General features: G+C 39.8%; 1 protein-coding gene and 1 long non-coding RNA gene across 2 annotated transcripts; one reads left to right on the top strand and one right to left on the bottom strand.

The window, feature by feature from the left end:
• Positions 1–31,391: 31,391 nt before the first annotated feature.
• Positions 31,392–63,571, bottom strand: BCHE (butyrylcholinesterase). The gene is made up of 4 exons (XM_005236146.3): positions 63,374–63,571; positions 58,680–60,201; positions 38,291–38,457; positions 31,392–31,705 (listed from the first exon to the last, which is right to left on the bottom strand). The coding sequence occupies exons 2-4, from the start codon at positions 60,194–60,196 to the stop codon at positions 31,578–31,580; spliced, it is 1,812 nt and encodes a 603-aa protein (XP_005236203.1). The 5' UTR covers positions 60,197–60,201; positions 63,374–63,571; the 3' UTR covers positions 31,392–31,577.
• On the top strand, positions 39,128–43,949 carry LOC114011788 (uncharacterized). The gene is made up of 3 exons (XR_008749419.1): positions 39,128–39,642; positions 40,175–40,248; positions 42,328–43,949. It is a non-coding gene; the product is annotated as an uncharacterized LOC114011788 (long non-coding RNA).
• Positions 63,572–72,089: the final 8,518 nt, after the last annotated feature.

Raw genomic sequence — 72,089 nt, 5'->3', positions numbered from 1 at the left:
TCAGGAATATGATATTTATAGAGATACATTTCATGTATTAAAATTCTCAAAAGGAGGAATAAACATTTCATTATCTCTCTTAAAAAAACCCAAACCCTGAAAACGCCACCACTCCCCACCAAAAAAAAAAATAAAAAAATGCTGGATCCATAGAGATACCTGAGATACCTGAAGGAAGGGACCAGTAATAAAAAAATGAAGATGTCCAGTGTGATAAGATTCTGTATCATCCATGTTGTTCTCCATGCACACATCACTTAGAGTGCATTTTGACTTTGATGTTTTATTACAGATGTTTGTTTGTTATTATTGCCAGTTTCTCGGTAAATTCAGCTGTCTGTACAGTTGGTCTTTATGTGATATTGCTGGCTTAGGTCATTTACTGCCCTCAATTCAGAAACCAGTCACACACAGTGCTGAAGGGAAGTATATAGCCCCGAGTCAGAAGTCTGGCAGAACTAAAAGATAGCTTGTTAGGGTTTTTTCCAAAATAGACGTGCTTGACCTATTGCGGATTACAAAGGGAGCCTTAATGGAAAATGGTGGCTGTGTTTACTGGAGGAATGCATTTGATAATGTTGTGATTATACAAATAAGTACTTTAGTTTAGTTGACCTGTCCTAATTTAATTATTTTACTTTCCAAAGCCTTTGCTATGCAGCCAGACGTCCTTAGCTATCGATGTCAAGGCAGGCAGCTATCACTCTCCTGATGGCCTCTCCTGGCATTAAATGTGCCTCCATCCACACCTGCTGCCAAGGATGCAGGCAGGAGGGGAGAGGCTGACGTGCTCTGTCTGCGCTCCCCATAGCCATCCCCAGGACATGGGATGTGCTGGGGCTTCCCCTGCCCCATGTACTGCTGAAAATTGCCGGGAAGCTTGTATAAATGGCAGGATGAACTAAAACGTCATGCTTTTGTGCAAGTTTGGGGCATGCTTGCGCTGATGCTTGTTTACAGGAGAGCTGGAAATGACGGGAGGGATGGGCAGGGCCATCTGGGCTGGGTGCTGCCCTTCTCAGAGCCCAGCATCAGCCTGGCTGCACGAGCAAGAGCCAGAACCAGCAGGTCCTTCACGAGTACTGATGCCCAAACCCACCCAGAACTGGGGCAAATCAGCTGCCGGGTCCCCTCCTGCCCCAGGACTCAAACTCAGCTTCAAAAGGTCAACTCAGCTGCTCTTTTACCATCTTCAAGTGCCTGTTAAATAGGGATGATTGTTATTGGAGGTAAAATTTATTGGCACGGTATTTCTATTTGTAAGGTAGAGGTGGCTTTTAAGGGCATGAGACCCCAGGAAATCTGGAGATTATTCCACCCCCACCCCCTGCTTGTTTTGAAGCTTATGTTATTTCTCATGAGGTCTCAGTGGCATCCCAACATTCTTAATCTACTGACTGCAGCTCCTTTAAAACTGAGGAGCTTAAATCTGGTAATTTAATTTAGTCCAAATTTGAAAGTTTTTGTATGATCTCCTTTTAATTCATTTTTAATTCCTTTATACATTTTTAATTACGTTATTAGAGTGCTTGTGTTGAAATTCACCTAGAGTGCTGCATAGAGATAATTAGTTAATGTATAACAAGAAAGCCTATTGTATTTGGTACAGTTGAGGATTACTGGAATTCAAAATATTCTGGCTTTTTAACTTTAAGATTGTACACTAATGCGGTCCAAATAAAAATTTGCATACACAATATTAACCTGGCAGACGTGAATGGGAAAGAACAAAAAGGCAAGCAAACACCCACTTTCCCTGGTAGTCATACAATGCTCATTGTTAGACCTGAACCAGTAATGACACTGTATCTGAATCTTGATTAAAAAATTAATTGCTGGCTAACTACAAAAAAAAAAGGAAAAAAAGAAAAGAATAAAGCAAACAAGAAAAGGGGCTTTTACAGAGATGGAATTAATTGTAACACAATGAATTCACAAATCCAGGAGTGGAGTACATATTCTAACAGCCTTAACAAGCTATCATTTCCCACTCCAGCTCCGGAGTACAGGAAAATAAACTCTGCTAATGGCAACAATACCAGGCACATTCCTATTTCAAACAGTAAGTGCTACTTTGTTCTTTATTTACATATGCAATTGAAAACAATAATGTCACATTTATTCTGAGGAACTGTAAATGTTAACTTTACTGGTTTGTCTCTCTGAGTTTTAGGGCATCTCTTATGGAACAATGTAAGACTACTTGGTTTTTTCTGCTTCACCCAAGAAAAACTTTATTGCTTGGCAAAGCTCAATTCATTTTTGATTCTTTGCTATCCTGATGGCCATGCCTCGTAACTGCATTTGAGATCATGGTCCTGTTATGCTGGGAATTGTGCAGGTACACTGAAGAGCTGGCAGTCAAACCAGGCAAAGCAGAGGGAATAGATGGGGAAGTGGGCAAAGGTGTGGTGTAACATGCTCAGTGGCAGAGCTGGAAAATAAGGCAGAGCTAATTAGTATTAGCTCAGAGCACTGTTTACGAGAGAGGAGTAAAGTACAAATCATATTATAGAATGGACTTCAGAGAAAGGCTGGAGATTATCTTTCTGAAAGGTGATATTGTGCCCAGTTAGAAACTTTCATACCAGTTTGCTTCCCTGGGAAAACAATTGATTTCACTGTGGTCTGGAGCACGTGTTGCTCCAGATCTGGGAGGATGAAACTGCTCAATTCATGGTTAGTTGCATATATGATAAATTGAAGCAGGTGCATATAAGAAACTCCACTGACATCCTGATCTCTTAAAAAAAAAAAAGGGGGAAAAAAAAAGAGATTTGTATTTGTCTGTGCTCTGTACAAAAGTTCTAAAATGCAAATGCTGCAAGAAGGATAGTATTTTCCTTTGGGAGCAAAACAACAATACTTGCAATTGAGGATATGAAAATTTTAAAATGCCATGTAGCTTGTTATTTATTTATATTGAAAGATACCTTCACAAAATTAAAAGTAGGTGAAATCCAAACAACAGCAGAAAACATTTTTGGAAAAGGGGATCTGGAAATTTGGACTTTTCACAAAAACAGAGACCTGAACTTTTGTAATCAGGATCTAAACCCTGTGTTTTAAGGATGCAGAGATACGGCTTCAGAGTTACATTTCAAGCATACGTTGTCCCTCCATCTTCAGTGCAGACCTCATTTTTGGTACAATGTTAGCAATGAGGTGTGTATGAGGCAGCTCAGCAATAGTGTCTCAGAACTGAAAGTCCTAATTTTCCACTGGAAAAGAGATTTTGCTCATAAATTTGAGACTGTCCATTCCCTTCCTGTATGTATTTCCATTGAACCTGGGTTTCTTGCCTACTGGTTTTATTATCTAGCCAGGTAAAATGGCTCTGGTGGAGAAGTTAAGGGAGAGATATCGGTCCTCTCTGGTACCATGCCCTTCCAAGGGTAAAGATCAAATCTGGCAGAGAAGGAAATTCCCTCCTCCTCAGTGGATGTGGCTAGCTGTGTGCCACACAAGGATCTCAAACCTGAATCCTCCTTTAGGCAGTACATTATCGAGGTACCCTCAGAGAATGCCTTTATTCAAGATTCAGTGTTTGGTTTATCTAACAGTCAAAAAAAGGCCAAAGGTCCACCTTGATACCAGCAGTACTCCAAGCCACTATGATTAAACCCCATCGGTATCAAAAGCATAGTAGGAAATTATGTGGGCAGCATCAAATCACCTTTTCTTTTGATCACAAAGCCCATGGGACCCTTAATCCCATATATTTTTAGAACAAGTGCAAGTTCTGTTCAGCCTATGGCTGCAATGTGACAGTCGCAGAAACCAAAAAGATACCTTCACGGTTCCTCCGGTGTGGGGAGCCTGCCTGGTCTTCATTTCCCAGGCTCTTCGCTGGACCACCCAGCTGTGACTCCAACTACCATGATGGACTTGCACAAGGCAAAGAAAATTAAGCCATTTTTTCTTTCTTAATTTTTCCTGGAGGTAGCTTGCTTGAGCTGTACAGTAAAATGTCTTTTACAAGGACATTACATATTTGCAGAAGAGAAAAATACTCCTTTGGGGGAATGAAGGAATGCGTCTGAGATGGGGGGGAAACCTCCAATTCCTGAAGGAGCCTATTAGTTTCTAATAGCCTGATCTTCCCAAAGGGAAGGAATAGACAGTGCTTCTTCTGTGGCAGCTGAGAAATTTTAGGGGCCTCTTTTACTCTGTGCATGGCAAATGCTAAAAGATAGTAAAACCAAGCAGTATTTGTTGTTGATGCAATAATAACTACTAGTAAATCTGAATTGCTGGCTTGGGCCTGATGTAGAACCTTCTAATGCCTTTACAAGGTTTGCTTTTACGGATAGCTGGATGTCCTGGTTTCAGCTAGGATAGAGTTAATTTTCTTCTTGCTGGCTCATATAGTACTGTGTTTTGGATTTTGTGTGAGGATAATGATAACACACCAATGGTTTTAGTTGTTGCTAAGTAATATTTATACTAAGTCAAGGACTTTTCAGTTTCTCATGCCCTGCCAGCGAGAGGGCTGGAAGGCACGAGGAGCTGGGAGGGGACACAGCCGGGACAGCTGACCCCAGCTAGCCCAGGGGCTGTTCCATACCATAGGGCGTCACGCTCGGTATATAAACGGGGGGAGGTGGCCGGGAGGGGCCGATGGCTGCTGGGGGCTGGCTGGGCATCGCTCAGCGGGGGGAGCAATGATATTGTGCAGTGCTTGGGTTTGGTTGATTTTTTTTCCTTTTGGGTTTTATTCCTCCCCCCCCCTTATTACAATTGTTATATTAGGTATTATTACCATAATTATTTTATTTTAATTATTAGATTGTTCTTATCTCAACCCATGAGTTTTATTTTTCCCAAATCTCCTGGTAGGGGAGAGGGGCAGTGAGAGTGTGATACTTAGTTGCTGGCTGTGGTTAAACCACAACACTGGAAAAGGGGATTGCTTTTCTTTTTTGCATATGTTCTTTTTGAACATACTGGTTTTATTTTTTATATTTATGTAAACTGAAATTTCAGGAAGTCTCCACCTGACACATTATCGATAAGTTCTGACGATCGAACATGCTCATGGGTATGCTTGTAAAAACTTCTAAGCCAAACAACTCATGCACATTGCGTGCTTGAAATATTTTCATCCTTTGGTAGTAAGTGGAAATAATTTCTGTAAAATTGTGGTTATAGCTGAAGTCTCTAACCAGTCTTTCCTCAGAAGACCTGTGGGAATGAAGCTTCTCTAGGCATTTCTACATGATCGGTCCGCTCCTTTTATTTTGCATACTGGTATTTCATTTAAAATATCATACCCATCTTAGCTAAATACATCTTTCTTAAATCATCCTTCCCCTTATTTTGATGCTGACCTGCTTGGAGCACTGCTTTAACCTCACGTCAGATGGCTTTGCCGCATACGTGTGGATCAGCTACAGAACATTGCAGCTTCCCAAGCCTCAGCTCCCAACTTCAAACAACAGCAGCTTAAACTTCCAACTCAGAAGTTTGTAGCTTTGGGTGCTTGCCAAAAATGATGCTGTCAAGCTGATATAAACCATCTGCTATTGTATTTACCATTTTTTGGCTCTATATAACTCTCTGGTTTGGAGGCAAGTCCTTCAGAATAGTCCTTGACTACCACGTCTTTGATGGAAGGGACAATATGGTCATAAGCCATCAATTTAACTGGGCTCAGAAAAAGCACCATTAAAATAACAAAATGCCTTCAGTGCCACCTGTGAGATCGTGGGCCTGTTACAGACAGAGAAGGTGGCTGCACAATCTTGGCTACTGGGGACTTGGAAGGGAAATTGTTTTTGTGATGACAACAAAGGCACAAGCACAGATTTAGAGCTTTATCTTTTTCGTATTGAAATTTATGTCAAAGCTTCCTTAAACAGATAAAAATGTTTCAAATGTTTATCCTTTTGGTTCAAAGCTATTTCCTCAGCTGGAGGATTTAATCAGAATGCTAACATTTCTACCAAAGAGAAGATAGGAAAAAAGTTTTATCATAGTATTTTGGCATGCTTGTTTCTCTTCTCAGGTGGAATCAGAATGGAAAAACACAAGTGAAAGTCAGTAATGATGCTACTTGCAACCCCAGCTTTCTCAAAGGGGGTCTGTCTTTGCCTACATCTGCAGTTTTTCAAAAAATGTCTGTGGATAAATGGATTATCATATCTGACCTGCCTCTAAAAGGGCAAATAATGTTAGTTTGTAGCAACTAATTATGTTGTTTATATCCAGGATGACTTGATAAAGAGTAGGAGTCAAACCATGTTGCAATTTCGTACAGTTCATGATAATGCAGAGAGAAATAATCTCTCTGTTGTGTTGCTGTGCAGTGGTTGCGGAGCAGAGTCAATGGCCCAAAAGCACGACCTAAACACCTCTGGTTTTCATAAGCATGAAGATGGAGTGAAATGGTAGCCTGGGAAGTGAAAAACTTATTTTATTCAGACAAGTCACCTGGCTATCAGTTTTTGCCAGAGCTGACAGAAGGGAAAGGACAGCAGACACAAGATGATGATTCTGGAAAATCCAAATAATAATAAAAATCCACTAGAAGTAATAGTGGTTTAAGTAATCTACTTCACCAGACTTTAGAGCATGCCACTCTATAATCTCCACGAAAATAAAACATCAGTATTTATCTGTCAACACTGCTTAATATATAGTCAGCAAAATCAGAAATAGGCCTACATAAAGTCTGGCAAAAGCACAGGGACTGCTTTCCATCCGGCACTTTTTAAAATGTCACTGAATGACATATTATTGTATTTTGCAGCAGAAACCACAGATGTCCAAGTACTGAGATTTAAACAGGCATATTTATGGGGTATTCCTGATCTTGCCCATCAGCTAATGATTCTATCTATCTATCTATACATATATTTTTAGAAGCGTGTTACAAAACTCTGGAGAATTATTGATGAGTTTGTCATGGTGTTTTTATCCATGGCCTCTACTATGTTTTAAGGAATCTTTTGGCTAAACAAAATTTCTGGCCTGTAATAGAAGCGATGAAAGAGAATACAGGGTCTTGAACTTCCAATCCTTTCCATGTCATGAGATTATGTATGAAGCACAGAAATTATTTCAAAACCAAACATTGTCTCTGTGTGTAATAGATGCAAAGCCAGAGCCCTTTGGCATCTTTAGCACTCAGCAGCATAGCGGCCAGAGACTGCAAATCCTTCCACAAAATTCTGACAAACCTGATTACTAAAAAATTGTCAAATCTTTCCACGTCACGTGCAACCCAGCAATCAAATATAAGCCTACAGCAATTTATCTGATAAACCTCAACCTTATTACCAAAGGATAAACGGCTAAAATAAAAGCCACCCATTTTTTTTCTTCATTATTGCTCTGAGTTTTTTAGAATATGCAGTTTATCTATATTTACCTGAAAAGAAGTCATAAGCGTGACTGGGGAGAAAAAGGGAAAGGAGCAATTTTAAATGTGATGTTTAAAGAAATTGCTCAGCAAGCAAAACCCAATCTCTTAGAACTGGCTAAGTATAAATTTTGGTGTCTCTGCCATTTCCACCTTAGGTCACCTCCTTCTATCTTTTCATCCCCATCTGTCCCTCTTCTTGAATCTGTGGATTTGATCAAGGAACCATGCTTAATCTAAAGCTTAGACATCATTTAGTATCGTTAAATCACACGTGTGATAATGATGAGTCAGGGCAGTACCATGGAAGGAAGACCCTTGAAAACCATGTCAAATGACTGGCAAATGTTGTGCTAACTGTTGTATTGGAACGAGCTTCCTTTGGCACTGCTCGTGCCCCAGCACTCATTTTTTAGGACTGGGGCTATTGGTGTTTGAGTAACGCTTTACCAAGACAAATGTCCATGGAAACAATTTTGAAATTATCGGTGTTCAGGAAACCTGTTTGTAGATAAAAAGAGTGATTGTGCAGGGACTAGAAGTGTGTGTATGCTCAGGCTAAGCAGGGGGAAGTATATGGCTGCTAGAAAAAGGCAGAGATAAGGGTAAACAAACTCAGATAGTAATTTTATTTGTGATCTTCCTTATAAACTGTCCTTTTTAAAGTTTTTAAAGTTATGAGAAATATTGCACTGTTGTAAAGACACGTGATACAGTTACACTATTTCTTTTTCCTAATCATCCATTAATACTTCTACCAAGACTGAATCTTCCTCTGTTCCTTGTACACAGAGCCCCTGTCTTGTTGCTTGAAAGAAAAGACAGTGCTGAAAATCCCATCTCAGGAAAACATCTTCCATTCTCTAATCATGTTAGTTTTATCCCCAGTGTGCTGGGTGCATGAATTGCTAAATCATAATAATTGCTTACACAAGGCACAATATATTCACCACATTGCATTCAATAGATCAGTGTTACAGTGATTGTTTTATTAACATTAACAGCATATTATTAATGTACAATATCAGCAGCTTCTTTATGCTAATAATGATTAATTGTACTTTTATTTTTGAAAACAGCCTTTCTCCAGTGATCCATTAGAATGACATTTGGTGCTAGCATATCTTCTGCAAAGCTTACAAATAATTTGGTATAACAGATAAGTATATGACAAAGTCAATCAGTCTTGTTAATCTCTAAAGCAGATTTCATAACACCATTCTTTTATATAAGTCAATTATTATACCTTTTTTTTTGCTGTTTTTCACTGAACAGTCTCTCCTATGTCACTATTTAAAATCTGAGCATGCTAAATCAGGATGTCTCCTAGGTCTACCTCATTAACTCCACTGGAGTTGCACCAGGTTTTATTTAATTCAAACACTTCTGAAGTTCTGTGACTTCATTTTGTTTAAAGGGAAGAGTGTGTGGAAATTTGTTCAAAAAATAATATATGTAATATGGAAATATTTTTAATAGAAATATAATACTGAGTACATAAACTACCAGGTTTCAACCCTAGAAGAAAACCAGACACCAGAAATTAGTTTGGATTCTGTGAGATAAGCAGAGAGAGTCGAAATAAGAATTCTAAATGTTCGTCATAGAATTCAACCATGAAAAGGTGGGGAAAGGTTCATAAAACCTGCTCCTATTCTCAGAAGAACACTCCCATATTAATTTTATTTCTAAAATAGGTCACTCTTTGTTATTAAATAACTATTGCTCGCTTGATTTCTTTTTTTAGAGGAAAACTACAAGGCTGACATGAAACTTGGGAGGTATTTTTGACTGGAATGTACTTTTAAATGAGACCTACTTCTACTCCTCCTAGTTCTTTTCTACATCTTCTTGTTGAAATTTCAAATTCAGGATGAGATTGTGGCCTAATTTATTACTTCTTGCTCTGGGTTAGTTACAGAGCCTTTTTTCCCCCACTCTTTTTCACTCATCACTTTTTCAAAAGGAGGTGGGATGAAAGAGATATATTTATGGCAGTCCTTTGTGATTTATTTTATATTTTTTAAAATGTGTTGCATACTGGACTGGATCCATGGCCACACACCTACAGACAAATTCAGGAACAGGAAAAGTCAAATAATGTTGGCAAGTGGACGACAACTAGGTTTTATAACATCTCAAGGGCAGGGGCTATTTTTTGCCTAGCATAGTCACAAGTGATACAATAAAGATGCAAGAAATGTTCAAAACACTGAGTGGAATGCAATGAGACCTAAAAAACTCACTGAGTTTATACATGAAAACATCAAAAGAGACTCAGATGGACATTATCCAGCTCATGGAAACAGCAGTCAGTTCCTCTCTGAGGGACCTGCATGAGATACCCAACCCATCAGTCCGTATGCAGACCCCACGCTGCAACGACCCCAGCAACTGCAGGCACTGTGACCCACCAGCACTGTCTCTTCGCCCTGTTCCCCACCACCTGTGCCCCCACAGAAGAAGGTGTGTCTGCTCCATCATGGGTGCTGGGAGACAGGCAGCCTCTCATTATGTTTCCTGATGAGGAGGGAATTTATTACCATGGGCAGCTTGTCCCTCTTCTGCTTGCCACAGCACAAGAGCATCCTCTGTAAAGGTGGCAACCATGGTAACTGTAGCTGTATAGTTATATAGCTCACATTTCTGACAAATTGGTGGCAAAGTGCTTCCAATATCTCTTTCAAAAGTAGCAATTATGGTATCTCCTGCATTTTATCTTGCAATAAAATACCTGATTTTAGAAGTTTTTAGGAAATATCAATACACAGTAGTTGCCGCTTGGTATTTGTTGGCCTCATAAACCCTGTTATTATTCATTTTGTTTTGCGTAACTGCACGTCAATTAATTTTTCTGTTAAATGAACTTACCTATGCAGGAACACACAATCCCCAACTGAGTAATACTTGTTCACTTCCCCTTCTCATTTTTTTTCCCCAAATGAGCTGCAGGCGTTTTAGATACCCACTATAACTATAAATCTCCAAAGCTGTCTAGGAGAGGTGGTCTATAAATATGAGGATGCAATCTAAAATTTCTCCTAAATTCACAGGGACTGACCCATGAAGATGAATTCTTGCAAACCACTCATGTTTGAAAGAGGAGCTCGGCTATATTGCCTTTAATGTACTGGATTTAATCCTCCAGGGTTTGTATTACTTCCTAGTGTTGTCAGGTCAACTTTAGAAATAGGTGACAGATGAAGATATAAACAAGGACCTATTTTCATAGACCTCTAACAGCTAGAGGTGATCCCAGAGTATACATATGGTAGCTCTTCTGTGCTTGGTATAACCTATACCTGGACCAAAGTATTTATTGTATGCAGTATCTTAGGAAGTGTATGGCTCTTGAGATAACTGAACTGGTGTTACTGCCAGAATAAGTTATGTTAGAGCTAAATAATGTTACAACCAAAAGAAGATCGTTGTAGTACAAGAAGCGGTGGGAAAAGGTTTAAAAGGAACTTTTCTTTCCTAAAGGCTCTGTGTTTCTTCATCTTCCATCCTTACAATCTAAAGATGTTATCTCTATTACCTCAACAATCTTTTTTTTTTAAGATTTTACAGGTTATTTCTGTGTGCATGTATATTTTGGTGGCTTTTTCCTCTTTGCTCTCTTTTATGTGTGTGTGAAAAATGAATAAAAGCTAGGTGATAAAATGAAAGATATTTCATTAATAAAAGCTTTTCAGGTCTTTATTTTATTAACCACTAGCACCACTAGTCAGAGCAAAAAAAAATAATCCTTCACAGTCAGAATTCCCAAGTGGATTCCCTTAGCAAAAAAAAAAGGTAAAGACCAGCTGCATTAAAAAAAATATGGAAAGCTCCAATCTACTGCCTTCATTGCCTCAGTATTATGTTACTTACATTTATCCGATGAAAAAAATGCTTGCTGTAAATGTAAAATAACATGATCTGAACTGAAAGTACTGGTAGCCTGGCAGACAATCAAACCATTTACAACAAATAGATTGCAATTATTGCCAATATACCGTTTTCCCATCGTATTTGGTAACTTTGTTACTAACCATGCACTAAAGAACTGTATACAAATGCTTAATTTAGGAACTTTTGATTTGTCATGAATACTTTACAGTCATCAAATTAATTGCTGAATATTAAAAACTTGCTGTTTCATCTAAGTATGAAAAAGAATGACATATTTTATAATGACAATTCTATAATGATGTTGTTCTTCCTATGTTCCTCTTTTTGGAATCTAAAAGCCAATCTCACACTAAGAAATATTTGTTTAATTTTTCTACTCTACATTTTTTGGATGAACTTTTGTTATCATCTTTTACATCTACAAAATATTTGGCACTAACCTACAAGGGAGTTCTTTAAGGGTGTAGGGGAAAATCCTAAAAATACTCATTAAGTATCCTTAAAAGAAAGATAGAAGTCTAAGTTTTGATGGTTCCATGAGTCAAGGCACGTTTCATATGAGATGGTTAAAGTGGCAGGGTGACATCATGTTTATAGTAAATCAAATAGAGAATGAATGAACGTGGTATTTTGGGGATAATGTTTCTGCAGAAAATGAGCCCTAAGTTGGCTGGGACTTGGACTTGGACTTCAAGTGGTGTTCCATCCTACGGCAGAGGATTTGATTTCAGATTGACTGGGAGTGTTATGATGATGGTTCTTATTGTGGTGGTTGGTAATTTCTATTTCTGGTCCAGGCTAGAAGTCTGAAGTGAAGAACCATGGGAAAGATATCATGAGGAAAATATTTTGGTGCTCCAAAAGTGAAGACTGTATTGAGGCTCAAAAGGATGAAGAGAAGTGTATGTACCAGAATTGATAAATTAATCTAAATCATCCAAACATCCCTGTTTTATAAACAATAATGAAATTATGGTAAGGAATTAAAACCAGTACTGTTTCATTTCTCTTGCTAGTTAATCGTTCTTACTAGAGGACATTAAACACCTCTGATGATGTTCTCTGACCCTTTGTACCAAACACAAAGCAAAAAAAAGCTGTTGCAATGTGGTGCTTCAATAGAGTTACTGAAGTTTAACACCTACATTTTTACACATCTCATTTCTTCAAAAACAGGAGTTGATTTTCCACTGAGATAATTTTCTAGGTCTCAGTGGAGACACTCCTTATCCATATAGCTGTGAAAAAGGAAGGTCCATAATATTTGCAATAAACTTTCTTTCTTGCCTGAAGATAAAGCAACCAGAATTACATTTGCAGCAGGAATAACCATGGCCTCTATCCTATTGATTTTCTATGCTATTGCAGATCTGGAATATTGTCTGCTCCTGCCCAGCTGGAGGTGTTCTATGAATTTCTGAGATTTAAATATTTATTGTTCTTTCAGTAATTTCTCAAAGTTTCTCTGAGTTTTTCAACTTCCCTAATCCTTAGGCGATATATACCTATGGGAAGTAAAATTTTAAAGCTGCCAAAAGCCAAAGGTTTTTTAGAGAGGGCATCATGTATTGATTATTGCTCAATCTCAGCGGACTAAGACATTGTTATTGTCAGCATTTTTATTGCTGACATTGCATTTTCTTTACACCGCCCCCTCCCCCTTAATAGATACAAGTGATATATTTCAGACTGAGCTGTTCCATCAGCTAGAAGGTACCGAGAGCTTTTCATAAGAACCATATCTAGCTGTAAGAGACAGAAAAATTTACTTGCTGTGTTTCTGTTTCTATCACACATTGTCAGTCTACAAGAAAAAAAAAAAGAGAAATGCTGTTTCTGTTTGTTTTGACAAGAAAAGAGAATAATCTTGTTCTTTTTTTGATCTAGCTATCCCTTTGCAGACTATGGATATCTTATATATAATGTAAAAATGTTATAGAACTTGAAATGTGTGAAGTGCAGACAGACACAAATCTATTGGGATGCAGAGGAACAGGAATTCGTCAAGGGAATTGGGTCCAGAACACACACAGATAATTTGTGAACAGCAAAGGTTCTGCCCATCTGGAAAATTTTATGAAAAGTTCAATTTGATGTATTGTCTGAGAGGCAAAGCCCTCCTTGCTTCTGTTATCCTCTCTCTGCAGCTTGGTAAATATTTACCCTCTTACAACAACCTTGCACATAGCACAAAGTCAAAAAGAGAGGCTCTGGCTCCCGGTCCCAAACTGTGTATGGTCCTGCTGGAGCCGACAGCAGTGATGCAGGGCTGGTGATAACCGCAGAGCACAGAACAAATAACTAAATTAAAGATTCTGAGAACAATCTACCTTTTCTGCACATAGCGATGCATCTTTGTGGCTAGCAAAATTTTATTTTGGTATTTGTCTTTGAGAAACAGCTTTTTATCTCTCCTGCTCTAGCTTATTCAAAGAAGAAAATCATATCAAGAGATTTTCTCCTTTTCTCATGTCATAATTTAACATACTCCCTGACATTAAGCAGACCTTTTTTTTCAGATACCGGTAGCACATTTCTGTTCCCAAACAGACCCAGATAACCAAGGCCACTGCCGGCAAGAGGCTTATCTGTGGTGTTCCTATCAGAAAATGTGCAGTGGAACACAGGCCAAGTAAGATGGGGCTCAAGCAAGAGAAAGGGAAAATTAACTGAAAAGACCAACTTATGTCATCTCAAATAACAAACTTGTTCAACTTGCGGTTCTGGCCGGTTTTAATTTTCAGGAGGCTTGGGGCTGGCCTGAACCTGCTGTGTTCAAGCTGTGCGAACAGTACTCCTCCCTGCAGGCACCTCAAATCATAATTTTGTTTCTTCTGCTGCTCTCTTCTGGGTCAGACCAAAGCAGGGGTAGTGTCAGTGGGGACAGCGTGACAGCTCAAACAGGAACCTCAGGATCCCCAGATTTCCTCTTGCATTTTGAGACGTGCCATTCCTGTGTCTCAGTGTCCCTTGGAAAATGTGCTGGGATGGAGGGAGGGCCCCAAGGAGTCCCCAGGGGAGATGGAGCCAAGCAGGAACACTGCAGCTGCTTTCCACCAGCACGTGGAGGGAACAGAAACCGCTCCAGAAATGAGGTGTGGGGATAACTGATCTCCACTTGAAAGGACTTTAAGAAAACACACAGCTGCTCGGGTTACGGGGATCATCAGTGGATGACGGAGGGGAGAGCTGCCCTCAGCTACATGCCTGCACAAAGCAAGTGCTCTGGAAAACATGATGGGTTCTTACCCAGGTGCACATGTTATCAACACTGGTCTTTTCTCAGAAAATGTTTCTTCTTCTTTTCTTTGGTGTTTCCTATTGCTTAAGCAAGAGGAAGCATGGAATGAGTCAGAGCTGTACAATCTCCAAGGATGCTTCTGCCTGTTACGAGCCCATGTGCTCACCTTCACTTGCTCTGGAGAGCAGCTTTCAAATGGGCTCTTGCCAGGCCCTAACATTGTCATCGTGCTCATACTTTCAAACCATGCAGATTTTGTAGCAAACTTCTAAGCACAATCTAAAGTCTTTCATAAATTCTACATGCCCAGAAAGCATTCACAGAGTAAATAATACAGATCACATTGTAAGTGTCCTAGCTAAACTCCTCCTAACGTATAGCACAGGTCAGCACAACAATTCTACAGTGAATTTAATTAGTAGCGTTCTCCTTTCTTCGTTTGTTACACACAAATATTTCTTTGTACAAATAACTATTTTCTTTTTTGTCTTTGCTGGTGTTATTCCCAGTGGCTATCTTTTTAGTGACATTTTGCCATTTCTTGCAAGTTTCTTTGTACTGTAATTATGCCAGTCTACTTTCCAAATACACTTTTTTTGGTACTGAAATACAAAGGTTGGGATTACATGAAGAAAGGTAGAATAATTTTCACAGAATTATTTCAGTTACTTCAGAGACTGCACATAATGTTTTTACAACTTTCCATAGATTTTCCTTTTCCCTATATTTGCACATAGTTGCTAGTCACTCGGACAATAAGACATCATGGCTATTACAGCATAGGAAAAGAAACTGCTGTATCTGTTATGAGCACATAGTGCAGGCTACGTAGATATTTTACATGAGACAAGTGGTTATTGTCAAAGAGACTGGTAATATCTTGCTTGAACATTTTCAAGCTGGCTCTAGGACTGTGTATGTAATGCTAGCAGTGATGGAGTAGGTACAATATTTCTATAGTAGTATAGTTCCCTGCAGACGTCACTAGGTTTTATCAGGCTCAGAGGGAATGTCTGTCTGTTTATTGCACTGGTGAAGTTCTCCTGCTTTGAAGAGCTCAGACCAGATTAGGCTTTTAAAAAGCGCTGACTCTTTAATTTTATATTTTAAAGCTTTTTGACTAGGAGTGGGTCTGATTTTTTTTGCAAATTTTTTATCAGAAACAAACACACAAGCAAAATATTTTCCCGAGATTGCTCTACAGTCCATAACCTTGTATAATTTCAGGTTTGAAATGTGTAAACAACATGAGCAGGCAACACAACAATTGCCATATAAGATGAAATTCCAAGAACCAAGTTTCTAAAAGTCTGAGCAGACTTTGGGACTGGGTGGTAACAGTTAAGGATATAAATGCCAGTGCTCTTAAGATAAACAACAGATATCCACCAAGGCTGGCTGCATTGAGGCACTGGATAGATATTCAGAGATACCTATTTTAAAATATTTGTTCATCAGTATGGGAGGCCAGTTTTCCCGCATTAGCTTGGAAATCTCCCTCCAGCAAGGTTATAGAGTGGCATTATAATTTCATAATAAGATGTAGTGAGGCATAGGATGAGCACAGTCTTCCCGATGATATGTATAAGACTATTCTGAACTGAAGGCACAAGGAGGTGCCTCACATTAAATGATGGGAGATTACACAGCCCAGTTAAAATATTGACTCAGAACTTTATGCAGCAAAGTGCTTCAGCTTAAGTCCATCCTTTTTCAGCAAAGCACTTATTTTTGTGGGTAGCTTCAAGCACCAGCACAAGTCAGTGGATTTTAATAGGTCTTTGCTGCATAGATGCAGCTTGTTGAAACTAAACCCAGAAAAACAGTTTAGCAAGGGCCATCCAGCTTTCCTGGCAGAGTCCAGGAGACATTAGCTCTTACATTAGCTCCCCTCTCTTGAGACCTTGAAGCAGAGATGAGATTTTGCTCCCTGCCAGCGCAGCACCTTTGCCTTTCTCCAAACCCTCAGCTCACTCGCTGGCCAAGGGGCAGGTCTGTCACTGCGCCAGGCTGGGGAGGAGATGCCTTTACCAGAGCAGCTTTGCTCTGGTGTGTGACCCAGGGCAATGGCATTCCTGCTATTCCCTTCCGTTTCCCGCTTGCATCTACCCCAGCATAACTCCTCTCGTCACTCCTCAGAGCATGGCTTGCAGTCATCAGATATCTGACTCCATTTCCTTCCAGGCACCTGCTTTCTTGAAAACTGTCAAGGGCAGCAAACACTTCCATAGGATTAGAAGGATAACAAGCTAAACCCTTACCCTGCCAGGTCTGCAAGGCTGGTAATGGAGGAACTAGGGGCACTTAAAGTCCCCAAGTTCTGTGCCACGTATAACTCAGGATTGCAGTAATCCTGTTGATGGCAATTTACTTAAACACACACAAGGATAAAAAAGCAGAAAGAAATCCAAGTCTACTGTTACACAACTATGATTTAGCATCTTACTGTTCATCACAGTGTCAAAGCCATGGCAAAGCGGGGACCTCCGCAGGATCACCAGCTAACACGCTGGGCTTTGCAGTGTCACCGTCACTACTCGTGAGGTGAGAAGAAGCACAGAGAAGCGCGGGTACCATCCCAGGGTGAGGTGTGCTACCATGCCACCGCCCCTAAGGCCCTACAGGAGCAAGTAGAAGCCACCGAGATGTCTCTGGTTTACAAGGCATTTGCACATCACTTAATCATGTCTTATAGTATATTATTAGTATTTCCCTAAAGGAGGGGGAGTCAACCTTTCTAATTATGAGAAGCTGCTAGAAAATAAATGAAACCAATAAATAATGAAAGACAGATCTCAAAACCATTGAGTCCAGATTATCTATCGCAGAGGTGAACTGGAGGCGGCTAATGGCAAAAGACTTTGGTCTCTAACTTCTCAACTGAAATACTATGGCTGAGTTGGTGGCTGCATTATAACACTATTTACAGACACTGTGTGAAATCACAGGCGTAATAAATCCAGAGAAAGTGCTAGTGAAATTGAGAGGGAAATTCGCACTTCATTGAATTCAGTGTCAACTTCCATTAAATTCAAAGGAACATGAGAGTCTTCACGGGGTTACTGAGCATCTGTAAACATTCCCAAGTATGCCCCAAGTTACAGGTTTATTTTTCAGTTCAGAGAAATTGGTCAGACAAAGTTACGTTTATTTCTTATTATAGAAATAGGAGAGCAAAGAAGAATGAGACAAGAGGCTTGATAAGGCAGCAAGGACATTTAAAAAATTGATCAAAAGCTGATGATATTTGGGGTGCTACACAGTCTGGGAACGCCATAGCATATGAGGAACCTAATCTAATATGACTTATGCCTTTTTTTTTATGGTTCTTGACACCACATAATCAGTTTACTGTGGCTTCAAAGACGATCCACATCCTCATATTTCAGCTCTGATATGATTCGTGTTTAGGCACTGAACTAATGGACATCTTTCACAGAATCACAGAATGGTTGAAGCTAGAAGGAACTTCTGGGGATCACCTGGTCCAACCCCGGCTAAAGCAGGGTCACCTACAGCCAGTTCCTGAGGACTCTGTCCAGGCAGCTTTTGAGTAAGTCCAAGAACAGAGATTCCACAACCTCCCTGGGCAACTAGTTCTGGTGCTCGGTCATCCTCACAGAAAGGAAGTTTCCTGATGTTCCTGTGTTTCAGTTTTTACCCATTGCCTCTTGTCCTGTCCCATGGCACCACTGGAAAGAGCCTGGCTCTGTCCTCTTTGCTCCCTCCCTTCAGGTATTTATATACATTAATAAGACCCCAAGACTGAGCAGCCCTGGCTCTGTTTGGCGAATCCTGCTTATCTGTCTTCATCAAAAAGCAAACTATCAGTGCACCGCAAGGCATGGGCAGCGGAGTCGCTGGATTTTATAATAATGAGTAAGAGGGTTGAAATAAGAAAAAAAACCCACTGTGATGAGGTTAAAGACCTCTTGTTCAAGTAATGCTTCTTGCTTACAAAGCACAGGAAGAAAAAAAGGAAGGATATCTAAACATTGCAGCCATAAAGAACTCATTATGTGTGCTACAAAAGTGAATTTGGCATCTCATTCTCTTCTAAATCGTCCTGTGATGAAGGTCATAGTCAACAAAGCATTGCAGTTCCTGGGCATGGGTGACGTGCTGTTACCCATACATTCATCTTAGTTATAAATATACACTTAATTATTTTGGAGTTGGTGTGTCTCTGTGTGTGTGTGTCAAAGCATAACCTGTACATTGACTTTTGCTGAAAGAGTTATTGACTTCTGTTGAAAGAGTAGGGGCTGGCTCAGCTGCTAAAATAGGGTTCACTTTAAAGCCTACCAACTTCAATTGAAAGGTTTTCGTTGACTTCAGTCACATTTAGATGAGGGTTCTAGTGCAAAAATATTGAACCTATTGCAGCAAAAAGTAGAGAATGAAATCAAAGGATGACTGAAAATAAAATCATAAAGTTTTCTTGAAATCTTGTTTTTTAATTGCTTCTCAGTGCTAAAAAGGCAAACAAAAGAGCTGAGGTAAGCTCTAGGAGCCTGAAGCTTAAATAGTTATAAACAACTTGGAGTGGTAGAAAAGACAGAATGATATTTTTAAGAAATGAACTGCAGCTGAATTCTGTGTATGGGAACACCCTGGCTGGCAACTATTATGGAAAATTACCTTGTCTTTTTGTTTGTTTGTTTGTTTTTTTTATTTATGATAAAGCAAAACAATACAGAGGAATCCTTCAGATTTCTTAAAGTTCCAGAACACCAAATAACAGTTGTTTTGGTTTAAACTCAGTTGGCAACTCAGCCCCTCACTCAGTGCCCCCCAGTGGGATGGGGGAGAGAATTGGAAAAGTAACAGTGAGAAATATTGTGGGTTGAGATAAAGACAGTTTAATAGGTAAACCAAAAGCTGTGTGCGCCACCAAAGCATCCAAGGAATTCATTCACCATCCCCATGGGCAGGCAGGTCTTTACGTACAGCCCCAGCAGAGCCGGGCTCTGCGTGTAACGGGCGCTGGGAAGGCAAAGGCCATCGCTCCCAGCGTCCCCCCTTCCTCCTTCTCCCCCAGCTGTACGTGCTGAGCGTGACGCCATAGGGTCTGGGGTACCCTGGGGTCAGGGGGGTCAGCTGTCCCGGCCGGGTCCCCCCGGCTCCCGGGTCCCCCCAGCTCCCGGTGCCCCCCAGCCCGCTCGCCGTGGGGTGGGGTGAGGAGCAGCAGAGCCCTGGGCTCTGTGTGAGCGCTGCTCAGCAGGGACTGAGCATCCCGGGGTTATCGACGCTGTGCCCGCCACAAACCCCAGACACGGCCAGTGCCGGCCGCCGTGAAGAAAATTAACTGTACCCCAGCCCAAAGCAGTGCAACAGCCCAGACAACTCAGAGAGGAAAAGCAAGAAATCGAAAGGAAAGGGGGGAAAATACATGAGTAAATGAAAGCTACCTGATGCAATTTGCTAGAGGCAGAGAAAGGAAAACAGAGAGATTACTTAGTTATTAGTGAGAAAGGTTAATTAATGTCAAAGGAAATTTACCTAACTGTTTTGGTTATGTGAATTTGGATTAAAACTGGATCACAGTCAGGTGAACTCTCAATTCTGCTGTAGAAAAAAATGTATGTCTTCACATTATGTAACTTGCTGGATTTTAATAATCTAAATATTGACTGGGATAAGCATTACACAAACAGACACACACAAAAGAGAGGTTATTTGACTAGAGGAAATGGTACTTCTCTCTGAAGACTTTCTTGATTAATGAGTTTCTTCTTTTATTATTGTACATCTCAGGTTAGTCACAAATCCAGGGCTGAACTTCATAATCTGGTTGTTGGTGGTGTTGCTTCTCTGGCTGGAGTACTTGATGAGACCAAGTTCCACCAAAGGAAACAGCAAAAACTTTTCCTGCATAATGCAGGTGGTACTGGAGATAAACTACGTCGTCAGCAGTTCTGACCACCTTCCTGGTTATGTTTGGCAACTCTGAGTCCTACAATCAATCAATGAACTGAGCTTCTCCATACAGTATTGAATTATAGTGTGTCTCAGAAGCAGCTAAGATACCTGGCTAGGGGACTATAAAGTGAAGTCAAGCAGCTAAGTCCTGAGTCCCAAACAATGAATGAGAAGTTCCATAATTCAAACAAAAATACCCTTGGAGCAGTACATGTATTTATTGCAAACCACAATTCATTTCTTTACATTTTATTTTACAAATTCTCCATTACTTGCTTCAGTTACAGTGAAATGGCCTACTGTATTTCAAGATATTTCAAGCTGATCTTGTACTTCACTTTTGTATGTCAGGAAATATTCAGACAATTGAACAATCAGATTACTGAAAAGCTGTTAAGTGCCTTGTGATGCAAGGAAGTGTGAGCTATTTAAGAACTAATGTGAAAAATGGCATCTTATACACTATCAGGTAAGTCTAAAAGGGGAAAAGGGAAGAATAAGTCAATACGATTAGACAGGACTGTATTCAGTGAGCACACTTTTGTTTTGAAATTGTGAGCAAAGAATGTTATCTCTTAGGAGATTTTCCTTTGGACTGTAAAAGAAGATACTTGTACTCTGTAACATGTATTTTGCCCTTGCGATCCTCATAGTTTGTAAGAGCAATTGATTGAAAAGAATTGGATGTACAGAAATGAGAGATTTTTTTACACTGGAGAAGTTAAAATGAATCCTCTATATTAAAAATTGCAAAGATTATTTATACAAGAGAGGAGTTGTTCAATCAATCATTTCTTAAAGCAGAAATGAGGTCAAAAAGAAAAATGTTGCATTAATGATAGCTATTTGGCAACTCTGTAGAGGTTCTTCTGGAATGAGAAACTGTTGAGTTCATTTGAGTGGACACACCACAAAACCATTACTTTAAACAGCTGGTAACTTTGGCTGAAGGGCTAAGTGAGCATTTTCAGCTAAGTGCCACATAAAAACTGAATAAAACTTACAATCGTAGAGTACGTGTTTTGCTGTGCTTTATCGATTGAGATTTCCCAAGCCCTCAGTACTGACCTAAATCTGCTCACTGTGAGGTTGAAAAGGTAGGTAAATATTAACAGATAAATTCCCACACCACCAACGGGCAAGATTTAAATGAGTGTGTCCTTCTTTTGCACAAACGTTGAAGAGACCCAGTGTGCACTCAGTTTCTTTCTTGCGTGAAGCAGGCAGGAGGAACCACTGCCGTCCCTTCTGAGCTTGCAGGCTTTTAGCTGCAAGGTTTGCAAAATGGATAATTTAAGTGAGAGGGGAAAAAAAAAAAAACCAAAAAACCCCAACACCAAAACCAACTTCACTGTCAAACCACAGCACTGCACTGAACAGGGTGTGTGTGAGTGAGCAGCTTCTCAACTGACCCACGGCACATCCCAATGGGAACGGTGGGCCTGGGTCAGCCAGGAGGAGGACAAAGGACTCTGACGTGAGCCAACCCTTTCCTCCCCAGACCCTGGGTCAGCACAACTGCCTGACCTGCCCAGAGGGAAGCCATCCCCCACTGATCTCCGAAGGGCAGCCTGTGGCACCGGTTTGCATCCTAAACTGATGCATGTTGAGTGTAAACCTCTTTCTCATGCTGCCCCACTTTCCCTCACAAGCAGATGCTGCCGTGCACAGCTACATAGCTGCCTTTAGCGCAGTGTCAGAGAATGCCCGGTAGAATAAATGACTGTTTTTAATTCTTACAGGATATGCTGATCACAGTAAATGAATGAAATCTGGCTTTCAAACACTGAGGCTGTGTTCCAACTGCCAAACTTTTGCTTCCCAGCCTCAGAAGTGCCCCCCTCCCATAGCACTATCATTTCTGCACTGTACAAGTTAACAGCCTGAGTTTATATTCCTAAAATCCTACCACTTGAAAACATATCGAGGTTACACTGAAAGTCTACATCTGCCTTAGAAGGGACTAGGAAATTGGCAGTGCAAAAAATTCAGTAATTAGTGAGTCATGTGTTCATAAAGTGAGAAAAGCCTTATATCAGAAAATGCTTTTTTAAAATAATATATATCCAAAACATAGCAGAAACTGTGCTTATTTTTAAATAGAGTCTCCAGGATAGAAATACAATCAATGTTTATTAACAACTGAAAAAAATCTAAGCATTTGTGATAATTGAAGATGGAGCGCCAAAGAATTTAGCAGAGATAAGTGCCCATTTCCATCAAAATTTAGGTCAATGACAAACTATTAAGACATTTTCATGAAGCCCAAAGGATTGCAAGGAAAGTGTAAAGATACTTTTAATTATAACATTTTGTATCAAAATATATGTTTACAGTAGATATACCCTACAAAAAGGTGGCAAGTATTTGTATGAAGAAAGCTCAAGAGGGTCAGAAAATATGCACATTCTACAGAAAATAGGGAATGTGGGCACTGTAATTAGTGGATCAAATTGGCAACGAATTGCAAAGAGGATCAGAGGGTAAAAAGATAATTAGCAGATCAAAGGGTAAGAAGCCAAGTGCTGAAACAAAGTGGTAGTAATAGAGACAGCTAAAGAGGAATTATTGACCAATAATTGTATTGCTTTAGGCAATGTATGCTTTGCTAGAACCGTTATTAACAAGGTTTTTAATGGACTAGTCTATTTTTATAAATGCAGAGTTATTAATGTCAAATGCCACAAATGCATTGTAAAGCCCGACTGCGCTACCAGTATTCTAGTTTTTGGGAGTTTGTAACACCAATGGGAAACAAAGGAAATCAGGCTACAGCAGCTGGTTACACGGTCAAGGGAATATAAAACTAAGATAGAACGTGATTTTTCTAGGATTTGGCATAAGGCTTGTTCTTATATCAACTTAAATTTCATAGTTTATTCTGGAGTGGGTGACAGCCTGTGTTAAAACCTCCATCAGTCGTCCCCATCACTCTGAGTGAGTTTTATTCCCTCCCTTATCCAAAAGGCTTCAAAAGTCTGCCGACAGAAGACCATCTATTACTGTGCTACAGCACACCTGCCTCACCAGTAACAAGGTCAGATGGAATGAGTGAAGAGCTAATGAGGATCCAGGGGTTCCCAATTGTCCCCTGAAGGACTGTCTTGCCAGAAGAGCTAGACCTCTGCCTGAGTGAAGGTTTCAGTCCTGGTTTCTTCAGCCCACTGTGCTACAGACATTGACTCCTGCTATGGCTGACGCCATGGGATGTGGTTAGCCAGAGGTTAACTGGGTGGAAGGAGCAGGTAAGACCATTTGTACTCTAGACTTCCTGACTACAGCACAAAACCTTAAAAGAAACCTTGTGCTATTGCTGCCTTACCACTGTTGGAGGTAGCTAAGGTCATTAATCTGGCATTCTTGTGCCCAGGGATAGGAAAGGAAATTCAACAAGGTTTTCTTTATTGCTTTCTTTGCTCTGAAGTATTGTCAAATTGCATTGCTCAGACCCAGTCCAGATGCTTCTTGGAGTAAAGGTAGAGACCTGTAGGCTGAGCTTTGACCAAGATCCCTGTTTGCAGTTCTGGACCCCCAGGGGATAGTCACAGGCTTGGGAGCTCCGGTAGTGGTGGGTTGTCAAGTACCCCTCTTCAGAAAGGAGACCTTGGATATATTGATCTTAACATTTTTAATAATGCATAACACTATCTGAATGTGGGTAAGGATGGGAACTGCTGCAGTGGATCAGATTTATGGTACGATTAACATAATCTGTTGAGAGCCTTGATGAGGGAGGACAGGACCTGAAGGCACACTGCCAGCTTTGTCAGGGATTGGCAGAGGATAGTTTTGGTTTCTGCTTCCATTTTTCAGAGTTCATTCATTAGCAAAATAATAGAAACATGTAAGTTAATCAGTGGCATTTTTAGTTGGCATTTAAGAGATTTTCCTCTGTAAAGAGGAGTATGTAAATACAATTTGTTCATAGCTTTACTCTCCCGTTTAGATTGTCATTAAGAGAAATCTGTGAAATAAAGTACATTCCGAGGTGTGGTAATGTTTTCTTAAACAGTAAATACCTCCCAGATTACTAAGTGATAGAGAAGATAGAAAACATTGGTCAAAGAGCTCTTATGCTTTTGCTGAAGGCAATGACAGAACTTTAATTAACTGAAAGTCACCCTGCGGTCTAAAACTGGTAGTGCAGAGGTCATTCCCAAAGACAGAGATGGTGTCTTATTGAATGGAGGCACCTGGGTGTACATATGTATATACTTGCAGTCTTGGTTTGTAATAATCATTCCTGGAGCAAGAATTACATCTGCAGCAAGAGCTACAAGATCAAGCTCTTTTAGAGAGCAGACATGGGAAAATCCACAACTATCCAAATCATTGTAGCACTGAAAATGAAATATGAAATGGAATGAACATCTAGATAAAAAGTGTATGCTGAAAGATAACTAAGGAACACTTTTCTGCAATTCTAACTCATAATTAAAAAAATAAATGTTAAATACATGTGCTTTAAGTCAGGAAAAATGAGGCATGGTTAACGTTATTTAATGACTGATGTAGCTTCAGCTAGCAGTATCTATAAAATTTGTAGCTCTTAATTAGTGAGTGAGAAAATTTTAATATTTCAGAAGTATTACTTTGGATGTGCAATTCCAGCTGGTTCTCGCAGTTCTAAATAAGGTCCTTGCGAATTACTTTCTAAACAATTCTTGATAAATGATCAGTCACATCTCTTGCTGCTTTTTCTGGGTTAATACCCTAATTGTCTCACGTATGAGATAATAAAATAAGATCAGTCTAAAAACTCAGTTGAAATGTATCTATTCTGTAAGAAATGGTGCTGCATAGCCTGTAATAGAGAGAGGATGATGAGGTACCCTGAAGTGATTAGACGTGCTGCAAGAGTGAATTTAATTTAGAAGATTGAGAGGTGTGGAGATAACTGCTTTCTGCCTACAGACTTTTACCACTACTCAGTATAACTGAGGACTTATAAATACTTTAAAGATATTAACCACAGAACTCCCAAATCGCAAGAACCACCTACACCATTTGTACATTGTTCTATTAATAGTGGCTAAAACATTAGCTCCTGCAACCATGGCATGATATTAAAATGGAGCAGAAATGAAAAGACCAGAAGCTGGTGTTCTTTTCCAGGCAAATAGGTGGGTTTGGAGGGACTAGATGCTTTTCAGTTTTAAAACAACAATAATTTCCTGGCTATCTCCAGATCCCTGACAAGAACGACAGTATTTTTTAAAAAGACAGTGATATATGTAATGACCAGGTTCAGTAAATCCCAAAAGACAGAGTGCCATAGCCTTTCTGTGTTCTCAAGCTGCTGCGATGCTATCGGGAAAGAAACTTTTTCGTCATCCACTTTTGTGTAACAGACCCTATGCTGGAATTAAGCTTTATTTTTCCTCCTAATTCTCCCCAAACTAACTGAAATCATTATGCAGCTAAACCTGCCCCTCCTCCAGCCCAGCACTTCTGCTTGCAACATGCCTGGAAGCCTTATTTAATCTCACCTGCAATCCAATTAAAACCCTCTCAAAAATTCACACCTGCTCTAATTGTAGATTCACATCACTGCTTCGTAGTCATTAAGTCTATGAGTTAAAGTTTTTATGAGTGCAACTAATCTAGTTTATCAACAAAATGCTGGAAGGTTTACGTGCTAAAACAAGATAATCAGTATTCATGCTTCAAGATTTCAGCAGGGGTCAGGAAGGAATTATCTTGTCTTATGAAGCATTTCAAAATGGCTAATTATGTTTGTTCCTAAAATTTCATCCTAAAACAACTGAAATGAGAGTAAAAGCTTTTGAACTGTTAACTGTGAATGACTAATTTGGCTGTGTTGATTTCTATCAGAAAGTCCTGGGATCACTTTCTTCTTCAGGATAGACCAAAAAGGTACACTTCAAAAATACAAACCCAGTAACGCACAAGCCTCCATGTTGCTTGCGAAGCCTGGGAACATACGTCTGAGGGGCATTGCTGCTGAGCCTGTGTTTCTGTGTCTGTGTATGCATGGTTGCCTGTTCTCCAAGGGACACGTGGTTTTAAAGCAGTGGGCCTCGCAGCTCACAGAACGGAGTCAAGGTTGTTAAACACTAACCTTGAGCACACAGCTGTGAAATACCTCTAGGAGATCCCAAAGATACAGAATTGAAATAGTTTAAAATTTTCTATTTTGCTAGAGGTTTGTGGTTGGTTTTTTTTTAAAAAAAGTTTCTTCACCTTTATACAGCAGTGATCACCTAGCAATGGAAAACCCACCTAGAAACTTAGATAATGACAAATAAGAAGAAAGCAGTGAGAAAGAGAGAAATATACGCAATGTAGCCAGGAATCCTTTTTGATGATATTTTTTTTCCTAATGGATTCTTGCTCCCAATCCACCCAGAGTAAGCCAACAGGCATGTGACATGGACTACAGATGGATCAGCTGTGGCAAACACGTACAGCTGCACATATCTGTTACACAGGTGCTTGGCTCTGGGCTTGCTGGCTGGCCGGGAGCAGTCAGAGGTTTTGGCAAGTGCCTGTAGTTCCACAGGTTGGAAGAAAAAAGCCAGTGAGAGAGTAGTCAGCTGGCACCACCGCTTTCCATAGCAGCCCCCAAGCCTGAGCCAAACCCACCAGTCTCGTTCCTCACCCCACATTCTGAATCACTGTCAAATTCCTAAACTTATTTTGCAATTCAGTGGGAGGCTTTTTTGGCCGGAGTTATTGGAACAGGGACACTGGCATACTTAGTACCTCTGTGTACAGTAGTAAGCCCTTTAGTTGTTGATCGTTCTGGGACAGAAGTGCTTGTGCAGGGGTTTTACGGTCTGTTTGGTTTGGGGGTGTCCCCCCACCTTGTGTTTTGTTTTGATTTTATTTTGGGATTGGTGCGTTGTTTCTATTTGGTTGGTTTGTTTTCTTTTAGAGGGACTGGTATCTTATCTTTTGGTTGTTTTTTTTTCTGGATTTTTTTTTTTTTTGTTCCTTGGGTTTTTCCCCTGGAGGGGAAGTTAGGGCAGGAGCCCTCTGTGCAGAGGCTGGCATGTGGCAGTGGCAGAGCTGGCTGCTCTTTACTAGCTGGACATGCTGCAGGTGTAATTGAAGTGCAGCAATGTTTATTATGTCCCTCTAAATAGCTGCTGCTGATGTTGCAGAACTGGTGCTGAGCCAGTAGAAATACATGAACCATAATCAAGCCTGAGAAGACGACATTATCATGTTGATGGAGACAAATATATATCTCTCTGCTGTTAATGCTATGTTCAGATTAGTCTATGTGATATCTGCTTATGACAATGGACCATTTGCTAATTATCTGTTGTGATAGGAACATTAGAGAGGCCTACAGATGTCATATTAAGCTTATACATCATGAAATATGTATACATCTTTCTGCCAGTTCCATCAGTTCTTAATAATGTAAGAATTTTCTCCCCAGCACTCTACTTAGAATAATAATTAAGAAAAAGACCTTCTGTTGCAAAGATACCTTTCCAACTATGAGCTGGTAGACTTGCCTCCACCTGTAGCTATTAAGAGACACATAGGAGCTGTCTATTCATGGAGATCTAAACTGGGCATGTATATCTACGTGTTTATAGCAGAGTAATCTCTGCTCTATAAATAGCCTGAGCCTCTAGTGACCAAAGGCGGCCAAAAAGCCAGGCTTCCACTTAAACAGAGATTTGGCTTTATCAGTATGAGAAACCTAGAGTGATGGCCAGGGCTTCACACAGCAAAGCCTGAGCACCCATCCCAAAAATCCAAGCTATGAGTGTAAAATCTGCCACCAGGAGGAAGCCTGGACATGCTGCAGGGGTGTCATTTTGCTAGAGACAGCTGAGAGCCTCTGTACAAAGCCAGAAAGATTCAACCCTGGTCAGTCCAGCTTTGCAGACCAGCCTTAGACCTAGACCTGGCTGCCCAAAACCAGGTACCCTGACCATCCCAGCTCCTTCAGTTTCTGATACTGCAGCAGGAGCACAGGTGGGATTTCACTCACATAATGCTTATCTAACCCAAACTCCTTTACACAAAACATTTAAAATGCAAAACCTGGTGATTTTAATTAAACACAGTTTTGCTGGGATTTTTTTTTTTATTCACTCATCTCATGACTCTCTCTAAAATATGTGTGAAATGTCTGTAATTTAATCAGTGTGCTGTTAGTTTATAAGCCTAATGACAACTGGTTTAATGCCAGAGTTTTTGTTGGCACTGGAGTTCATTTTCTTCTAATCTTTCAGCAACTCTGGGACTAAAAGCAGAATTCTTGCTTTGGATATCAAGAATAGTAAAGAAGAATCAACACATTTTCGCTGGTTTCACAGAGAAATCTTGGTTTCTTGCCTTTTTTGAGCCAAAAGAACACCTTAAGAAGCAGCATTACATCTTCAGTGAGGTCTGGGTGAGATATCCCTCTAATATGTAATCATGATTTTTGCAATAACACAGTATCCTCAAACAATTTCCAGCCTATGTTTGTCTGACCTTTAGTTTGAAACTACCCACGATAGGGACTGGTCTTTTTTCACTTTTCATTACTTTAGAAACTTACATCCAAGTACTTAAAGCTTTCTTGTTTCTGCATTAAGCGTGGGATATGAATATATGACTAAATGATATATTGATTTCATATGAATGATAAATGAAGATATCATTTTGCAGCATATGAAAAAATACAAAGGTAGCAATTTTGTTAACACCAAGAAAATCAGTAAAACCACACTTCAAAAAGTGGTTTAACCTTTATTTTATTCTGCTTTTCTGTTCTCTTCCTTCCATACTTTTTCCTTCTTAAGTACGCCACAGGCACAGTGTGCATACTGTGGAAAGGATATTAGTCTTCCAGCAGACCTTTCCCAGCCTGGCTCACAGCTCACACGGACAAAGCACACTTCCCTAGCCAAACATTTGCCAAAATGCTTTGCAACCTGCCCTTCCCAAAGGTTATTTGTGCATTTTAATCGGCTCTGATTTTTTTTTTTTCCTCTCCCTTGATTAGGCTGATTAGACAGATAGATAGGGAAATATAGCTAAGAGGAGGATATCAAAAGAAACAAATGCTGTTTTTAAATGTGCTTAGGTGTTTGTTGCTGGTGCTGTCAAGGCTCACTGTGGCAGATTGGCAGCCAACACGTCTGTGAAGCACACCACGTAAACAAAATGGGCAATGCCAGAACTGGCTCAGTGATGGACAGAAAGCTCATATTTCTGTCATTTGGTGGTGGTTTGTTTGGTTTGCTGTTGTTTTTTTTCAGTAGCTCATCACTGGCAGGAGGAATATCCAATAAAAACTCAATACAACATAAACTGATACAGCTTTCCATGCAAGTATTAATAGCAGTAATTGTGCTAATGTATGTAATGAGCTAATTACCTGTGGTATAAACATGAAGTGCTGCATAATGGGGGCTTTTCAATCCCAGATAATTTCAAGTTTTAATCAGCTTGCTCAAAAATGACCAGTTTTTTTGATATTGTAGGTTTAATTCTAGTCTTTGGAAATACCGTGCTAAAAGGTGGTTTTCCATAATTTAGTCAGGAAATAATTGTATTCTCTTAGAAATAACTGAAAAGATGATAAGCCATCATCTCTCACACAATTTGGCCTTTCTGCAAAAATAAATCTTTTAATTGTAGGTATCCTCTGTGGTCAAAATGATTGCCAGGAAGAGAATGCTCTCTGTTCATTATCTAGATCTCTTTGGTCTACTCAATTCGAGAAGGAATTTTGCAAGAGCTTGCAATCACCAGAACAGAAAATAGATTCACTGAAATGCTATTACATTTACAGAAAGCTTCAGGATAATTTATTTATGAGATGGGTTGTTGCTTTTACATAATCCTTACGTTTATCAAATTTTTGGCATTTATTCTTCCCAGTTGGGCCAGTAAAAAGCAGCCAATTAAGGTGTTATTCAGGCATACAACTTCCAACCTTATCCAGAAGCTGAGAATTAGGAAGAAGAATTATCTAAGGGGTTTGGTGGGGTGTGTGTGTTTGGTTGGTTGTTTTTTTTAAAAAAAACTTCTAATAGATTCAGCTCAACTAGGTAGGAAGAGGTGTAGAAAATGCTTACTTGTGTGCCAACTAGAGCTCACCTGACCAAGTCAAAGAGCTGGGTCCTTCCTACCCAAGGTCACGATGTCTCCCTGCAGTGGTTCCCTTCCCAGCCTCCCTCAGGAGGAGCAAGGGCTTCAGGGCCAGGTCCCACCCTGGTGCTGAGAGCTGGCTGGCTAAGCAGGGCTTTCAGGGCTCCTTTCTGATGAACCTGATGATGTGCAGATCAATGCTTTTCTGCAGGTATAAAAACTTATCCGTCGTGTTCCGGTAAACATGGGGCTGTCCCTCGAACTAAGAGGCAACTTGGAGGACCAAAAAAACATCACAGCTGAAGCTTACTCCACAGCAGAGACTTTTTACCAGTTGAAGGCAGTGGGTGCTTGACCAGGGAGAGCTGTGAGTTCATGATGTGAATCTGTAGCTCTTTACTCCTTGAAAAATGAGGATAGCAGCAGAGGTGTCAGTTTTTCTGGCTTGTTTAGTTATTGTGCTTGCACAGGGACTGCCAGTGACTTAGACCTTCGGTACATACGTTGAACACTTTCCTGCTATGGCTTTGTCCTACAGATTTGGCTGTAAAGCAGCAATGATTCAGGCTTTACTGGCAGTCTTAAAACTTTTTGGTCTAACAAGCAGGTATCATTTGGTGTGTCCAGCAAAGTTGTTATCTCTTTATGTTTATGTCAATTAAATTATGTCTGTAGCAAGGTTTAAGTGCTGTGGCATTGAAGTTAAAGATCAAAACCAATTGTTTTGCATAGCAATACTGTAAAACACTGCTATTTCTATTAAAAAAAATCCATTTTTCTGTAACAGATTACATTGTTTCTTTGAAGTGTGAATTTAAGCAGCTAATGTTTATAATATGTACATCACTAATCTTCAGACTTTAATCTCTATAGTCCTATTTAACCCAGTGAAGCTTCAAAGGGTATGGATGCCTTATATTGTTTATTGAGATATGAGGTAAAATATAAATGAAAGATCTGGGGAATCAAAATTATATCCATAACATTTTTTTAATCTGCATAACGTATTTAATGCTAGATGTGTTAGAAAGCTACCTGTATATTTGCCTGATGAACAGTAATACGGACATATTGGAAAGGGAAAACATATTAATTAGAGCCTGCACATCTCTCCTTCTTGCTAGTGTAATCATTAAATTGATTTTTCCAGTCTGACATGTAATTGTTCCAGCGATGGAATCCTGCTTTCCACTCTCGTTCTGCTTCATCAATATTTCCTGTAAAACATGAAATGGGTTACATTAATCTAAATTTGAATCTCTTTATATGCTAATTGAAAAATAATTTTGATTATCAATGTAATTTGCTCCAAATAAATTATAGGATGGTCTTTTGCCTCTTTTCTTAAACCTGGAATAACTGAAAATTCGGTGATTAACACTTTATCTTTACACAAGGAAGGAAGGACTACAAAGGTATCATTCTGGCACACCACAGCGTAATAAATGTACTGATGTATGGGCTTCTTGCTTTGGGGTAATACTTCTGTTCATCAAATTCATCATTTTAAAGCCACCTTTTCCTTTCAATCACAAAAAATGTTACTTTGGTTCAGTATACCCCACAGTGAAACCTCTATACCCCAAAGACTACGATACACAAACTGAGATAAGTGCTTGTAAAGATATAGTGAAATCAAAGCTTTGTTCAAGGCAACAGCGTTATTGTTAGTTTTAATGGATTTCAATGGATGGCCAGGATTTCACCCTACTGTGGAATCAAACCGCAAGTTGGAAGTGCAAGGGGTGCAAGTTTGGAGAAGGATTCTGTAAAATGTGCACTGGGTCAACATGAAACCATCTTGTTTTTTCTCTTTCATTCCAGTCTATAAAGCATTTGCCGACTAATCCTGTGTCTCGGGGCAATATTTATTGCCAAATTTGTTATGGGCATCAAGGCAAAGGGTGAGGATGAGAGGAGTAATAAAAATATATCATATTACAAGGTTCCCAGAGTATTTTACGGACAGGGATCACTTCCTCCAGTCCCAAAAGTAATTAATGCTAGGGAGAAATGCAGTGACCTTGCAGGAACAACCCATACAATAGCTAAAGGAAAGTTAACGTACAGAGGCTGTGTCACATGCTGTGGCTTATTTTGGATCAGTTGTAGACTTTAAGAAAAAGTTTAGAAACCATTTATGCTCCATGAATACTTTATTCATTCTGGACCTAATTAACTTGGTGTCCCATATTGACATAGCTTGCTTCCAAAAAAACTTGGGAATGGTGTCCATGAGATAACGGTTCTGTGGTTTCTTTATGCTCTTTTGACTTTATGTTCTTCTGCTGCAGTAGAGCACAGGCCCTTCCCATCCATCCATACACCCTTTCCCCCCCCCCCCCCCCCTTTTTTTTTATGATCTGCCAGCACTGCAAGTTTAACTGGTTATGTGAAAATGAAATACTTCTGTGTTTTACACATCAGTAGAGAAAGTATTGTGGAAAGAGAGTAAACAGAAACGGAGATTTAGTTTGGAGAAGCATCCAGTAATTTGGTTGCTTATCTGCAGTTTAGCTCAACATATCCAAACCTGTTTGGTCTGGAAGTCCAGATGGCAGTTTAATGAGACTTTGAAATGAGATTTACATTACTACTTGGTTTCAGTGAGACCAGAAATAAAACCAAGATACTTTTTCTTGGGAAGTTCTCTACTGCTGCTTGTAGACAAAAGGCAAATTGTGAAGAAAATATAGGGATAAAATTAACCACTCTCCCTCAGTTCAAAGATGATCACATGATCATATGACATAATCTTTGATTATGTCAGAGTTCAAAGAAAAGTTCAGATCACTTTTAAATTTTTTCTACAGGCCACAACTGCCATTAACTCATAGAGGATTTGTAAATGCTGGTATAGCTCATAGGACTATAGGGAGAAGACGTGCACAACGTTTTACTTGCCTAACTCTAAGAACTTGCCTTTACATGTTTCTTAATTCAAAGATGTAGCCACCTATTCCTCCTTTAATTATTCAGGTTTAGATGTGTTTGAAGTTTGCCCAAAGACTTTAGAAACTGTAATACCTCTAATATACACATGTCTTCAATTAAAAGTCAATGTTCTAGAGCATAAATTATGAGGCATTTCAGTGCTTCTTAAAGATCATGGTGAAGAAGTGAGTCAGCTAGAAAAAGCAGACAACAAGAAATTCAGAGTAGCCACCATTATGAATCTAAAAGACAAAAGAGGGAAGGAAAACACTGAAAGAGGAACTTGGATTCCCATTTGTTTGCTTTTTTTTCAGTGATAAGATCCAAATTGAAGTCACAAGTCAATGCATCCCATTATCACCAACATCATCAATCTCTTTGAAGCAACCACCCATGACTTAGATGAGCTGACAGCTGGAAGGCAAAAAAAAAAGATTAGAGAATTCAACTTGACCGATAATTACAGCTCAGAGCAGTGGGTTACTACAATGTGCTGCAGTACTACGGAAGTCAGCTAATAATACAGTGAGGTTATATTGTTATGCGCAGTCATTCAGGCAAGCCCAAACTTTATGGTAATAGTGATTAGCCTAATGCAAAGCCCAGTGAAGTTTACAAGGTGGAAAGGGGAGACTTCACTGAGGTATAATTCATTGCTTACTGCTCAGAAAGGTCCCAGTTTAACAGACCAGAGGGAAAAAAAAAAAAAAAAAAAGTTTTTTGATTCTTTGGCAGTGTCGGTGCAGACAGCTGGCATTTCTTTTCTTTCCACACGGGCACGCAGCCCTTACTTTAATGGCATTATAGCAAAGTTAAATTTATCTCCATACCATCATTTGTTGAACTGCTAGTTGTGCCAATAAAGTGCTAATCTTAAATGTATTTTTGTGTATTAACATTAAGATTGGGACAAAGGCCATATAGCTGTTATGATATAGTATAATTAATAAGGGATGACAAGTTAGAATTGATTTTGCTGTGCTCAACAGCTCATAAATGTGGGTACCTGCAAACTTCTTGTTTCATTAATATGATAAATGTTACAAGTTTATCTATGCTGTAGATTCTCATGGTGATAATTTCTACATAAATGTTCAGAAAAAAAGAAAACAAATGATATCTATTCTTCAGTACCCCTGTTCAATGCTCTTTAATTACCCACTCTGCATATCAATGTTTTTTTAACCACAACAGTATATTTTTTAATATGTATTTTTAAGGACTGCAGATTTTAATTTTCTGTCTTTATTTCCTTCTTCCAAAAGTCAAGAGAGCTCTCTGGGAAATGAAATGTTGTAAGGTCTGTTATCTTTCCTATGGCCTGGAATGCAAGGTACTGGAGTTAAAGAAATCGGGTTAAGGCACACAACTCATTGCCCATAGGCGCCGTTGATAGGTGCAGCAGGTGAGGTGACTTTTGAGTAGTCCACCTTTCTGCATGTATAATGAGCGCATCATCTAGCTCTGTGGAAACTGACCGCTTCTTCTGATGGTGAATTTTCCAAATAGTCATATTTTAAATACTCAGGGTAAGAAGAATATTAAGCTCTATAGAATCCACGTACTGTTTGGAAGATCATAACAAACACAATTTGTTATTCACTGGTCAATAGGTTGGACTTATCTCTGCCTCCACATTCAAAGTCTTCTTAGGGTTGTTTTAAAATATATTTATATTACCTACTTGGAAGTTTGATTTCTCTATAGATGTTATATGATGCAGTAACATCAAATAAAATAGAAAATTATCCATTATATGTATTAGGCACACTAAAATAGTAATGGAACAATAAATGGAAAGCTTGGCTGCCTGCAACTTTCTATAATCAACAGGAAACAGCATATATAAATAGTTAGAGCTCTAGATGCATTAAAGGTTGTGTAAAGGAGGTTGAGTCTAACATAGTTCCTTTTATAATTAACAGATGATTGCTCTAAAAGCTACTTAAGAGTCACTCATCGTTTACTGTCCCTTTGGTGTGTTTCTTTCAGAAGCAGTCATCAGAAAAAGTTCTTGTGATTGTCCCAGTGCTCATGCCCTCAAATGAAATATTAATTACTGGATGTTCCCAGCTTCTCCTGGGGTGAGGGCGAACGGTGTATATACTTGGTATCTTGGCAATAGGGTTGAAATCTGTGTAGAAATCGTGTCTAGCTGGAATTGAGAGCCCACGTAAGGCATGACTGGGTCCAGTTGAGCTGTCCAGTGATTATTATCAAGCTGGACACAAAACGACAACTTTTGATTCATGGCTTCAATTATACTTTCATATATTGAAATGGGAGGAGAAGACACTGAGAAATCTTCCAAAATCATACAAAGTGCTTTAGAGATATAAAGGCCAGTATTTTATACACGGCTCTTACTGTTGTGTTAATGTGTGAGGCTTAAGTATTTTTCCTTAATAGCTTTCTCAATCCATAACTATGACAATTTTGTTTGTTTGTTTGTTTTGGAATGTACCTGATTTGGTTGCTTAAGAAAAATATCTATCCATAAAGATGGCAGGGACTAAATATTTTCCTCTCTCATATATTTAACTGCCTCAAGGATCTTGTCTTACCCAGCCTGTCATGGGAACAGGCTCGCTCAGGTGCCGGGCACATCTAGAGCCACCCGTGCTGTGCTGAGGGGACCTCCAGGGGGTAGCAAGGTTTGTGTTAGGAGCTGACCAGTAACTTAACAAGTGGTTTGTTACCGAGCACACCCATGCCAACTCTGACCTCATGGCACAATGAGAAATCCCCTTGCAGTTTCTCCAAAATAAGTTGGTTTGATTGTCCTCTTCAGGTTCTACCTGATACGATTCTACTTTGCCTATCTGAACCCTACTTGAACTAGAACTTGCGACAATGATAACATGAATTTTCCTGGCTTCTTGTTCTCTGTCATCTTATACCATATCATGTTAAAGCAACCTTCTTTTTCTAAAAATAGTTCAGTGGAAGAAGCAATAGAAGAGATAGACCTTCAGAAAATGAAATACTTGTGTTTATGGCATGTACTGTCCTTTGGGTATAAAAGGAGATAGGATATTCAAAATAATATTTCAGTAAAAAGAATTATTACAATATAAAGTTTTATATGGTGGTTGTAAGCAGGATCTTAAAGGTTTCTCTGTCAGAATTGTATAAGATTGTATAGGGAACCAATATAAAAAAATTATATATCTGTTATAGTATTTCAAGCACAGATAGATGTGGGTACGTGACCAAACAGCACTACTTCTTGATAATGTTCTTGTCTCATTTCTGTCTTAGAATCCAGGCACAACTATTCTTTCCTTCTTGCTAAGAATATACTCAGGAATTTCTTTTAATTAAATTATGTAAATTCATGTTTTAAATTACTGAATATGGCTAAGTGATGTATTTGTGAGTCCTGGCAGATTCAGAGCCTTGCTTCATCATCCCTCACACCACAGGACCATGCAAAGTAACTCTGCTGTCCTGCCAAGGTGTGCTGAACTCTGTCTGGTGATGTGCTCTCTTCTGATCTGCCACAGAGCATTTGGTGATGCACAGCCCATTTGTAAGATGCACATTACACAACAGGGGTTCACAGCCAGGTTAAAGAAATCTGTAAAATAGTTTGGTTCTCCTGGCTCAGCATAACAGGCTTGTCAGAATTTTTGAAACCTCCCTAAAATCCATCCATAATTTGGTATACTGTGATTTTAAAATCACAGACTATACTTTATAAATTATTCATTTTACCTGCTGATTTTCTTCTCTTGATTTAATTGAGAAAATGGAGAGGGGATAAAAGTTGAGCCATAATACAGTTAGAGGCTCAAATGAGGAAAGAATAAATTATTTCACATAGAATCATCTGTGCACCATGAAAGTTTACATATTTTTAAGACTAACATCCAAACTGAATCTTATGGAAAGCTTGTAGATAACTAATTAACATTTTAAAAGTGTATCTTATTTTTGAAATGAGATTTCCCCCCTCCTCCCCAGAATGCAGTTCCAGAACTGCAAAATCACTTTATAAAACCAATTCCTTTTGAAGTCCAGAAGCACAGAGGCTTCATCTTTTGGGCCGGCTTTGCAAAAACAGTGGCATAGGGCTTCTAAAGAAAACCTGAGTCCTTTGTGTTCAACTGAGTTTAAAGTTTCAAACAGCCCGTTATACTTTTCTAGGCAGTGAAATCGCATACGTTTAATGTATACACAGTTGGGCGCAAATCAGTTCTATTTTGCATAGGCAAACCCTGAAGTCTCTGGGTTGTCAACGAAGACTGACTGTCTAGAAAGAAAACACAAGGCGCTCTCATGTGAGATGTAGAACAGAATCCCCTCCTGGCAGCAGCGATGCACTTCGTATCCCCTGTGGACTGGCTGCATAATGTAATCCCATAAATAATGGATAAAATAATCCCAGTATAACATTGCAGAATGCACTTGGGATACATGAAGTTTATAGAGAACATCCAAAGCCTCCAGAAGCCCCCCTTTAGCAAGGTCTTTCCTGTTGTCTCCAGGAACCCAGAGCCAGGCAGTGCCAAGACCCTGGTGGGGGACGGGCTGAGAACAGAGATTTGCAGCACTCTTGGGTGAAATGTCCCATGCTGTGGTTGCATCTGCACTTTGGGGCAGAGAAGCTCCACACCACATAAGTCCTGGGCTTTGGCTTGTCCTCAGGTTTTGTCCTAGTACGTAAGAGGGTGCTACAGGGAGGTGAGCCCATGGCCAGACGCATAGGGCACGTTGCAGGGCTCACCCTCACCACAGCACGGACAGTTTTGTCCAGCATATCATGGAAATTCAGTTACAAATAGGAATGTAAAGATTGAAACTGAAATCAAGGAAATGATCCTTGTATAAAAGCTATAGAAAATCATCTAGAAAAGTATTTTTACCTGTCATTTCCATGACTTTGGGAAAAAACATTTTCCAGAATCGACACTGCTGAGCTTGTAATTTTGTCAGTATCTCTGAAGTGTTAGTATTTAATGTCAAGTATTTTTGTTCAGTAGTAGTGAAGACTGGCCATCTCGTTCCATTGATCACAGTCCCATTTGGAGTTCTAAATGAGAAAAGAAACATTTTAATTGGAATGAGAAATCACTTCAGAATGTCAATAATGTGTTGTTTGTTTTTTATTTAACAGCTATTTCTGCTTAAGTATGTTATTTTGGAATTACTGAAGTATACTTCTTTTAAGTAAAGGGGGGAAAGGAAGGTTAATTTGATTTAACTCCATTAGAAAAAAAAAATAAATATCTATATTCCCCTTTCAGGGTGCTCTGAGTTCACCTAAGGAAAAAGGTTAATGAACAGCCATACGCAAACTACACTTGTTGAGTCTGGAAATTCTTGCAGAAATCATTCTGGATGATTTAAGAACAAGCCAACCAACCACTTTGGGAGGTCGAGCTGTTCATGTTTTAGTTTGAATGTTGCTGATCCCTTCAGACAGAAAAATAGATTGGACTAAATAGCTCAGATGATAAAGCCAGTAAAGGTTCAAATAACGTCTAAACTTTGGATGAGACATATGGGGAGAGAAAAAAATTATTTCCCATTAAGAAGGAATGGTTCCTTCTTGAAGTGTGTTGTTTCTGTTTGGCACTCTGCTAATGGGGCTTGTTCTCAAATCTTTTGGAAATTGGGAAGAAGTACAGAGTGCTTGGCTCTTTGTAAAACAAGCTCTGCACATTAAAGGATTTCAGCGGTTAGCATTAAAATAGTTATGATAAATATTTATAATTAAACAGAGTTCATAAGACTCTAGGAACAAGCATCCAGGGTTTCACCTCCAAAAAGGATGATATGTAGTATCTATATGACTATAGAAAAAAATAGTCGGTTTAAGTGTGTAGAAGAACAAGAAAATGGGAAGCATTGCATTAGGGAACAAGTGAGGCAGAATATGATTTTTCAGAAAAAGAAGTAGACTTACGATTTAAACAGTCACAAATCATCATTAGCTCAGAAGAGGTTAAGATTACAAATTAAACATCCTGTTGCAGTGTGAGCAGAAGGATTAATTTTCTTTTCTAGAAGCTGATATCAGGGAATCTGGGGCTTCAGGCAGAACAACAGTATTTGAAGATATTTAGTGGGATAGATTAAGAATGCTATTAGCTAAGTTAATTTGGTTCTCTCTGCTTTACTTCTTTTGGCCAGGACTCTTCGCAGAAGGTGGTCAGAGAGGAGTCCAGGCTGTGTGGATCCCACTGGAGTTGTGCTTGCCAACAGTGGGAGCGAGGTACCGGGTGTAGGGGGAGCTTGCAGAGCATGGGATGCAGCTCTGAAATAATATTGGTATCTCTTAGTTCATTCAGAAAGAATCAAGGATTTGGCCCATGTTTTAGTGTTCTGCAGTGTTTGGCATTTGCTGCTTACAGAAACAATGTTAGAGTAAGAGATTCAGCATTTCATTTCCTGAATTGCTCATTTCTTTACTAATTTTTCTTTTTTAATTCAGCTCTGATTAACCTATGGTGCCCTATTTAACTGAACATTTATTTGTGGCTCATGAGAATGATGACTTAAGCAGAGCTGACTTGCACTTCAGTTCAAGATCAGAACGCTAATGGTGCTGTCAGTATTCATTTAGCAGCTTTTATGCTATGAAATAAATCATGACATTCCGTATTATAATTTACGGGGGGGGGGGGGGGGACTACACAATGGCTACAGATGTATTTTACCAAAAATGATTGAAAGAACTGTCAGATGAACACAGAATTTTGAAATACGTGAACCTGCTGATTATTGCATTCTCTCCACATTTCCAGGAGGTTTACTGTTCAAAGAAATGTCCATCAACTTCCTTCTTTGCTCCATTATTGAAAATTTCCCAAGTTAAAAGGTAAGTCCCAGTTACAGCAAAACATAGCTCACGTGTATAATTTTGTACTGGTAAAAACAAGTTACAATTACAACCTTGTTTTCTATCACAATTACTATTAATTCCTTCTTGCTAGTAACTTCATGATGAGAATTGTAGTGCACAGAATAAGCTGTAAAGTTGCCTGTTCTTTGCACCAAATTAAAAGTTTAATAATATTCATATAGAAAATTAGAAGTATTGTGGGAATACCTTTACTGAACAGAAAAGAATCCAAACAGCCTTTGTCTCTGTTCATCTGGATGGACAACTGCTGATAGATTATAGGAACTTGCTTCTACTGAAAGAAGCTCAAATTTTTCACAGAAACCTCCATCACATCACCTTCATCAATTCCCCAAACCTCTGCTCTTTCATCTTCTGGTGCTATTGGATCACCTCTCCTTCGGCACATTCCAGTTTTGCCCACCTCAGTGCCTTTGTCAGTGGGGCCTGAAAGGGCTTGGGCCACCCATCTTCAGCACAGAGCTCTGCTTGGTGCACCTACCTTGTCAAACACTAAGTCACCTTGCTTAGACCTCTGTCCCTACCTAGAAGTTCTAGTTAGGGAAGACCTTCACTTTGTCTGCAGAAAATGTGAGTTACTGAAGATTCTTAGAAGGAAGCTAGCTCCTTTTCTACACGATTTTAAATGTTTGCAGGAACAAGTCTTACAGCATTTTAAGAAATACAATTATTTTAGTTACTCCCAGAGAGGAAATGCAAGAGAAAGGTAAAAGAAAACCAAACCCAAACCAAAAAAAAACCCCAACCAACCAGTAAACCACCTGTATTCAAACTTTTAGTGTAAACATAATCTGTTTCATTATATCACCTATTATTTTTTTCCTTTCTATATGCCCTGAAGTTATAGGCTGGACTCTCTTTACTCTCTGATGGTTGTAGAGCAGCTCATTTTAGTTAATTATTTCATTAAGATATGTCTTTAAGGCAGCCAAACTTATTTTCTCATTAACTTGAAAAACAGTATCTTTGTGAGCCCAGTCTCCAGTAAAGCTGCTCTCATTCTTTACTTTTATACATATATGTGCTTTCATTGAACTTCATGAACCTTATTTAATCTTGTGCTCAGTGGAAGTTGCTTGGTATTACTCATGGTCACTAAGATCAGGTTCTTCCCCCTTTGGGCATTGTATGGCTATAATTGTCTATAACACTTAATTCTCAAGACTCACTTACAGTAAGTACACCAGATTTGACAGGGAGTGAAGAGGGGTTTAGAGGAGCTTATTCATTGATCATTTGTGTATATTTGAGATTCATCTTCAACACCTTTAGAAGAAGAAAATTTGGTTCAGATGGAAAATAAACCGCTTGAACACCATTCTGTTAATTATGAAGATATAATACATGATCATTCTCATTAATAAGAACAATATAACCTGAAATGCAATACAAGATGACTGCATATTTATTAATATTTACATAGCATTACTTTTATAGATGCTTTATCATACACAAAAATATAATAATCTGGTTTTTTGTAATATAAAGCTCCTATAAAATACTCTATTTTTGTGAGCAAGCTCTGAATAGCTTTCACTGTGCAGTATCACCATTTAACAGAGAGGTTCTTTTGCATTGTTAAGTTATATTTTGGTATAGGTCACAAAGAAAAAAAAGTTGAGTCTCATGGAAGTGGTTTTAGGGATCATTTACCTTCCTAATGAGTGTTGTAAACACTAGCTGTACCACATGTCAGCTTAGACCATCCCAAGCTTTCCCTGTATTCTTATTTAGCTGGTCTATTTGTAAATGGATCAGGTCAACAATGTTGCGTGTTTCTCTAGAGGAAAAGAAAAACAAAACCTACATCATTTTAGCTGTCCAGCAGAGATGAATTATACCAACCCAACACTCACTAAGAGATTCACAGGCTGAAACACAATTTTACCTCCAGTCCCCCGTAGCCCCTTCCTCCAGACAGACAAATATTTGTTCTGCCTGGCTGAAGCTGTTCATAGAGATATTGCTCCCTGAGAGGAAGCATACACTAATTTCACCTGAGCAGTGTGTTATTGCTTTTAATTGTCTCTTCAGTTGCAGCTGGCTTCCCTCCGACCTGCTCTGAGAAGAGCTCAGCAAGCTCGTCTGCCTACAGTTCACCCGGCAGAGGCTTTCCCATCCCTCCCCATGGCGTGGAGCATCGGGAAGGCAGCATCCCCGCACACCACCCACCTCCCTCCTGCCCTCATCAAGGTAGCGGCAACCCCAGCAGCCGCAGGCACTAAATACGCAGTAAGGCAATTTCTTCCTCGGTGCCTTCCGCAGGTTATCACCAGGCTGGCATTCTGCTGGCATGTGTCTCGTTAGCTGAAAAGGTTGCCCACTGAGATTAATGAAAAGTTATGATAATGCTGCTGCACCCCTCGGTTCCCCCATGCAGCAAGAATGGGAATCAAATGGAGACTTGCTCCTCCTGGGTGCAACTTTATTGACTTCACCCAGGTTGTAACCACTGATACTGATGCTCATTGTCAGTTTGCCCCCCTTTTCTTTTAAACAGCTGGTTTAAAGGGAGGAGACAGTGAACGTGAATCATTTTTATTAGTGTTCATGATTCCTTGTGAGCTGTCAGACAGTACTGGCAATCAGCTGTTTTTTCATGGGGTGGCATTTTACAGTGTGTTACCATGGGCACAAGATAACAGGGAGAGGGGACAGCCTTAGAGTGAATGCAGCCACAGCAATAACCCCATCTCTTGCACATTTTCTGCAGTTGCATTATAAAGCCTTTAAGAATTATGGAAATAGTCAGCTCAGCACCAAATAAAAAGCCTACTGTAAATGTTTCACCCCAGGGAGCGAGGGACAGTTCTGCGTGCGTCTGCTGCAAACACAGCGAGCTGCTGAGGCTCCTGCGGTTCTGCTCCAGGTTGCTTCAGAGCTACAAGAAGGCTACCAGCAGCACAGCGTGGTTTCCAGCCCTGCAAACACTTGTGCAGCAGCACAGCACAGGTATGACACCTGATAGGAGTGAATGTAGTCAATAATGTGCTTTGAGTTTGTGCTTTTACATAATTAACTCCTTTAATTACATAAATACAAAACCTGCTTTTGCTGTGACATTGTGAATTTTGGTTGTGTTTTCTACCAGGTGAAAGGGAGTAAGATAGCACAGGGCAGAGAAATCCAAGGTTCAGGAAAAATGAACAAAAGTGTGAGAAGACAACTGGGCTATAGTATCAACAGCTGACAAGTGAGGGGTTGTAAGCAGAGTGGTGTGGTTTATAACAGAAACAAAGATGCCAGCTAACAACTGACATCACAGACTGAGCTGTCACTGCACCGCAAGTCAACTCATCTGTTTGTTTAATAAAGCTAAAGGTAGATTTAAATAATGAAGGATGGTAAGGGTTCCTGAATACCACCATCATGTGATGGGTCTGCATCGAAGCTCTTGCCTCCAATGTGTTGCTCCTCAAAAGGCCAGGCTATGCCAGCCCTTTGTGCTTCTTCCTGTGGCACTGCCAAAGCCTGAGTTCCTCCTGCTGATGCCTCCTCAATCAAAGACCGATCTCATTGACTTCAGATGAGTTATGACAGCGATATTGTATATTTTGAAAAAGGCCACAAGATTTGTATCTTAAAAATTTATCTTAGTTTTGCAGTTGCTTTATTAGTGGTTGTCTCATGTAGAGCATCATTAAATCATGCTGGCACTGAACAAACATACCCAATCGAAATATATTTATTTATCTAATCTAAATGGATGAACCCATTTTTATTTTATTTTTCCTTCTTCCCCAGTCTAGAAGAAAATATTCTGTTGTTTTCTTTCTTTTCCACTTGGACAGAAGGGCACTCCTAATTAGCAGGAGAGCTGGTGAGGAGCACCAGGCACGCCTGAGCTGCCCCAGCCCTCCGGAGTGCTGCTCCCTGCAGAGGGGTGGGAAGCGTTTGCGGCATTAGTCAGGCAAACATCCAGATGTCTCACATAATTTCTAAAGGCCACGATGTGTGATATTTATACCGATGTTCATTTTCTCATCGCAGCACAACAACTGCCATGTTAATATCAGTTCTGGGCAATGGTGTGGTCCCCAGGGGAATGATGGTGTAGCGACAGTGCCTGTTTGTGTAAGGCCTTGCTTGGATGGTAGGACTGGGAGCTTCATGGATATTTTCCAGCCTAGTCCTATTTAAAAGAGGAGCAGATTTTACTATTATCTACTGGTTGAATCTTCTCAAACCCTCAGACAATTTGGCTTAACGCCAAAATGTTTCTTCATACCGGGCTATTAGTTCAAATGACTCACTCTTAAGTAGACATCAGAGAGGGCTCTGAGGTTGAAGGCTTGAAGTCCTTAACCTGAGGAGCAGTCCTAGCTATTGGAACAGAGAAAATGAACCTGTTCTGGAAACTTTTCCAAGGAAAGTTAGCAAGTGAAAGGATGAAGAAATATCTGTAACACCTGGGAGAAAAAAAACAACCAAACAAACAACAACAAAAAAAAAAAACCCCAAAAAACCCCCTGCAAAAACCTCTCCAGAGGCTCTAATTACTGTATAGGTTTTCCATTCAGAGACTGGGGCCTGTATAAATCTGAAAGGCTCTCGCTGCATGAATACATAGGTTGCATCTGAAGCAATATCATCATCAACTCTGTACACTGATGTATGATTCAATATAATTAATTTGTTCTTAGATTTTTAAAAAATTCAGACAACTATCCAGAACATTTTCCTGAATCAGCTAATTATCTACCACTTACTAAAATGGTTTTATGGGCTCCCTGGATAGAATTTTTATGCCAAAATATTTTATATTAAATTGTACCCTTTGAGATTTTTTGTTATGGGAAACCGCAGAAGCAAAGGCAAGATGACAAGGGTATCTTTCTATCCATTATCAAAAGTTTGTGAATTGGCCCATTTGGAATAATAAGTGAAGTGAAGTGCCACTGCTATATGAGTGAATTGGAAGGCTGACGTGATTACTTCACAAATACAGATATTATTTTTGATGTCACTACTGCTACCAGTTGGTGCTCATTGTACATGATACTGCATAACAAGTTACCCTGCTAGTTGGCTGGGGTTTTTTGAGACAGCTTTTCAGAGTATTCCTTTGTATCAGCTAATCACTAACCATCCTATCTATTGAACTGATGGAACCTCTGTACAAATGCAGTGCCACACTTAATATTTTATTTTAAAATATTCTCTTTAGGTCTTTATCCTCTTAGACTAATGGGAAAGAGAGCAGCCATCAAACCTATTAGCTGAAAAGGGTAAGTGGTGCCATTTATAATGACAAAGCTCTAAAAAATACCGTACTGAAAGGTGGCAACTCAGACAAGGGTGCTGCCAGCCTGCGCAGTGCTGGGTGACTGGAAAGCAGCCGTGACTGTCTGTTTCCTACACTAAGCTTCCTTCCAGCCTCCTGGCATCAGCATTCTTAGGGTATCAGGCCTGTGCTCCTGTAGCACTAGGAAGAACTGGGAACTTAGAAAAACAAATTAAATCGGTCACGTTTAAAAACATTGCTTTATTTATTAAATTATAATAAATTATAATATTATAAGTGGGTTCTTGTAAATTGAAACTCGTGAGAAAATAATAGCCAGTTTCTGAAAGTCTGTAGTAATTAAACCTTTCTCATTCATTTGTTCCTTAATAAGCTGTAAAAATCATTGGTCCTGATTCTGCGACATTTGAGCCTTGCTCAGATTCCCGCTGTAATGAACAAAGGGACTCCTATGACTGAGTACTGCAAACCGGAGAGAGTTTGCGGGTTTGAATCCTCCAAATTACTTTTGTTAAGCAGCTGTTTATGGGAAGTTCATTACGTTCTGTTGTGTTCAGTTCTCTCTCACAGATCACACGCAAGTTCATAATCTAGTGACTATAAAGTGCCCCTGAGCCACAGCAAAAGGAAACTGCTTTGCAAGTTGTATCGTAGGTAAATATTATTTCTTCTGCTGATCCTTGAGGAAACCTGCAGGATCCAGCTGGCATACTTTTTAACTGATAGAAATTGGAGAAGGACCTTTGCAGCTAGGCTTTCTTACACCTTCACAGGCTAAAAAAAGCTCAGGATATTCCTTCCAGATGCCAGCTTGGTGACAGCAGTTGTGTGTTTAAATGTCTTAAACTATAAATTATCGTGGTATGCACTATTACAACTGATATCAGTTTCAGGAAATGAAGCAACAAGCTGTTGCTTCTTTTTTGGTCTTATTGTGTTCTGCTCAAAGCAGCTTCATGAAGCACCCATCAAGTCAAAATGATTCTTGCCTGTGCATGTCTTGGTACTTATTTGTGAATTCCTGCCATATGTCAGGGATTGACAAGGTAGATCTTAAGATGTTGGCCATAAATAATGTAGTATTTGAGAAATTTAGATCCAGGATGTGCTGCCTTAGCTCTTTGGGCATGCTTGCAAGGCATTTAGGAGATCAGTGCTTCAGATCCCTGGCTCCTGGACTGGATTCTGCGCTGGTATCAGGAGTAATAACGAGCTGGGCAAGCCGAGCCAGAGCTAATGAGCCCTCCAGACCCTGCCTGTGGATTTCCAGCCTCCTGGGCCCACGCTGGCACTCCTGCACGTAAGTCTCCTCCACCGTGAAAATGTTCCAGCAAAGCTCAGTGTTATTTCAGGAGCCCCTGCCCCAAACTCCAATATCTTTATAGCGTATGGTGAGATACGATTGTCATACGAGGTCTGGAACAGCAATCCCACCATTCTATAAGCCAATAGCACTAGAAAGCAAGTTAAAATGTCCTTTCCTGAGCAACCAGTAAAGTTAAGCATGACCAGACCTTTCTCTAAATTTACCTTTAATTAATAATGAGGATCTACATTGATTTAAATGAGAACAACTTTGTCTTGGTATCATCTGGGTCCCTCTGAGTGAGGACTGTGAGTATCAGACTTGTGTCTCCTGTCCTCTCTACAGTCCTAAAGCCCTGAGGGTCAGAGAACCCTCAATATCTCAGGTGATACCTCCCAAATACATGCATGTTCTGCACAGTTTTGACAAGGGTGTAAAGAAGAGACTGAATCTCCCAGCTTTCCATCACAGAGCCTCATTTCTGGCGAAAGAAAAGAAAACTCTGAAAATGGAAAGAGTCTGCGATGCTGGAGGCTGCCACAGTGAGAACGGCAATTGACAAAAGGAAAAGAAAAAAAAAAACCAACAACCAACAACTCCAAACTAGTGAATAATCTTCAACCTCATGGTACGACTTCAAGAAGCCAAAAGATTTGAAGTTAAATTGAGTTCAGAGAAATGGATGAAATTTTGACATTAATATGAAGGTAATTTTAATCCACCAAAAATATGTTTTATCCTGTCTTGTTTTAAGAAATACTTATCACTCATCTGACGCTCACAGTCACACTAAGCTGAATATGACAAGTGTCTAACATAACATACCTATAACATATATTTGTAGTCATTTACACATTTAGGTTGTGTATTGTGATAGAGCAGTAAAGAATTTTCAAAAGTATTTTATACCTTCTACTTAACATGCCTTGCGTCTGAGGCATTATTTTGCACGATGCTTCAAGTCCAGCACTTTTTGAGGTGAATCAACTTATTAGTTAGGGGTTGATCCAAATGCAAACAAATGGAACAGACTGATTGACTTCAAAAGCTTTGGATCAGGTCCCAGCTGGAGAAATACCTGTAGCTGTTTACAAAAGAAGCTTCTCTCATCCTGGACAGAATTCACAATGATGTCGCACCTTCTCCAGGACTCCATGTTCTGGTGTGAATATTCACAGTTTGTGTTTACATCACTTTTGGATAGTCACGAGAGGGGCAATACTATGACTTAGTCCTCCTTTATTTCTAAAGGAATATTTTTTTTAAAAAAAATGTTCCTGTAAAGTATTTTATAAGATCCTTATGCCCTTTTGTATGATATCAGTTTTAGCTTTCAAGGACCACTTTTCAAAGCTGTTATTTTTTTATCCTCTTGTCTGAAGCAAGAAATCAAATGTAACTATAGTTTTAAGTCTTACTTGTAGAGGTTGAAGAGGCCTCTTTGGAAATGGAAGAAGGTTCTGAACCCTACTGAGACCTTGAAGGAGGAAGTAACTTCAGCAGAAGGTAAGCAAAAGAATAAGTAGACAGGAAGGCGATCGCACTTGCCCTTTTGCTCATCCTCTGAAACTGTCTTATCTCCTCTACAACCTCCTCTCTCCTTCTCATGACCTGGAAAAACATAAACTTACATAGCATTTTAACCAGAATTGCTTCCTAGGAGAAACCTAAAGAGAGTGTGTAAAGGGAGAGAAAAAATGTTTTTCTTGCCATGGAACTGTTAATACTGTATTTTGAATTCCCAGTGTCTTTGCTAAAATTTGTCAGCCCAGCTGGTTGTGACAAAAAGTGAGTACTGTACTCACATGTATTATATGACTGCCGTTTCCATCTCTTGCTTTCTCTCCCATTGATAGAGCTCATCCCAGACAGTCAGAAATTGTTAGATAAATGGATTGAATGTTTTCCTTCTCTCTAGACACCAAATTTTCAGTACAGACTCTGTAGTAGATACTGTACTAGGATATAATATTTGAGATTCGTTTTCAATTGTAATTGCTCTGACCATGGTTTCTTTTCAAGATTGATGCTCCACATAACTGTGCACCAAATAATATCATCTAGATTCATTGTGTCCTGATGGACTTCATCATAGTACCATTTTTCTTGATATTTTCCACTACTGCCACTGTTTTATTTCTGTGAATGGTAGGAAAAGCATGAATCACAAACATCAGCTACTATGCATTCTAGGCCAAATTGAGCAGTCCTATAAAATGAAACAATTAGATAGCTTTCAGTAACATGTATATGCATTATTGTTTCGTCTGAAACAGAACCATTGGTGCTTCATGATGCCAAATGTAAATAAGAAGCTTTAGTATTCACAAACACCTCCCCTCGCCGAATATTTAATTTTTTTCTAAAAAAAAAAAAGTTATTTACTTATCTCTGTTACAAAGTCATTGTAGTTTTGACTCATACAAGTGGAAGTTACATGTACCTTTCTTTCTTTGATGAACACAAATTATGTTCCAGCATTTTGACATCCTCTGAGTCTGATTTGACCTGCACCAAGAGGGAGATCTCCAGATACCAACATTTGGACTGGAAAAGACAAAAGGTATGCTCTCAAGAAGAAATGGTATATAAAGAGGGGAGAATTTCTGAGCCTATTCAAAGTCCTTCTATTCCAAAATTGAGGGGGCTTCTGTGGAAATTATAGTATGCAGGTTACTTCATAATGAGGAAAAAACAACTGTTAAACCTCTAAACATTTCCAGTTGTATAGAAAATTCACTTGGATGCTACTCTTTGAGAACACCATGGTGAATAGCATTCATAAGAGCATTCATATTTAAAACTTTATTAGTTAAAATAAAAATCACAGTATTTGAATAGCAGTTCCAGTAGAAAAAAGGATCGCTTTGGTGTATATTTGAGGTAAACTCTTCATAGTTTGTATTGAATGAAATTAGGAAGTTGTCTTATGTTCCCTCCAGGAAAGGTAGAGAACACAGATGGTGGCCAGAGATGTCTGGGAAAGCAGATGATGGCAGCTTTTAATTTTACATCTGTGCTAGCATATAATTGTGTAACGTCACTAACTCCAAGCATGAAATGCCCGATTTCTACTGGTGCAGCTTCTAGATTTGTGGGGACAAAATCTCACAAATCCTGTGGCTAAATTGCTAACTACATTTATCCACAAGTGACTCCTCTTACAGCTGATTGAAAAAAAATTAAACACCATATTGAGCTACCTTCAAAAATATGGTGTTGGGTAACCTCTGCTGCTCCTCATTTCCTCTTTTCTCCCCTTTGCCACTTCCCTGAAACAAGCCAATCTCTTGTATTGGGGAGTAAATTAAAATGTGTACCGAAAGGTTTCCATTCTTCATGTGAAATTTCTCAGTAGGACTTGTGATTAGTGTTCCAGAACCACCTGGAAAAATGGAGTTTGCAGACCTTTTAAACTTCAATTTCTGTCTTTTGATGATGAAACAAGGACTAAGCTGCGGAAAAGTAGCATGGAAGAAGAGTGCCCTTAAGAAGAGGTTTAACTGTGGGTGGACATTAATTAGAATTTCACAGTGTCTTCTGCAACCATGTGTTTGCATGCCTGCAGAAGTTATGGTACAAGGAATGTAATCCCTAACCTTAGATTATCTCTGAAGTGTATTGTTCTTTTATGTGAACTTGCCTCACACATAAATTCATGCATGCATTTCCTTCATTTTGCTGTTCACAGATTCTTTTACCCTCCAAAACAGTTAGCAAGACTTTAAGATGTTTTCTTCTTTTATCTTTCCATCTCTTTTTGTTCTTTCTCTCTTTTTAATGTCTTTTCTTGTTCACCTAGCCTGTTGCATCTGTTATCATTTCCATCTCTTGTTTCCCATCTTCCTTACTCGGGTACTTCCCATCAAACTAAATTATTTCTATCCAGGCTTCTTAATCCCACTCCATAATTTAGAGGTAGCAATCATACCATGATTTTGTTTCAACTCTTGGAACAGTCATACCTCTTCATTCCTCCCCCCAAAACATTTGTAGGCTTTTTGCCAGGTTCTTGGCACAGCAGGGGCCCAGTACAGCCACATCCAAGATATTTCCCTCTCTCCTTTTACAGCCAAAGGCAGAAGAGCTCTACTAAAACCCACCTCAAAAGGATCCACTTTGTAATTTCTTTTCTTGTGCCTGCGTGTGCATGTTTGTGTGTCTGTGGCTCTGACAGCAAAACCTGGGGGTTCCCCTTGCTTAGTCCCAGGACTGTGCATTAGCATTCGTGGGTTTGATCCTGCAGCCCCTGACAATTATATTAGAGCTTGCCCTTTCCCATAAAGCATTGCCAGTGTTACATTCAAGGCAAACCTTTGCATTATAGTTTTAGATTTTAGTTTTATGTCTCATTCAATTGCTCCTAAAGTATTTGGAAATTTCCTTAATAGATGCTCTCATCTTGTGTTTGAAAATCTGTTCTAGAGAATAAAATCTGTATGGCTGGAATTGCGTTTGCTGCACATATGGAAAGTAGCAAGAAGTCTTCTTGGAATTTTGCAATATTTGTAATAATATTAAACCAATCTAAACAATTTGTATTCCAGACCTATTTTCAAAAGATGACTGAATCAAATACTCCTGTTTTCAGTTTTGAAATTCAATGACAGCTTGTCAGCTTGCAAGCCAGAAAGAGAGACATGACTGCCAAATGCAAGTCTCTAGTTACTGATTTTTTCCATGATGTACTACATCCAAATAGATCACTAAAAAGATGTTTCCATTACTGTTTCTGAATATAAAAAATATGTATGGACCATGAAAAGATGATTAATCACTTTCAAGAACCCAAAAACCAAAAAATGAAGGTGGAGAAATAGGAATAAATTTCCTAAATTTGACCTTTTTTGTTCATGACTGATTTTCACTTTTCTTTTTTTTTTTTTTTTTTTTTTTTTATGGCTCAGAAATTATTCCCGTGAAAGAGAGTGAGTGTGAGAATGCATGTGCCCTTTTGGATCAGAATTAAAGCTTTGCTTTTCCCTAACACAGGAAAGGAAGACTTTCCCTAATCTTTTTGTATTTTTAGAAACCTCTGTCATGCTTCGTTTATACTCCTGGTGTTTTTACCTCACAGCCAGAAATCTTTTGTTCTGATTCTTGACCGGATCCAGTCAAATCACGGGTTAAGATGACAAATTACTTATTCCAGATAAGCTACAGTTCCAGTGTGGTTGAAGAACCTGTGAGGACCAGCACCAGGTCTCAGCTGAGTGGCTCCAGTCCAGGCATCTGCCTCTGTCCCTGTGCACCTGGGCTTATCTTTGGAAGAAATACAACCCACAGTAAACGTCTTACCACGAAATGCCTTAGTGGTATGTAAAGCTTCCTAGCTTCTGAAGTATTAGAAAATTAAAAGGGGGTGGAGTTTTTTTGGTTTTTGTTTTTCCCTCCAGTATATTGTCCTTTCCATACATAGACTATATAGGTCCCCAGTTTGATCTGCTGTCTGGACTCTATATGAGGCTGTTGTTTTTGTTCTCACTGTTCTGAAACTACTCCCTATAAACATGTTGTGATAAGTTGGTAGCAAGAGCGCTGAAATTTATTATATGTCTACCAGTGGAACATCAGGGAAAGGCAATAATAACCAGGCAAAGTACTTCAGAGCTTTAGTGGGACAATCAAAGCCTCACAAATTCCCCTAAAACATAGGAAGAAATATTTCAAAGGCTTCACTTTATAGAAAAAGCAGCAAAGATTTGTTTCAGCAGTTGTAAAACTGGCAGTGAGACAAGTTTTGCCAGTTTCCTTTTATCCAAAACATTTTTCACAAAGCCTTAAAAATATTATCTTTGTATGTTCCACTACATTCTTACTTGAGTTTTCATCTCCTCTGGTTTGTCTGTCTCCTTGTCACTTTACGTCACTCATGTCTAAAGAATACAGTTACAAATGTAATGAATAAAGTAATGCAACAGGCATAACCTAGCAACAACTGATTTGGGATGCCATATATTTTTTCATGATAAATAAAACTTCCTCTTACTAGAGTTAGCAGAGCATTCTGCTGGTTATGATTGATAGTACCTGTTAGTGTCGCTTGCTTTCAAAAGCTTTCTGAAGAATGACAAAAGTACAGCAGAAAAATTAACCTTAAGTGTTTAAAAAGAGAAATTTAAATTCTTTCACCATGGATGTCACTTAAAATGAAGTGTGCTGGAAAACGTTCAAGAGAAGTCCACTGTAAACTAACTTAATATTGTTAAAATGAACTTGTACACAAACACAACTGTGCTGAGTCCATCCAGCCCCTTCCATATGAAATCACATTCCTGTTTCCTGCTGAATGTAATTTGACTACATCTCTCTGCCTGTCTAATTCTGGTGATGTCTGGGATTTTAACAAATTATTTTAAGGCTAACATTTTATATTCTACTGCCAATGCTCTTAAATTCAAGAATCAGTTGAGGAGACCCTAGGTCAGGAAAAATGGATGAATTTTAAATCAAAGTGTAAATCAAGAGAATCGATTTTGTAATCTGTTCTTTCTTATAACCCAAATATTTTATTATACTTGATTTATTCAGACAGCACCAGTAATAATCTTTTTTCTTCTCTCACTTGTAGAACAGAGATTTCTTGAGGGTGTGATGAAAATATTGTTCTTTCAAGGCTTAAATTCATGCAGAAAAAAGTATTTTATGGAATTATGCTAATAGCACTAGGAACGGCTGGGATACTTGGTCAACCTTACTTGATATCAAAAGTCTATTCATTTAAAATTGCAGTGATAATGAAACAACAGAGGTGTTCAAGTGACAGAAAAGGAAATGCCATACCTGGAAGCCTTTGTCTTCCAATCCCAGGGCTACATTGGCAGTTCAGTAATAGTTACCTTTCTCCGCACCTTAGCAGACATCAGCATCCACCTCAGGACTTAACTTCCCACTGTTCAGCCAGGATGTTCCTACCTATGCATTTTCTCCCTCAGTAAATTGAATCCAATTTAAAAGTGAAAAGGTCATTAGAAAATACAAGTGTTCAGCTGCCAGCAGAGTTCAGGCTCCCTGGCATGCTGGTGTCTGGAAATGCCCAGGACTGGCAGGCAGAGGCACTTCAGCCACGCCAGGAAGGGCAACAACCAGCTGCATGTCTCACGGAATAATGGAGTGATGGTCCTCTAAACACTGTGGATCAGAGCATGGTATTTTTGTCCACCTGTAGCACGTCTTTGCAGGAGTCTAACAGACAATCTGTACCACTGATTACTTAGATTTGCTCTTGAAGTAAACCATGAGCATATTTCTGAGGGGAAGAGATATGGGGGTGTATAATTGGAGGGTAAGTGACCCACAGTGCCAATCTGCTTAGCCACAGCTCCATGGTGGCTGGTCTATCTACAAGCATCAGGATTAGCATTAGCTAGATATAATCCAAAGGGCTGATCCTAAATATCTCTACCAGGAGCTTTATGAGCCTCCCAGTCTGTCCTTTCTTCAGTATCAACTGCTTGAACAGGCAGACCCATGAGGCAATCTGCTTCTCTATTTTATTCGCTTCTTCTCAGGCTAGTTGACATGAAGTAACATTATTTATATGAGTAAATACTGCAGCCTGTCCCTACGTGCAGTAACAGAAGCACTTACGGTATCCATAATTCCAAAGGTTCCCAAGCCACTGAATCCTGTTCTGGATAAGAAATCTGCAGGGAATCTCATGACTGAAAAGCATCAGCTTATTCTCAAAGACAACTGTTTCAGCAGGGTCTTCACAGATGTTACAGACCATGTAAATAGTGGCAGATTCCTAAACCCGACACCATTCCCTGGGGTACCGAAGAGAGGCACTGGTGTAGAAAGCCAGCGTCTACCTTCAAGCCTCACAGGCGAAGTGCCTTGCCCTGTCTCCTGCTGAGTCAGCTGCATTCCCCATTCATAGTGAAAACTAGAACATCTTTACCCCTGATAATTCTCCAACAAAAATGGTCAGTTATTTATTTTTAGCAAGGATGTGAAACAAAAAGTGCCTAGAGACTTGGGAAATTGCATCAGCTACTGGCAGGGATGATGGGCGAGTGGGAAGCCGGAGCTGGCTGACAGTCTCCTCCTGTTTACTGAGCAATGGAGAAGCCGAGAGCATCCCTTACACTCTCGGGATCCTTTGAAGGAGTCACTTCTTTTTTCCTCCCTAACATCTTTTCTTTTGTTCTTACATGACATTAGCTGTTTCTCATTAGTTTTCTCACTTGTACCCTCCCGATTCTCTCCCTGATCCCACCAGGGGGAAGCAAGCGAGCGGCTGCCTGGGGCTGAGTTGCCAGCTGCGGTTAAGCCACGACAGAAACAGAAAATGCTGCTACGGGGCATACCTTCGACTTGACTAGGTTTTATTCCTAGTGCTCATGTAAGAATGAAACCCAGAGATCATTAAGGCCCAAGTATGAGCTTGAAGACCCCTTGTGAGCAAGCCCTGCATGCGGTGAGCCGAGCCGCCTCTCCGTCCATCCCAGCCAGAAAGTACCAGGAGAAAACTGATTTCTTTCAGCTTTTGTTGACTCTACCTTATCTCCCTTCCTCTGAAGGCTGCTCTGCCTTCCCTTGCGCTTCTGTATTTCTGTACATTAGAATATTAGGTCAAACACTCTCACTAAAAATTATGCTGTACAATATTTCTGATTTTCATCTTTTTGCTTGATTTTCTCCTCATCTACTAGAGACATCAATGGTAAAGTAGTTTTCCCCCTCAGATGTTTGTGCTTTGATCATGCAAGAGTTTACTACAAATATCATGTCAAACAGGGCTTCCCCAGTTCTTTATAAATGTTCACTGTGTGCTCGAAGGTGCTGGGAAAACAAGGCTTACCTATCACTTTAGGGGTTATTAACGATTTTTGTTGTTTCCCCCCTCACTGTGCACTATGGAGCCTTAGGGGTCTCTGATCTGGACCATGAGGAAAGTGTCCCATAATGGGTTAACACCGACCTGATCTTTTACTGTTACCTAAGTTGCATGACTGTATTGTTTACCCTAATAGTGATGGGTTTGATACTTGTGGTGGAAGCAGAGGAAGGGATTAGCTGCTGTTTGCTGTGGAAACCACTTGAAATTCAATCTGTGGGTTAATCTAATTATAGTGTGAATGATAGTCAGACTAGATGATGAGGCTGTTGTCTATAAACTTAAACCTGAACGTACCTTATGTTGTCTAATTTTAGCTAGGTACAGTGACAGGGACAGCGTACTCTATTTTGCATAGCAGGTTATTGAGATTTTTATACATATATGTATATCTAATCCAGTGGAAAGCAATAGTTCATGGAAATGTAAATACTGTTCTGCAAAATCTATTATAGACCTGAATTTTTTTTTTTTCCTTTCTGCTAAGGAATAGTGCTGTTTAATGGAAAGATCTGCTGTCTCTGCTATACGATCCTGACTGCACGCTCCTGCAGGGCAGGTTGCAAAGCTGCAGTATGTAATAAGGAGCCTTCGCTCGGTTTGCTCTCCACTAAGGGCCTAATGACACCGCTTTCCAAGCAATGCTGTCATAGCATGTCTCCGTGATGCAGGAATTGTTACCAGGCTTTACCTGACCTCATTGTGCAGACTTCATCTTAGGAATCTATCATCAGATGCGTTTTTGGCATTGATAAATCAACCACACAGCTCAGTGCCAGACCGTACGCCCCTGCCGAATGCATTCCTCTGTGCTACAGGCTTTCACACCGAATTCATATGGAACAGTGTCCTCAGGCTCTGAGTAAAGAGGGAAGGAGGAAGAGCTCATAGATTAAATTTTACATTACATTTTATGAGAATAAAAGCTGTATTCAAGCATTATGGATTGATGAGTATAGCTATCTGTATCCTAAATATCTGAGTTTTAATACTCTCATCACTTAGACAAAAAAAAAAATTACAGGCTCTGACATATACAGGGGATAGAACTTGTTAATGTAATTAATATTCCTCTATATCAAGGCAAACAATCCATCACACCTATTGATAAGCAAACCTGTTAAAAAAAGGATACACATAAAAATAAGCTGTTAGTCCACCTCGCGGTATCACATGAAGGGACTAGGCAGGGCTGGGCTGGCAGCCACCAAGTGCAGCGTGTTTCGGAGCTGAAGCAGTGCCATGGCCCAAGGAGAGGCGTGGGGTGGGGGTGGATCACGGGCCGGGCAGGCACACAGCAGCTCCTAGCGTAACCCCGCGGCCAGGGCAAAGAGTACTCGCCTTGGGTGCAGAAACAGGGGACTATCAGGCTGAACTAGAAGCGATAGATGACACCTGTAATTAGGACTCTTTGGGGATGACAGTGATTAATTCCAACAAGGTGTTGATGAATCACGGTTTTAAAGAAGGCGCCTAGTTATTATTTAAGGGCTTGAAAAAATGCACTATAGTGAAAGTCTCAAGAGTATAACCTGGTTTATTTAAAAAAACCCAAAACAAACAAACAAACAAACAAAAAAACGACCAAAAAAAAAAGGATGAAGGGTTATTTGAATAGAGCTTGGAATTATCTCTATATGGAACATAATTCATAATATAAAGCTTAGAAATTAGCAAGTAAAATATAGCACCTGGAAAATGCAGAAGTAGAACAGGCAAATTCAGACCAGATACAAAACTTCCTCTTATAACTGTAACTATTTTAAGTGGAATTAGAACAACCTACCAACATTTGTTCTGGGTTTTTCATCCCTGGAAATGTTTAAATCCTACCTGTGTTTTCTGTTATGTACAAGGTTATAAGGACTAAACAAGCATAGTGATCTTCTCTGATTCTAACCTATTAAGAAAAATGATTAAATCCTGTTCCAAAGTTGATTTTAGCCTTTACAAATCTTATTATCCTTCACAGATCAAAGGAAAAGTCCACTATGGACATAAAATTTATGCAGGATTTTAAAATTTAAGTTAATTACATATTTTAAAAGTATGAATTATGTGTTTGGTTGTATGCTTTCACAGGTATAGATATTTTTATATATAATTTTCCCAGGCAGGAGAGCAGAAACAAAGCTTTTGAGAAGACAAGATACCTCCCCATCCCATCAGGCTTGCAACCTTGAGGCTAATCATACATGACTGCAGTAGTGACTGGTTTTCTCACCGCACTGGAATGTTTTCTTTTCAAGCTGAATACTGCATTGAAAGCCCCACAACCCCACCGAGAAGAGCAAGGGCTGTCTCGCTGCTCCTGGCCAGCTAAATAGAGTGAATGAAGGGTTGTATTTAATCCATTTCAAACATCCAAATGAAATATGCTTATTTGCTTCTTATACAGGCTAGGATATATTTCACTTAAAGATGAGTCTAATGGAAATAGCAAGTGATTTGTCATCGGCTTCAGTGAAACCCAGGATTATACTTACAGTACACATGGGAAGAAAGGCTTTCTGAAAAGCACATCCTGCAGTCCCAATCACTTCATCACGCGAACATAATATACCCCCGTATTATACACCTGCATGTTCCGAGCAAATTACATCTTCAAGGGAATTGGGCTTTTGGCTCTTACTTCTACAGTTGGAAGTCTTTCCAGAATTTGAAATATTTTGTTTCTAAAAGTTGAAACCATTACCTTTCCTTTGTAACAACTGCTGGTGTGGCAAAAAAAAAAAAAAAAAATGTTTTGCATTTGCTTTTATGCACATTATTTTCTTAAGCTCATCTAATACAGTGAGCTACGCAACAACAGTTTATTTTACTAAGATGGTGTTTTTATCAGAACTAAAACAGGAATTTTGGATAGCCAAACAATTAATCCTTCCTAATCATTCTCATCAGGCTTCAGATCACCATTAAAACTGTTAGGCTTTTTCTGCCTGTGAAACAAACAAGCATCTGACCAATCAAACAAACTTCCACAGCAAACTTACCCAGTTTTCGCAAAAGTTGCCCAGTATCTCAGCATGGACCGGCTTAAGATTTCTTCAGCTTTGGTGTAATTGACTCTTCTTTCTAGAGGCAGTCCGAACACAAACTCGATCTCATAACCATGCATTACTCCCATCCACTCTGGCCAAGGGAGCTTTGAGGATCGGTGTTCAAAGAAATAAAAAAATGCTTTGTGTCCTAGCTGTGCAAATTTTTTTGTGAATTCCATTGTAGGACATATTATATTGTAGTCACCGATAACATCATCCATGGCATCACGGTAATGTTCTGGCTTTTGCTCATTTTCCCAATCTGTGTATTGAAAAATGATCGATTCTATTGCAAGTTGACTTGCTTCTGGGAAGGACAGAGTTAAAGCGGCTTCAAATGCTGTTTTATTGATCAAGCCATTGCTATCCTTGCTGAAGCCAGGGACTCCATATGCTAGAAATGCTGATCCTTCATCTTTATTAACACCGACTAAGATCTGTGTTTGTTTGAAAAGGCCATTCTCAATCAATGTTTCTGGCATGTCAGAGAGAAAGTCGCCATCCACAGTTGGACAAAAATATACTCGTAAAAGAGAGTCATATGTTACAACAAAAATTTCATTCTCCAGTATATCCTTTGGGTCCTTGTCTTGGAGGCAGAGAATTAGCTCTGTCTCATTGCTGGTGGGACACTGGAGCTGTTTAGCTAGAGCCACTGTTCTGTTTCTGGCTTCAGATGCTGTTATTGCAGCCCAAGGGGCATTTGCAGATCCACTTTGCATGATGGCTCTTGTGAATAAAGGATGGCTTTTAGGAGAAAGGATATGGTAGCTGACAGAAGCTGAGCCAGCACTCTCTCCAAATATAGTCACACTTTTTGGATTGCCTCCAAATGCTGCTATGTTCTCCTGGACCCACTGAAGTGCCAATCTTTGATCAAACAAACCTGCATTTCCAGGAGCTTCCTGGTTTCCTGGCAGAGCCAAAAATCCTAATGCACCAGTCCTGTAGTTCATGGAAACTACAATGACTCTTTCTACCCTGGCCAGAAACTTGCCGTCATAGACTGGTAGGGAAGTTGACCCAGTCTCAAAGCCACCACCATATATCCACACCATGACAGTTGCATTCTTAGGTTTGGGAGAAGGAATCCATAAATTAAGGTATAAGCAGTCTTCACTTAGGTTAGTTTTTGGATTCCACATCTCTGATCCAGGAAATCCCGGGTAAGTAGTGTCTATAAGCTGGTAACAAGAGTTTGCGTGTTTTGTGGCATCCCAAACATCTGACCACTTCTCACGAGGTTCTGGCTTTTGAAATCTCAGTCTACCAATGGGTGGCTGTCCATAAGGTATTCCAAGGAAGGCTGTCACAGTTCCCCCCAGCACCTGCAGGTTCATTCCTCTGACTCTGCCCTTCTTGGTTGTAACGGTGTTATCTTCAGGGATTACCTTCCTGATGAACATATACAGTAGAAGAAGCCAGATGAGAAACCTGATATAGAGACTTGTACCATTTGTCCAAGTCATGATGCCTGAAACACAGGAAAAAAGACATTCAAGAGTTAGTATTGCAATGTATTAGTACCAAAGCCAAAATAGGTTGTTCAAAAAGGGTGTAGGTCATCCCAAGGACATTGAAAATAACATGGTGCTGCTACACAAAGGTCAGCAGTCTTTAACCATAAGTTCTTGTTAGTTAGTTGTGTTGCAAAGACTGTGTTTAGTATTTAGTATTTGGTACAGTACTTCAGAAAAACTCTTGCTAAAAAAAAGACAGAACTGAAGAAGCCTGACCAGGGAAGGTAATGTCATATAAGCAGAGTCTGAACTACTTCAGTTGGCAGATGAATTAACCACTTGCATTTCCACTGGCGCGATGAACAGGACATTTTATGATCTGTGATGGAAAATGCCATGCCTGACTAGCCATCATTCTGTTAGAGGTTGCTTTCGCAATTTGTGTTCTCAAATCAATAAAGAGTGATAACAAACATCACTAGGCACGGATTTTTCCACACATAAACACACAATCCATGAACATGGAAAAGGAGCTTGAAGCCAAGTTCTAATCCAAGGATTTCCGGGTCCACGTAAGTTTTGAACTACATGTTTGTATCACATACAGATGCCTGGGCTGAAACAAACCATCAATGGCACGATTTGCTATAACCTCAAAGCACAGGGTGATTTTGTTGTCCTACTCATACGCCTTAAGATCTGAAGGTGTTTTAACAAGTGAGGTATGTGAAGGACATCTGACCTGACCGGCAGGTCAGCTCCTGTGGGCAACTGCATACAGAAGTACACCAAGAATTACATGAAACATTTATTTCAAGATCTTTTTTCTCTAAAGCAACTTAACCAAGGTTATAACCACCATAGCCATAAGAAGTAGTCATACTTTTGCTACTTAGAATGAATATTAAAATACTAAAAAGACAACAATTTTTAATATATGTAGGTGGTGCCTAATAATTTGAGTATGGCATTCCTTAGAACTTTTCATAGTAGTAATTAGTAATACCTTAAAGCTAAAGGTATAGATGCTGATTATGTACCACATTTAAGCATACTAATAGTCCTATTTACCCCAACCTTTTCAAATGCTATAAACCCCCAGTATCTTAGCGGAAAGTCAGAAAAAGACTTTTTGCATAAGCCCATTTCTATGGCTTACATATTTGAAAATGGTCAACAAAGCTTCCTTCTATTTTTTGCTTGTTGCCTTGCCGTACATAGTGTACTCTGTCCTGCCACTTTAAACAGGCCATTCTTTGTTAATGACAAGCACTTGTGTCCTTAAAAGGAATAAGAGGCTAATTTCTGTGGAAAGTACAGCTGTGGCCTAATCTAAGCTCCTCCTGCTTGTTTGCGTATTCTTAGAAATGAAATAAGAAAAGGCAGGGGAGGGAAAAGGAAGATTTTGTGCAGAGAGATTCCTAACTTTGAGATAGCATCAAAGGAACAGGGAAGAATCTTCAGAGACAATATTTTTATCAGTCATATAAACAGGTAGAAAATAGATAAATTTTAGAAAGCAAACTTTTACGCTCTTGTTTTTAAAAAAAAAAAAAAAGAAAAAAGATAAGGTAGTGAATGGGGGCAATAGACTTCAGACTTGGTCTGACATTCCATCTGGCCTTCAGCTTGACTTATATAAACCTGTAAATGACCTCATGTATGCTAAACTTTACAGATGTGCGTAGTCGATCTGGGCAACTCACACGGTCCAGCAACTCCCAAGGAGTTTGGGTAAGCAGAGCCTCTCCCTGGCTGCCCGCAGCACCTGACCAGGATGCTCACATCGTTCAGTGGCATCTGGCCCCCTCTTTAAGTGCCAATCATATTTTTGTTCCATCCATTCCTGTCACAAAATCTTTCCAGAGCTGGGTGAGAAAAGGTATGTAAAGATTAGCCTGAGGCTAAACTCTTTCACCCTATCTCACAGTCAACCAAGGCAATGGAGGAACTGTGAGAAATGTTAATAGTAGGGATCCAGCTGGGTAAATGTGCAGCCAATGCACAGCACTGCCAGATGGGAGAAGTAATTTCTCTAAGTTTGTTGTTTCCCTGACACTGTCTTTCTTCACACACTTCTAACACACCACCACAACAACAAGCTGGAAAGAATAAGAGATTTCAAACATTGTCATTATGAAGAAGATAAAATGGTACTAAGAAAAGCGAGAGGCATTAAAGTTCCTAAAGCTTTTAATATCTAAATAGTAATTAAAATTAATTGCCCTCTGCACTTTCCTGTTAATTAGAAAGGAACGGGGTGGGAGGAAAATACTGTAGTACTGCAAAACACAGAGGCACAGATTTTGACCATAAGAAGTTTTAGACAAGAATTTTAGGAAGGGAAAAACAACAACAACAACAAAAAAAAAAACCAAAAACCCAAAAATCAGTTCTGTACCTTCTTAATTAGCTCTGCAAAAAAACAGATGGCATTTAAAAAAAAAAGTTTTAAATAGATCAAGTTTGAAAAACACAAGTTTTGTACTTCTGAATGAGAGGTCTTGTCTAGTCCTAAGTTACTTTGCTAATATTAATAAAAGTAGCGAGTGGCAGAGGATTATTATTACACATTGAATGTATGGCAAATATTACATTTAATAAGGTTTTTACGACTGCATTAAACCAAACCCAACAACGTAAAGCACACTGAGCAAAACAAATATTACTTGATTATTACTATGAGAGTAAAGGGGTCGGAAGATTGCTTTAGCTCCTCAACTTTAACCGAGCAGAGATATAGCATATAATGCACTTGCATACTTTAAAAAGCTGCTTATATAGTAGTTTCCTCCAGCAAAACTTAAACATTTGACTATACTTTTGTATTCTCATTCAGCAAGGGAACACAGTTTATTTCACTATGTCCTCTCCTCGCAAATCTTTACCCAGCCAAAAAATCTATACACAAGACTACATAATCAGTATTTAAATAGAAAAGATGGTTGAATTAATAAGTGATTTCTAGCTCAGCTTAATTTACTTAGCTCAGGATCCCTTGAATAATATCAAGGTCTGATACACACGCCTGCTTACTCGTTCCATTTGCAGAGCAGAGTGAGTTTTCCCAAGAGAGCAACAAATGGGCAGAGCATAACATTTTAAAAGATCCCAATCCCCGTGCAAATCAAGCTGAACTGTAAATTATCCTGGCAGACAGAGATGTGTAAATAGAGAATCACTTACCCCACTTCTATGACAAGAACTACAAAGTTTTTAAGAGTCAGGATCTTTGAATACTTCAGGGAAAATGCAGTATGCAGCTGCTGCTTTAAGCCCGTAAATTGGACAGTACTGACATTATAATCAACTGTTTCTGACACAGAGCTCGCGAGAGTTGGCAGCAGCAACTTGATCTGCCGGCAGCCGTTCCTTACTATCTGACATCTGCTCAAAGGCTAATGGTATCGTTGTAGAAATGCTACAGAGAGAAATCCGTCTGGGAGAAAGTCAGGCGTGAGCTTCCACAGGAAAGGGAAGATACAGGGATTTTTTTCTTTAGCACAGGGCAACAGTTTTATCATGTAAAAAGATGAACAGAATTATAAATGTAATAAAATCCTGCCCCTCTTTCCTTCATCTCGCTTAGAGCACCGATCTCACCTGGGCCTTTTTGCTATTGTACAGCTCAGGATTAGCACCATTTTAAAGTACCTCAAACTTTTCTTTTCACTGTAAGATAAGTAGTTATTTTTGGTTTTAAGCAACTGTGGCAGATAAAAAAGGAGTGTCTTCTGCACAGACATGTCAACAACTGGCAAGCATCGTTTGTGTTACTTAACTCATGGCCATCTGCAGGCTGCGGCAGAAATCTGCGTTGTCCTCGCCTGATGTTAGGGTTAAAAATGGTACCCACATTGTGTCACACGCTGTTTTCTCTCTCTTCTTAGGCTTCAAATAGGAAATTACCCATGCTGCTTAGTACACCCGATACCCTCCTTTTGCCTGACCCTCTTAAAACCTTGTTTCCCCCAGAACCCAGCGCTGCAGGTGCAGAGCCAGTCCAAACCGCAGGGCAGAGTTGTCAGGGCTGCAGCACAGCCAGGGACGTGTCCCACAGCACAGGGGGGGCATGTAGAGTACAAATATTTCAAGGTACAGATGAAGGCAGAACAAAGAAGAGGGGTGGAGTCTACAAATAAATTACATACACTCCCCTTAGAAAATGCCTGGTCAAACCCATATCCCTGAGCCACCATGTGAAACCAGGCAGCCAGCCCTTGGTGGTGGGGCTGCTGACCCCCAGCAGCATCTGCACCCTAGCTCTGCTCTGAGAAAAAACAACTTTTCCACAATTTAAGGTTTTCTGCTACCGAAAGCCTTTGCTTCCCCTGTTAGAGCTGAAGGCAATTAATTTCCCTCTGTTTAATAATCAAACTACAGCTCTGTTTCAATTACACAAAAGCAATATTTGGCAATGCATAGAACAGAAATAAAGCAGAAATAAAAAGTTGAGTGTGAAGTTTATAGACCTTAACATGGAGACTACAAATGATTTTAAAAAGCTAGCATGTGAAATAGTGTTCTAATAGAGAAAATCTCAAGCAAGCACGGTCATATAGTTTCTTCCAATAATTTTACAGTCTACCTTTAAGATCAGACGTTTGACAGGTATATTGCAGGGACACATCCATTGGAAAGAATATGTCCCAGTCTAAACTTAAACCAGGTTATAAATCCCTAAGCTTGCACCATGGAAGCGTCCAATATAGTTGCTTGTTAGGAATTCAGAATTCTTAGCCAAGACTGTTATCTCAGTAATGTAAATATAAATATTTAATAACAAAACAGGATTAATTCAGAATCAACTCTAGGGAGAACTCCTGCTGATTAAAACTTTTCAAGTGCATTCACCTGCAGGACACACTAAGTTGCCCTCTTCAGATTGAGGCCATCTTCAACGTTCTTCCACGTGCACACTCATTCACTGTCTCTAATGCCCCTTCAACCCATTTGGAAACATGCCCAGATGACACACATTTGTTTCATTTCCATGACATCAGAGGAATGAATCACAAGCCCCAAATCTTGTTAGAGGCCACTTTTAAATAAGGTATTTCTGACGCTTATGACAAACCATTGTGTTCTCAACCCTCATCCCTGCCTCGAGCAGTAGAGAAACAGCAGGAGACTCAAGCACCAAAAGTGCTGTTCCTGACTTCATCTATTTTCCAGCATTGGCTGTGCTGTCCTACATCTTCTGTCACCACCGCTCCCTTCCTCCCTCCTCGCCCCTCTCTGCTTGCCTGTATGGTGCCCAAGGCACCTGAAAGAGCCTCCTGCTCCGAGGCAGGCACAGTCACTAAATGCAAGATGTGGAGCATTTCTATGGGCTCTGACAAGGTGACCTGGGATAAGTGAATCAGCTGTCTCGGGCTGTTCCTCGGGCAGTAGGAAGCACCGAGTTCAGCCTCAGGGTTACCTGGATGTCTTCGGGGAAGGGGAGCATTAGGACAGACTGTTCAGACTGTTACTCTTCTCGACTATAATTCTTCAGTTTACTGTTAGACTATTATGCTGTACTTTTTAAGAAAACTAAGCCCTCTTCTATAATTTTCCCTTTAATTAAAAAATTAACATATAAATTAAAGTTTCACAACTGTGTGCTGTGAGAGGAAACACTTATTTTAGTTATTACTTAGCTTACTAAAAATACCTGCTAGAAAATTAGAGATTAAATACATTTAATGCCTTTAGTAATTCTGTGTAGAGTGGTCATTTTCTCAGTTTTCCTTTGGGAGCTTGAAAGGAAAGGAAGTACAATCCAGCAGGCAAAACACCATATATACGTGTGTGTGCATGCTTATAAGTGCTGTTAAACATGCATACATCTATAGGTACATGCACAGGTACTTTTAGATATCTCTATCCATCTACCTATCTATTTGTAACGCTGGGAGTTTTTGAGGTTACGTACATTTTTATGGTGATGTTCTTAAAAATCGCCACCAAAGATAAAAGAGTCTTCCCATTATTTCATGTGTACATATGAAATAGATGTCACACTGGCATTTTGATACGAGAGATGTCCAAGTCTCTTAAGAAATGAAAGCAAAGGCCAACTCTAGGGAAGATTGACATTTAGCAGGCTAAGAAGCTTAGAGAATTTAAACAATATGGATTATGGAAATATCAAACATTTCTGTTGTGATTTAGTTCACTATGAAACTGCCCTTCAGGATACTACCTAAGCATATGCAGATGTTTTTGCTTATGAATATCCTATTTTATGTACATCTGGGTTATCTTCAGGACTTACCTAATAGAGTTGAGAAATCTGTGAAAGATAAAACCGTTTGGAAAAAGATGTATCTCAGATATTTCTGGAGGAAAACACGTACCGCTCTCCCAAGGTTTCCTCTGAGCTTTCAAGGTCTACTTGCACGTGAAGAGTCCTGCTGACCAGGTTTGATCCTGCCTTTCCAAGCCATCAGAAAGAGCACCTGGGCGTCTCTAAGGATAACTGGGCTCGAAAGCTTTGCAAACGTCACTTCAAAGTAAAGGATATCACATATGAAGTGTGTGCACATGTGAGGAAATATTTATGTGCTAATAGTATGTACAAGTAGGAAATCATCTTACTGCTTTTAATTGCTCAGAGGAAAATCAAAAGGCAAATTATAGCTCAACTATATGAAATTGAAATGCTATTGTATGAAAATGTGGGGAGGTTTTGTTTAAACTCTAGCCTCGGTAAGCTCCCTCAGAGGGTGCTCGGCCACCTCCGATCCCCAGCTGTGTTTTCACACTGCGCATCTGTGTGACCTTGGCTCAAACCTCTGAGAAAACTGCTACATTGTGAGAAAAAGCTGTGAGGAGAGCAAGCAAACTCCAGCTGTACAAGATACGAAAGGTGAAATTACAGACAGGGGTACGATTGCCGAGATGGGGACAGTTAGCAGTTCAAGGACCCAGAGGGAAAAACACCAAAGCTGCAAGCTGTGAAATTTCAGGTAAAACCCACAGAAGATGGGAGCTTGGCAGCAGCAAGGGACTGCAGAAGCTCAGCCTTGAGGTTTGCCATCACATTGTTATACTGTGCATATTAAGAAATAAGTCATTGCCTTTACTTTGAAGTTGAGTATACCCTGCTTGCAGAGCATCTTCTCATGGCCAAATACAATGGCCCCAAAGGTTACGCCTTTGTCCTTTTCTGTATTTCTTTTGCAAATATCATACTTGGTACTGCGCACAGCACCACTGTGTGCCCAGGAACGTAAAACAGGGACACCTTAAAGAAACCCAGAGGGAGCTTAAGCATTGCTACAGGTGTTTGTAGCTGGTGGTCACAGAATCACAGAGCGGTTGGGGTTGGAAGGGACCTCTGGAGAGCATCTGGGCCAACCATGCTAGAGCAGGCTGTCCTAGGGCAGGTCACACAGGGTTGTGTCCAGGCAGGTTGTGAGTATCTCCAGACACGGAGACCCCACAGCCTCTCTGGGCAGCCCGCTCCAGTGCTCCGCCACCCTCAAGGCAAAGAAGGTCTTACTTCTATCTGAGGTCCAGGTAGACACCATCCACAGCCTTTCCCTCACCCACTAGGCAGGTCACCATGTTGTAGAAGGAGCTCGGGTTCGTCAAGCAGGACCTGCCTTTTATAAGCCCATGCTGGCTGGACCTCATCCCCACTGATAAGACCCCCCTCTCAGTCTTCAGTTCCCCCAGCTAAACAGGACCAGCTCCCTCAGCCTTTCCTACTCAGGGAGATGCTCCAGTCCCCTCATCACCTTCGTAGCCTGTTGCTGGACCCTCTCCAGTAGCTCCCTGTCTCTCTGGAACTGGGGACCCCAGCACTGGACCCAGCACTCCAGACATGGCCTCACCAGGGCAGGGCAGAGCAGGAGGATCATCTCCCTTGACCTGCTGGCCATGGTCCTCCTCAGGCACCCTGGGGTACCACTGGCCTTCTTGGACACACGGGCACACTGTCAGACCCTTCTGGAATTCTGTTGTTATTCTGGTTTATTCAAAGAAGCCTCACCCCGGAGGAGCTTGCAGGCCTAGCAGAATTTCCAGCAGTAGTTCTGAAGGGTAATGTGATAACATTAGGAAAGGTGTCTTAGATACATACCATGAAAAAGGATACCGATTTATTAAGCATACAGAAGACACTAACACTCATATAAGCCATTAAACATGATTATATTTTCCTCTTATTGGTTCAATTATGATCCGCTGTACCTTTTTCCTTATTACTCTAATTATAGGTTGGCATGATTTTCTCTTTATTAGCACAGTTATGGTCTGCACTTTTATAAAATTCTTGAAGAAATCAGAGCCAATGAGAAAATAAAGACAGTTAAAAGATAAAGGTATTATTATTATTATTATTTCTTTTGAATATTCACTTACTCTTAATTCCTTATGGTACTCTTACATAACTCAGTGTTTTGTCTCATATAGAGATAGATTCAATAAAGAAAATAAAAAATGATTAATGTATACACAATATGTCTTGCATGACGTTATTATAGCCTGGTGATTAGCTTGTAAGAAAACACGCAAAATTGGACTGTTAGCAAAGAGCTGAAATCTTGAGTGAGCATAATAAAGCTAATTAAATTATAAGTTAGCTTTCACAGATTTCTGCAGAAGATTAATTAATTGACAATATAACTGCGTTCCATTTCTCTTTCTTTTCCCTTTCCTGCGGATAGTAAAGCTCTAATTGTTTAAAATTATGTAAAGATATCCAAAAAAACCAAGCTTGGTTGCTGGTAGTCACTTACTGGCAGCAGTGTGAAGTTCACAATAATATGTCCTCTCATATACAAATTCTGTAAATAATTAAGAAGTTTGATGGATTAATGTGCTTAATTGAATCTCTTTAAGTAGAATTTGTACGGGAAGGTGAGAACTCTTCCCAGTTCCCGATTCCCACATTTTACTTTAGGCCTTATCACTACTATGATCCTCCACCTTTCAGTTCCTGCATCCACAAGAGATACAAATCTCTAATGAAAAATGCGTTTGAGATGTTCAAAGGTTTAGATTAAGCCACTGTGGTTTTCAGAGCTCAGTTTTGCCCAGCATGTTGAAAATAGGAATGAAGGATTGAGCTTACAGGCTTGGGACCTGCTGGGACCTGCAGGTGGGGAGCCGCAGGGGAAACAACTTCAACATACCCCAGTCCACTCTCCAATAAATGGGTCACAGCACCTGAATATAGCACAGCTATGGATTTTTAGCAGAAATAATTAGGTGTTTGGCTCCAGGTAAAACTTCGGATACAGTGATGCCTTGTTGCTGCTCTGTGAGGGTCGGAAGCTGTGGGAGAGGAGGATGGAGAGGTTTGTGCAGCCTACATGCAACAAGGGCAGCTGGGCTGCACCTTTCCAACAGCTTTGCTCAAGTAAGAGGAAGGCAGCCTTGATGCTGGTCAACATCAGGTCACACGTTTTATTTTTACTCACTGTAACTGCAGCAGGGCAAAACCAAAACCTATTCCAGAGGCATTTTTCCTTTCCCCCCCCCCCTCTAATTTATAGCTGATTTGACATCTTTGCCTATGTGTTTCATGAAACAAATATAACCTCAGGAAAAATAGATGACACTGGAAGAGGTTCTGCTTATTTTGTTGCCAGTGTGGCACAACACACATAGCTGGGCACTGGCTGTAGGGTCATGCCCAGAGACCACTACACTTAGGAAAACTCAGGCACTGCTGAGCACTGCTGTAGTCCCATCAGAGATGCAAACTTCTCAGGGTGAGTGACTTTTGAACAGAAGGCACCTCCATTCTGTGGATGTGCAAGTGTTGTGTAATCATGAAAATCTCATTATAAACATCTGTGCACATTTTTCAGGGAGACGTCATGATTGGCGAATATCGGGTAATTCATCACAATGCCATCTGCTTGAAAAAAGAATTGTCAGAACAGGCGGTTTAGTGGTACAGTACAGTAGACTCCCTTAAGTCTTGCTATATGTCTATATACAAAGTATATAACATTAACTTAAAGGTAATATGGTGTCCAAAACACGACGCTCAATGTGAGGTTCAAGGATACAAGTCAAAACACTAAGGGCGTTCCAATTCCAACAGTGTCCTTAAAACATTAATCGTATATAACTTTTAGGAAATATTATTTTATATAAGAATTAGAATTACTCTTCATTAGTAGTCTCCATTAGTCTATTAATAGTATCTTCTGCTCACGTTTATTCAGCCCTATGCAGATTCCTGATGGATTAACCAACCCCATAAACTTATCTTTTCTTCCTCTCACCTTTGTTTGCACAAAGGAAATCATACAAGCCTGAAACAACACTGACTTTTCCCAGTCCCATTCCCCCTAACACGAAGTAGCATTTGAACACCAAAAACAATCCTTAAGCACATTTTCCCTTAGCCAGGGTTGCAGCAGGCTGGAACAGGAGAGGAAAACTTCAGTGCACTGGTAGAGAACCTGGCGCTATGGACAGACCTCGCGGACCTCAGCTGGGGAGAAGAGGCATTTTTAGCAGCTGCAGGAACGTTACAATTCTCTGCTCAATCTCTCACTTTTGCCTGAAGGCAGGTTCAGTAGAAAATGCACGAAGACAGCTCGCAGCCTGAAAGATTTTCTATTTAAGTTATCAGTCCAAGGATACTGGGAAATTGAAAGATGCACCCAAGATCATAAGAAAGACCCAACTGCATTCAAACATCCAGAAATTTAAAACACCATCCTTGGTTTCTTTTAATCCCCCAGTGATATAGCTGCAATGTGGTAGGTTTTCTCTCAATATATTATTATAAACTGAAGACTCTTTGTGGCAATCTCAAACAAAAGCAGCGTTTCCATCCATTTTCCACAGTAAATAGAAGTCAGCCCTTGGGATTCAGAGGTTGCATTTTCTAAAAGTCACTACAGGCAATAATCAAAAGAAGCTGCAGCAGAACACTGCTGGGCTCCTGAGCTGGTAGACATCCCATGGGGAAGGGAAGCCACTGCAAAGCACCCTGCCCTGGAGCTGCCAGTGCCTCTTGGAGCACCACCATAGCCGTGAATCTTTTGCGCAAAATAATTAATCATAATAAAGGCTGTACTGAGGATTTGGTCTGGAAACAGATTCAGAAGGCACAGATGGAATATCCTGGTGCAAAACCGCATGCCTTCATTTCTGCCGAAGCAGCGACGCACTTGCGTCGAAGAAAACCCACAGGTAGGCAGGCAGGCGCTGCTAAGTGAGTTTTACACAGTTTGCCTTTCAGTGCCTGTTCTGCAGGAACACAGCTTTAATAAAATGTCAGTCTATTTCCCAGTGCTGCTGGAGGGATAAAGTGCAATGGCTAAGGCCTGCTCAGAGAAAACGTTCAAGTGATTTTAATTTTCGTGTTCATGCAAAGAAATTCTATCACCAGCTGATGAAAATGACGAAGATTTTGAATGTCTCACAAAGAAATGCAGGTGTCCATGGTGTTACCTTTCTGATTAAATACACTTGTCCTTATACCAAATACAAAACGTCCTCCCCAGTGAAAGGGAATTTACCATTGTTTAGAATTTAACCATGTGAAAAGTGGAAAGCAATTTGCTAACTCTCCTATATTGCCTTTTTCTCCTCCTCCTCTTATTCCACCCCCCCAATTTTCAGTCAGCTATTCTCAGTGTTGCCAAAAAAGTAGTGCAGTGATGTTCTTACATGCAGAGTATAAAAAATAGTTTTTTCTAAATGTTAACAGCAGCCATAAAACAGCAAAATAAAATAACACTAAAGAAAAACAATCAATAAAAATCTGTACAAGAATTAAGTATTGGTGCACGAAGTAGGAAAAGGGGTTGAATCAGAGTACTTTATGGAGAAACCTGGAAGCTATTTCAAGAGAAGATGGGCAAGGAGTAAAATTTATCAAATGTTGCTGAGATAATTATAACAGAACAGACAAGAAACAAGGTGTTTGACCAAAGGGAATGTA

The sequence above is a fragment of the Falco peregrinus genome, chromosome 12 (assembly GCF_023634155.1).
Source record: "Falco peregrinus isolate bFalPer1 chromosome 12, bFalPer1.pri, whole genome shotgun sequence".
Taxonomy (NCBI): Eukaryota; Metazoa; Chordata; class Aves; order Falconiformes; family Falconidae; genus Falco; species Falco peregrinus.
Note: the sequence above shows the minus strand (reverse complement) of the source record. Positions and strands in the feature narration are given on the sequence as shown.

Bases quoted from the DNA above. Each gene is read 5' to 3' on its own strand.
- BCHE (XM_005236146.3), bottom strand. From the start codon at position 60,196: ATGACTTGGACAAATGGTACAAGTCTCTATATCAGGTTTCTCATCTGG. The intron at 38,458-58,679 runs GTAAGTTTGCTG...TTTCTCATTTAG, and splicing joins GCAACTTTTGCGAAAACTGG to AACTCCAAATGGGACTGTGA. The intron at 31,706-38,290 runs GTAAAAATACTT...CATGTTTTACAG, and splicing joins CAAAGTCATGGAAATGACAG to GAAATATTGATGAAGCAGAA.